This window comes from Pan paniscus, chromosome 8, assembly GCF_029289425.2.
Source record: "Pan paniscus chromosome 8, NHGRI_mPanPan1-v2.0_pri, whole genome shotgun sequence".
Lineage (NCBI taxonomy): Eukaryota > Metazoa > Chordata > Mammalia > Primates > Hominidae > Pan > Pan paniscus.
In genome coordinates, this window is record NC_073257.2 from 11310679 (window position 1) to 11382767 (window position 72089).

The following is a 72089-nucleotide window of genomic DNA, read 5'->3' on the forward strand; positions in this document are numbered from 1 at the left end:
AATCTATTAATTCTCTGGATTTAATTATTCCACAATGTATACATATATCATAACATCACATTATACCTCCGTAAATACATACAATTTTAATTTGTCAATTAACTTTTTTTTAAAAGAATAGTGTGGCCAGTTGGGGAGGTAGTTTTTTCTTTTTTCCTCTAGTCTCTACTCAGTCTCCAAGATCCCATTCCCCATAAAGTTCCTGTCACCCAGGTGGAGTGCAGTGGCACAATCATGGCTCACTGCACCCTCTCCCTCTTGGGCTCAAGCGATCCTCCCGCCTACAGGTACATGCCACCACGCCCAGCTAATTTTTGTAGTTTTTGTAGACATGGGGTTTCACCATGTTGCCTAGGCTGGTCTCGAACTCCTCAGCTCAATCAATCTGCCCACTTTAGCCTCCCACAGTGCTTGGATTACAGGTGGGAGCCACCAAGCCCAACCCATAAAGTTCCTAACTTTTTATCTCCCTGGGAGTGCACAGCCTACACACACCAGTTTCTCTTTAGAACATACTTAAGAGTCTTGGCTTAGCATCCAACACACAGAACTTTAACACTTCTACGGATCTGTGCACCTGTCTATGGTGTGGGGTTTTTAAGATCTCTTTCTAATGACACTTTATTTTGCAAAGCAGGACAGTTTCATTCCCAGAAGAGCAGGTATGGTAAATCCTTTGTTCCAGTAATGAAGACAATGATCCCAACCCTAAGCCTCAGAGAAGCCCAGAAACCCTCCAGGCCTCCATCTCTCTGCTCCTAGCACCTGCCTCTCTCTTGACATCAACATCATTCTCCCCTCTCACAGCCCAGCTCCTTCCACAGACCCAGGGATTAGGCACCAGCACCTCAGACTAGATTTTAGAGAATTACCATTCAAGAGGAAATCCTCTTCCCTTGGTTCCAATTTCAAGGTTCTCAAAGACTGGAACAGGGCTAGTTTGAGGCAATGTGCCCCATCGCATAGCCAGAAAGAACCTTACAGTGAAAAGGAGAACAATTCTTCCAAAGTAAGGGGGTGCTGATCCCCAGAGGGAGGACAGATGGGCAACCAAACAGTAACCGGGCCACCACATGCTTCACACTCACTGATCAAGGATTTCTAAAACCACTTTTCTTTTCTCTGAATTTACATAGGACTTTGTATCACTCATAAAGGAATGTCTTATAGGCTGATAACACCTTTCTATTCATGCTTATACTTAACATTTGGGCTAGGATAATTTCCTAACCTCAGTGTCCTCACTATAAGATGGGAATTATTATAATCCCTACCTCATAAATTGTTGGGAGGATTAAAATACTTAGTAAAGTGCCTGACTAATAGAAAGGCATTCAATAAATGTTAGCTATTCATGGTGTCATCATCATTATATTTACCATTATTACTAATCTCCTGTATTGCAAGAATTACAGTTTATATTTTTGTAGACCATCACTGTAGCTAAAGGGTCTTTGGGCCCTAGGTGATATTCCATAAAGGTTGGTTAAATTGATCTGTGGTTTTTGACTATGGAAACTCAGAACTCCCTCAAAATGTACAAAACAGATTTACCTGCTAAATAAATCTCTTCAAAGCTGACCCCAGGTTTAATTGAATTAATTCCAATGAATTTGTCACAATGATGGAGAAAGGAAACTTAGAGGGCCCCACAGTTGTTTGCTGGTAAAATGAGAAGTTTGGATTAGATCAATGTTTCCCAAAATATTTTCCTCAGAATGTTAGTGCCCCTCGAATCCTGCACAAAGCAAGAGGTTCATGACCAAGTAGCTTTTAAAACTCCTGTACACTCTACTCCCATTCTTCACAATGCACACTTTCATATTAAAAGTTCTGAGAGGTCCTCAACAGAAGACATCACTTAACTTTTTTTTTTTTTTTTTAAGACAGATTCTCACTCTGTCACCCAGGCTGGAGTACAGTGGCCACCACTCCTGGCCTAAAATTTTTTTAACCTGGTGCTTCCCAATCTAAACTCACAGGGGCCAGTTTTCTTAATGAAAGAGAATCAGACTAGCTTGTAACCATAGCTGGTGACACTCCCCTGCCCCATTCCTTGTATGTCCTCAGTGGACTAGGTCAGGAATAAATAAATTTTCCTGATTCTCAAGGGCTGGTCACTCCTTTGCACTGAGCTCAAAGCTTCTCTGTAGAATGGGTCACAATGAATGGTAGCCCTGATAGCCTAGAGTAGCCTTTCAGCCTTCTCTGAGCATCTAAAGACTGAGGATCCTTGGCATGAAATGGAGCAACTGATATACCCTTGCTTCCTCTGGGGACTCTCTTACTCTCAAAAAGGCATCAGCCATCATCTCCATCTAGAGAATATACTAGCTGACTCAGCTTGACCAGCCTGTCCCAAAATGAGAATCTGGGTAAAATAAGCATTGAAACACTTCATTCCTTGTAGATTCACAAAACATATTAGCATATTACAGACTATGAAGTTCTTCAGGAAAAAAGAAACCTATTTAACTTTAATCCAACATTGCCAAGTTTTATTTGACCATGGAAGATTTTTCCAAAACACTTACAAACAGATCAAGGACATTAATCTTTCATGAAACACTAGATCCCCAGGGTCCTCTCCAGCTACATCATTCTGTGATTTTCTTTTTTATTTATGATGCATTAAAAGATTAATCTCTATCAGACTTCCATTTAGAAATTCACCAGAATGTGCAAAGGCAGCAGGTAAAATTGCTGAAGGGTATTATAAAAATACCCTCCAGTGATTTTTGAAACTTAAACTGAAATATTTATATAACTATATATTTCAGTTTGTATATTATATATATATGTATATACACACATATATGTGTGTATATATATTGGTGTATGTATATCTATATCTATGTATATATGGCATTATATCCATTTTACAGATGCAGAAACTGAGCTTTAGAGGGGGTGAGCAATTGGTCCAAAGCCACACAGCACACAGGTAGTCATTGATAAAGGTAAAAACAAGAGTTGAAGCCTGAGGTGTAAGGACACAGAGACAAGTACACAAATGTTTACAAGTTACACATATGACACGTTCCTTTAACATGAATTTCTTGAACATTCATTTAGAGGCCTTACAATGAAGATATCAGAGTGGCAGCAAATTCTGTTGGAATCAGGGGAGCGTGTTCTTCTATAATCCCCTGGCTAACAGGAAAGCACACTGATTTGGCCCATGGTAGTTATACACTCCCATTGAGTCAGGGGCCACTTCTATGCACACAGGAGGTGCTAAAAATATGCTGTTGACTCATTGCCTCTAAGAGCAGAAGAAATGCCAAAAGTATAGGACAAGAGGCAGAAAAGCACATGGAAAAATGTCGTAGGGCAGTCCTCTAAGGAAGTGTTAGATCCCTTTGAAATCTGTCCAAACACTTTCTTGTGCTGGGGAAAGTCAATTACATATTTCAAGCAAGCCAACATGTCATACGAGTATCTTGTACGTGTTTGTGTACTCGTGTCTGTGAACTTACATCTCAGACTTCAACTTCTCGCTCCCCACCCTTATCAATGACTGCCTGCATGGCCTTGGGCAAGTTGCTTTCCCTCTTCAAAGCTCAGTTTCTGCATCTATAAAATGGACATAATGCTACATACCTCATGGGGTTAGTGATCACATTTAAGGAGCTAATATGTGCAAATTGATTACACAGTACCTATCACATAATAAGGGTTTAATAAGTGTTTGATGTAATTGTTTTGATTATTACTACTATTACTAAAATAATAATTACTACAATAATAATGATTCTTATTCTCTATATTAGTATTATCTTTGAAAATGGGCATGGATTACATCTATGTAACACTTTTGGCACAATATCTAGCATTATATCACACACAAATTAGAGAATTCATATTATTAATAATGAAAAAATATTTTTACTGACCCTTAAATTCTTCGTAAGTAACTGCAAAAGAAGCCATTATCCAAACACATGAAATAAAAAAAAAAAATTCAGTTCCTCTGGAGTTTGTTTTTGGAGGTAGCCACAGGATACCTAAATTTTTTTTCTTTTCAGAGAGACCGAGGGGCTCACTAGGTTGACCAGGCTGGGCTTGAACTCCTGGTTTCAAGCCATCCTCCCACCTCAGCCTCCCAAAGTGCTGGGATTACATGCATGAGCCACCACATCCAGCCTACCTAAAATACTGAATGCTGTTAATAAATCTCCTGAGGCCAGCATAAGAAGGTGGTGGGCAAAACTAATGCAGGTATGTTTTTCGGGCTTTTTCATGTATTGGGCCAAACTTTGAAAAGCACTTACTATTAATGGCTAACTTGCAAAATTTGTGATTTATTAAAAGCAGATTTTAATTGTTTTACCTAAAAATAATAGGCCTCTGATCTGCCAAAGATGAAGATTTAATTTCTAGGTGTTCCCCACAATACCTAGAAACATCAGTGGAATCGATTATTAAACACTTTAGAAATATTCTCTTCAAAGTTCTTTAATATATAATACAGCAAAAGAAAAGTTTCTTTTCTAAAGGCTTCTCTATACTTTTTTTAATAGTTGAATTTCATTTCTGAAGGCTCCTAAAAAGAATAGAATTTAGATCTTTATTAAAGAGGAAATATATTTTCCATGTTTAATTTAAATTACATTCCATCAGTCATTTGCAATCTTAGCCTACACGGAATTTTTTTTTTTGGTAGTTTTTATGTTTGGGCTTTAGGAGGGGATTCCCAATAACCTCTATATAAATATTTCTAATCTCTATAGAAATATTTTAACATTTCAATGTAAATTAGTTTTTTAAAGCTATTTTATCCATAAAAATAATGAATTTGCATGGCTGAGGGTGAAATAATGTGTTACCAGGACCCCTCAGTTTTGGGGGTTGTGAGTAGATCCCATCTTCATGTTCCTCCAGCCCAGCCCAAGCCTGGCTCAGGTCCTCCTCCCCCATTTGTCAGGAACCACCATCCCCAGGGATTCTATGTGCCCTGCCTGACCAGTGTTCTCCATCAGAGTTTACCAATCTTTTGTTCATTCCCTCAGAGCACAGCTAAGCAAGAGTACACTAATTTGAAAATTAACTCAAGCAAATAGAGGAACAATATCCCCAACACATTGCATTTTAACATAGGGTTTCCTGGACACACTGTTTCAACCCAAGAGTTGGGCTAATAGTAGGAGTTCCAACTGCTAAAATACGGCTGTCAGCTTCAGAGGGAAATTCATGAACGTCTTCATAGTTTGTTTTTACTTTTCACTTGGCACTGTTTCTAAAATTTCCTCTGAAGCCAAAAAATAAGTTATTTCCCAGCACACTGGGCACTTTTCATTTATCATTGGATTGATTTTTGTAACTTGCAGTAGGAGCTGAAATCGACCAGGGGGTTCTTATCCAACAGACAGCAGCAAAACTCTTTGTGTATCTGCGTTCCTTTCAACAAGCGTGACTTCCTCAATGGCATCATTCGTGAGCGTAACACAGAGCTCAGCAATAACGTTTCTTCACTAACCCTACCAGGTATCCATCATAGGATGTTACTTCCTTTCACTGTTTTCCGACTCCTGGCAGATATTAATCATTGGGATTTGGGAACAAGGAAATAGAATTTCTGAGAATGCTTGGGAATTCCCAAATTCATATGATTTTCATAACACTTCACTTACAAGTTTTTGAAAAATAATAAGTGACTATAATAACAAGCAAATAGTCGTTTTTTTCTGTAACAGGATTATATGAAAAGTTTTAGTAGTCTTCTGTTTTAAAGAGATATGATAACAAATGATGATTTATTATTATTATGAGCCAACATATTGTAACAAGATTATAAAATCCAATAGCATTAATAGAGAAAACATTAAAAAGAAATGAATATTATCACAAAATAAATGCTAAAGAAAAGTCCTTTAAAGATTGAAAGGTAACACCACAAATACATAATGCTTTAATCATTGTTTACATGACATTGTTAAACAAGGCATCAATCATCCCCTCCAATACCATTTAAATAACATAACATTCTGATCTCCTGGCAAGATGAATAGCACTAGAAAGAAGCAACTGTCAAAATTGCCGATTAAAGGGCATATTTTGTTTCTAAAACGTGGCATTTCTTAGAAAACCTCTCATAGGATTTGTAAAACATATACTATGCCTATGAACACATTAATATTTATTTGCAGAAATGGCTCACTGTTAGCAGTGGACAAGGCCATGAACACACACTTGTAACACAGCAACAGATACAAGAAAGTCTGACTGAGGCTCCTTTACTGCTCCTGTCCTATTCACCTTAACTTTCATCTCCACATGTCAGTGCTTCCTCATCTTGCTTGACTTGAAGTCAGTGCATTTCTTCAAGTCAGTAAGTTCTCTATACTGACTATTAAGCTGTAAATTTCACAGGAAAATTAGAATGTTCCTTCCCATTTTCCTAATTTCTCAACTGATTTTTCTCAGAATTCAGAATCCATAAATATTGAAATGCCAGGAGAGAATTTCCAAATGGAAATGCTGTTCCCTTCGTCCATTTTCAGAAGAAACCTTAGGATAGTGTTATCCTTCTCTTCTCCAATTTTTTTTTTCCTGCAAACTTATGGTTATCACCTCTTTAAGTGAGTAGCTCACAATTTTGCCTCCCCTGCAAATGGTCCCAAAACAGTGAAGTGGGTCCTCTTTAGCTGTGTCTTTAGTACATAATCCTGCATTTCTGACCATATGCAGGGAGTGTGACCCAGGGAAGGATCCCTGACTCAATGGGATTTCTCTTGCTGTCTCTAGAATTTGAACACCGGAACCCAGACGTACAGAGGCTGGGAGCCATCGTGGTGTGCTATATTGATGACGGCAGCAGTGGGTGGTGTGGGGGCAGTTAATTGACAGCTATCTGTTGCTGACATCCCAGGAACTGCCTGAACCTCCTCTTTCCCAGTCATAAGATATCTAAGAGTCTGCAGTATTCTTCATTAAATCCTAGCATGGTTTAAGCTAGCCAGAATTAGGTTATGTTGCTTTCAATCAACAGAACCTTATCTAATACATTGTTATTTCCTGGTCTTTGTTCCTTTAATTTTCCAGGAAAAGAAGGGAAAATGGCTTACTCGTTTCAAAAAGAGAAAAGGGACAACATACCATTTATGCAAAATTTAGAAGCACTCAAAGGAAACTCTGGAAAGTTCCTGAGACATATATAGGTAGGATCAGCATAAAACTTGAACAGTGTATGTAGATCATGGTTGCCATGGTTGCCTTGACACAATGAACATCTGTATCAAAATCATATTTTCTTGGTGGGACAGAGAGAAGCACAAGGCGGGACTCACATTTACAGTAATCCTTGTTTTCCAGGGACCCTACAACCCAGTTTGTCCAGAGCTGTTCATCTTAAGTTTGTTATCCCACCATAATTATAAATAGAACCTCCTTTTTCTCTCAAGAATATCCCACTTTGGATGATAATTTCTGTGACTACCCATTAAGAATATTTAATAACTATAGAAAACTGCTTCTCTATATTTTCTGTATGTTTGAAACATTTTATAACAAAAATATCTTTAAAGTTATCACTTACACAGAATATAGCTGCCAAATGCTCCTACTCTGCTATTCTAACCATGAATCCCTCTGGGGCCTCTTCCTCCTACGGCGCTTGTGAGGATGAAATGAAATAAGCTCTATGAAGTGCCCAACAGTGACCAACACTGAATAAAATACAGCCACCATAGGTGGCCTTCCCTTATGTTCACCAAACTCCTGATAAGTTATTCGGTGATGTTTTAATCTTAATATTTTATGTAGATTATACATTCATCTGATTCAAAATGCAAAAGGTACAAAAGCGTATACAGTTAAAAGTTTCCCAACCCACTACCATTTATCTCCCTGGAGGCAACTGTTTCCAGATTTTTGAATATCCTGAAAGAATATCATATGTATGGAAAAGAAAGATTATATATTTATATGCATCTGTGTATGCATTTTCTTTTAAGAGGCTCACAAAGTCTCCTTGAAGAGATATCATTATTACAAATACCCCTCAATTTACAATGGGGTTATATTCCAATAAACTTATGAAAATATTGTAAGCTGAAAATGCATTTAATACACTTAACCTACTAAACATCATAGCTTAGTTTGGCCTACCTTAAACACTCACATTAACCTACAGTTAGGCAAAATCATCTAACAGAAAGCCCATTTTATAATAAAGTGGGCTTTGAATATCTCATGTAATATAATGAATACTGTACTGAAAGTGGAAAACAGAATGGTTGTATGAGTACTCAAAGTACAGCTTCTGCTGAATGTGTATTGCTTTCAAACTATCTTAAAGTTGAAAAATCATAAGTCAAAATATTCTAAGTCAGGGATTGTTTGTATTTCTACTTTACATGATGAAATTGAGCCTTGAAAAGATTAAGTGACTCGCCCAAGGTCACACTGGCAGTTAAATAGTGAAACTTGGATCCAAATTGTTCAGTCACTACATGTATTGTCTTGAAATTTGAAAAAGAGGAAGAGGAATTAAACTACTAAATTGAAGGACTATTTTAGGCATAGAAGAAGCAGATGCCTTCATGTCCAAGTGATTGTGAAAAGCCCACTTGCCCCAAAATATGTCTCCTGGTCATATGAAATTCCACCATTTCAGATTTTTACCTGGGGATTTAGAGTAATCTGCTGTTTTCCTAGAGCTCCCCTAAAATAGAAATAGAAAATTTTGGAAGGCTAAATATATGCTAACATTGGAAAACTCATTTTCTCCCCTTCGTAAGGCAAGGTACTGAAGGAGGGGGCCCTACGGGCTGTGCAGGGACATCCTGGAGGCATGGGGAGAAGAAACTGAAAGGCAAGTTTGTATGGAACAAAGAATACCGATCTCAGGTTTCTCCCTTGAACCTGCCCTAATTTTGTTCAAATAGACTTAGCCACTGACCTGCTGTCAAAAGACCACAGCCAATCTGACTTGTTTTCAATATAATGATGAATATTGATTTGGTCCCTTCATCCAACATTCTCAGCTGGATCTTTTTTGACCAAGGATATACATTACTAGGTGAGTACAGGCAGTTAATTCTTCCACACGGGACTTCGGAGTTTCTGAGTTAACCAGAATCACCCACCTTAACATCTGCCAGTTTATACCCCGAGTCCTGACCAGTGCCCCCTACCTGCTATGCCTCATGTTTTCAATAGAGCATAAAATCAGAAATGAAAGATGAAACATCATAGCCAATATCACAGAAATACAAAGGATCCTAAGAAACTGCTAGGTATAATTACACACTAACTAATTGGATCATCTAGAAGAAATGGATAAATTCCCAGACACATAAAACCTACCAAGATTGACTCATGAAGAAATTTAAAAATCTGAACAGACTAATAGCAAGCAAGGAGGTTGAATCAGTAAGAAAATGTCTCCTATCAATGAAAAACCCAAAACCAGATGGCTTCCCAGATTAATTCTACCAAATATTTTAAGAAGAACTAATACCAGTCCTTCTCAAACTCTTCCAAAAAGCTGAAGTGGAGGGAATACTTCCAAACTCATCTTACAGGGCCAGCATTACCCTGATTCCAAAGCCAGACAAGAACACTACAAGAAAGGAAAATGACAGGCCAATATCCTTGATCTACATAGATGCAAAAATCCTCAACAAAATCCTAGCAAACCAAATTCAATAGCACATTGAAAGAATCATTCACCATGATCATGTCATGGTTCAACATAAGCAAATCAATACATATAATATACCATATTAGAAAAATAAAGGATAGAAACTATATGGCCATCACAATAGATATAGAAAAAGCTTTTGATAAAATTCGAAACCCTTTCATGGTGAAAAAAAAACACCCAACAGATCACGTATTGAGGGACTGTATCCCAACAAAATAAAGGCCATATATGACAAACTCATAGCTAACACCATAATCAATGGTTAAAAGTTGAAACTTTTCCTCTACCATCAGGAACAAGACAAGGATGCCCACAGACACCACTTCTCAGGGTAATTAGGCAAAAGAAAGAAATAAAAGGCATCCTAATAGGAAAGGAAGAAGTGAAACTGTCCCTACTGACGGCATGATATTGTTATATATAGAAAACCCTACAAACTTCACTAAAAAAAGGTTAGAACTCAACACAAAGAAGGGAACAATAGACACTGGGGGACTCCAAAGGTGGGAGGGAAGGATGGTGGGAGCAAGGGTTGAAAAACTACCTATCCATTACTATGCTCACTGCTTGGGTGGTGGGATCATTAGAAGCCCAAACCTCAGCACCATGCAATATGCCTGTTTAAGAAACCTGTACATCTACCCTCCTGACTCTAAAATGAAACATACAATATTTAAAAAACAAAAACAAATAAATAAAATTTGAAAACTGTTAGAACTGAACTGATAGGTGAAATCAGTAAAGTTGTAGGATACAAAATCAACATAGAGAGCCTTGAACACAGCAACATCCAGCTGTCTGACACGAAAGTCTCAGGGGCAAGAAAACCTCTATATGAACTCAGAAACAATGAGCTAAGTTGTGTTTATGTCTGAAAGGATGTTAAGAACTTCATTCATGTTACATCAGAGCCAACAGAAAGAACCAACAGGAAACCTGTACCCAACAAACAGAAATGACAAGATGAAGGGAAAGCAGAGGTAAGGGATTACCTTAGAAAGGGCAAGTGATTAGCTCAATATGCAATACAATGTTTGCTCCTGAGCCAAAAATTTGTACAATAATTTGGATATTACTTGCACAACCAGAAAAATCAGCCACTCATTAGGAAAATGTGTTTCTGTATAAGTCTTAGGACTCAGCTATCTATAATAAAATGAAAAGGCAATAATTTCATCCAAAATGAGTATTTTTGTTTGTCTTGGCTTGTTATTCTAACGTCAACAGCCTCTAAATAAACTGTTGAAGTACATGATATAACCACCTCTTTCTCCATCTTTCCTATTGCTCCCATAGGGTTTCAGTTGTGCAATTTCACCATTAGCAAAGCTTTTTGCTGAAATCTGGCTTTTCAAAGGGAGAGTATCCAGAAACAGAAGATGCTGATCTGGGAGGCTCTTCCTAATAGAACTGCTGCTTCAGTTTAACTTGAAAAAGCCCACACCCAGTTCCTAATGACAAACATCTGAACACCGGGTCTCCCCATGAGCAAGATCATGCTATGCCTCCTGCTCGCTCTGTTCTATAAGCAACCCACAGATTGCTCCCAGTGAAGAGGAGCCTGCCAGGGGAGCAGCATTCCACCAGACCCTGATTTAGCAAGATATTTCCGTATCATTCCCCCAACCAGCTGGAAGTCCTCCACTGCTCTTGTGTAAAAATCTAACTCATCTTGCTGAATTTCCTGATTAAAAAGTCTAATGCATTTCACCAAAAGTGTGACAGAAGGAAACCAAGTACACCATCTCTCTCTTACCAAACCAAAGCTATTGCATGTGCATTCTGGGGGAAAAACATCGTCCAAATATGTTATGGAGGGGGTGCCAGCCCAGTGTCATCCTCTTACTATTGCCATAGGATCTTGGCTGATGGCATCAGAGGAAAAACAAGTTTATCGATTACTTTCAAACATTAAGCTCACTCCTCCACGAAAAATAAGTCACAAGTCCAATGTCTCTTATTAAAATAAGCACTGCAAAATATAAAGGAGTCACAGTTTTAAAATGGGACACACATTCTGTAAGCGGTGAACCACGTTAGAGGTGCACTGTTTACATTGTATAAAGTCCCCTGGAGCCAGGGTTAGGAAGCGCATCTGTTCTTTGGTGTTCTGGGATGAAGGAGAAAGGAAAATGTGCTGCCAGAAGTGAGTGGGAAGGAGCCCATGAGATAAAGGAAGTAAATCCATTTGCTGATTGCAATAATAATGGTAATACACGAAGCTATACATACATACTACAAACATACATACATACATACATGCAAACTTTCACATTTTTTTAAAAAAAAGAACTTAAGTCTTCCACTCATGTAATCAGCCCTTATGAACTCTCCTGATTAGCTGCAAGGAAAATCTTCCTTTCTCCTCTTTCTTGCACCATCCTGGGCTCCCTTTTGACTTTTCTTTTTTTAACTTATAAACGATCAGCTCATATTCTGAAATTTGTAGTCCCCTCTCGCCCCCTCTCTCTCTATACGGCTCATTTACATTCACAGCTGTCGTGCTGCTGGGCATCCTCAAACCCACAAGTTTCCCTTTAATGTTTGAGCAGACAAACATGATCATGCACTAGGCATCACTGTGCCACTCAAAATGCTTTTTTGTTTTTTTATTGCATCTGAGAGAAATCTCAAGGTTGCAAACCTGGAGTCAGAATTGTCTCCATGTGTCTCAGTGGGAAGAGTATCGTGTGAAGAAACAAGTTGATTCTACTAATCAAAAGGAATTTTTTTTGATATCAGGTCATCCTCCGAATGAATTTATATTACCGAGAGGAGAGTCACATGAAGAAAATGGTCAAACACCACCACCTAGAGCAAGAGCTGAGAAGTGCAGCGGAGCCGGGCTGTGTCAGGAAAGAAAAGCAAGCTGGGGCCTGGCTCAGCGCTCTCCCCTCTGCTCCTGTCTGCACGGAAAGATTAGGATGACAGTGGCAGGAAGCCTGTGCACCTAGTATGCATCACTTGAAGGGAACACACAGATTCCAGTAAACAGTTGGAAGGAAATGTTAATACCAGGCTCTGCTAAACAATATGAAATGACTCCTAGATGAGACAAGCGACTTTCATCAAAGTTTCCTGATACCTGAAAAGACAGCCCAGGGGATCCTGCACTACATGTGGTGTATGTAAATTAAGCGGCTTTTTTTCCCCTTTGTAATCAAGGCTCATACACAAACAAAATCACACTTTAGAAACGGCCTATTTCAACTTGTAACTAGCTTGCTTTCAGGGGCTCCAGGTCAAAAAGAAATAGAGCACAAAGACGCTTTCTCCTTAGGGATCATACACAAATTCACTCTGTCCGTTTCTTTCCCAAATGGAGCTACAAAGCCGTCAGACCTCTCCGTCCACCCATCGGGTCCTTCCTGATTAAAGTGAGATAAATCACAGCCCTCTCTCTCCAGATGGCAGGTGACAAGAGGGGGATGCTTGCCTCAAGAAGTCCTCCCCATCCCTCTGCATTCATGCAAGCCCGAGCGGAGAGATGCAAGAAATTACGGATGCATTTTAATTCCCCAGACCCTGCAATTAAAAATGGAAAATTTTTAGCCATGCGTGTTGGCTCACGCCTGTAATCCCAGCACTTTCAGAGGCCGACGTCGGCGAATCACATGGGGTCAGGAGTTCGAGACCAGCCTGGCCAACATGGTGAAAACCTGTCTCTACTAAAAATACAAAAATTAGCTAGGAATGGTGGTGGGCGCCTGTAGTCCCAGCTACTCGGGAGGATGAGGCAGGAGAATCACTTGAGCCCGGGAGGCAAAGTTTGCAGTGAGCCAAGATCGCACCACTGCACTCCACTCTGGGTGACAAAGGAAGACTTCATCTCAAAAAATGTTTTTAAAAAATGGAAGTGTTGTTCTTTCATTTGTAAATGTGTTTTGGTAAAAGAGGGGCAGTTTAAGCAACCCTTTCTATTGTCTACATTGTTAAAATTCATCCGACATGGACTCTTGACTCCGTTTTGCCTGGGCAGACCCAATTCAAGCATTTACAACAGCTATAACCTCCTCAAATCAAAAAGAGGAATCAGCATTATTGCTAAGTTCAAATGAGGTCTTGTTTTATTTCATTTTTATTTTTGAATGCAGCCATTCCTCCAGGTGCTGTCATCAGGTAAGATTGTCAGTCCTGATTAAGTAAAGGTATTATTACAAAATGCAATTCTTAAACATTCAGTGTCTAACTACACTTTTAATAAGCCTTTCCCCCTCCCCTATGTATTCTCCCTTAGACAACCCTTCTCAAATTTAAAATCACAGAAACTAAAATATGATGCCTAAAGAGAGCCTAGCGACTGCCCAGTCCTCTAATTTGATGAGTGGGAGTACTGAAGCCCAGAGGAGGTCAAGTAATTTCTTCCCAATATCTTAGATAAGAAGAAAATGACCAGCTGGGAAATCCCACTCATGTCAAGGCAGAGGCACAGGGCCACAGACTGTGGTTGAATTGTGCCACACTCCTACATCCTTCTTTAGCAATCACAGAACATTCCTGTGTTGAGTCGGAGTCACTGACTTCCTTTTCAGGCTGATTGAGTTCTGTCCTTACGGGCTGCGACAAGAAGTTTTGGTATTATGCTACACCAAGACCATTTATCTAGTTCAAGAAATGAGCACAGTCCTTAGAGCCCAGCAACTTTTCCCATGTCCAGTAAATGTAGCTTCTCCATTAGAAGTTGTCAGAATGGAGCCTTCTGGCTCATCTTGATTTTGATTTGTGCAAGAATGAATGGTTTTGCTAAGACAGCTTTCCTAGCTGATAGAGAGCGAAACTTTTTTCTCATAATCTATAAAAAAATTAAATTAGAACTTTTTTCTCATAATCTGTGAAAAAATATTAAATTAAATCTGGCTCGTCTTGATTTTGATTTGTGCAAGAATGAATGGTTGTGCTAAGACAGCTTTCCTAGCTGATAGTGAGCAAAACTTTTTTCTCATAATCTATAAAAAAATATTAAATTAGAAGCATAGAGTTTATTTCATGACTTTTATCTTCCTGCAATTTTCTTGTGGGCATAAATGATTTGTTTTTATCCTGCCTGCCCCCCAATCCCTTTTCCAAGAGACTAAAAATGTATCTAGTGCAAAGTAGAGACTCAAATATTTTTTAATAAACAGTGATTCCAGCCACCTAGTGCATGTTGCCAAATGCCAACCCCGTAAATGATCAAACACATCATCTCATTCAGCCAATCAAAATCAAGTGCTACCTATTTTTTTAAGTTTTCATAGCCCTTGGGCATCTGCTTTCTCAGCATTTCCCAAACTTGAGTCATTCTCATCCTGCCTTCCTAATTTTGCTCTGTCAATTACCTCTACTATTATTTATTTCATATATTTTTAGATAGCCCCACTTTTGAAACTTAAATACATGCCTTTTAAAAGGAAGCTTTCTTACTACTATACATCAAAAGCCATCATTACTTGTTCTAAGTACTCATAACAACATGGTCACAATTATTAAAATTTACTAATGTGCATCCACATACTCTCTAAATTCATGGAGCATCTGCACACACTTTAAGAAACAATTCTGCATTACTCACTCAATTTTCTTGACATCCTTCTGAGGCAGGACAAACCTTGGGCCCAGAGAATTGAGGTAGGAGTCCAAGCAAGTTGCCAGCCACATAAAGGCAAACCTTGGCTCGGAAGTCAGGACTACCAGCCCCTAGGTTATGGTTCATGCTCTTTCCTCTGCTCTCCAGAACCTCCTATCTCCAAGTGTAGTTAGCAGCCCAGATGCAGCAGCATCCTCTAGAGACTTGTAAAAAATGCAGAAGCTCAGGCTCCACCCCAGGCCTATGCAGACTGAAACTGCATTTTAACAAGGTCCAGGTAATTCACGAGCACATTAAGTTTGAAAAGGCCTGGTCTAGATCAGCGGTTCTCTAACTTAGCAGCACATTAGAACCATATGTAGAGACTTTAAAAATACCAGTGCCTGGGCTTCACCTCCCAGAGAATCTGACTTAAGTGTCTGGGGTTTGCCCTGAGTCTAGGTATTTTTAAAAACTCCTCAGCTTATACAAAGCTGGCAGGGCCGGGCACAGTGGCTCATGCCTATAATCCCAGCACTTCGTGAGGCCAAAGTGAGCAGATTGCTTGAGTCCAGGAGATTGAGATTAGACTGGGCTAAATCCCCATCCCTACAAAAAAAAATACAAAAAGTAGTTGGGCATGGTGGAGGCACATACCTGTAGTCCCAGCTACTCAGGAGGCTGAGTCCTCGCTTGAACCCAGGAGGTCACGGTCTGGTCAACAGAGCAAGACCCTGTATCAAAACAAACAAACAAACAAACAAAATATGCTAGCAGCTTACCAGCTAGGGAGGCCTGTAGAGCCAAGTTTTGCAAATGGGGCTACATTAGTTGCTCCAGAACTTTAGCTGCATCAAAACCACCTGGATGGCTTGTTCAGCTACAGAGGGTCTGGCCATGCTCCTAGAGTTTCCAGCTGAGGGTCTGGAATGAGGCCCAATGATTTGCATTTCTAACAATCTCCAGGTGATGCTGATGCTGTGGGTCCAGGGACCACATTTTGAGAATCTATGCTAAATGAATCGGAGAAGACCAAAGCTCAAACTTATTCCAAGACCTTTTCAAGGCCCACCTGCAAGTTGTAGCGGAAGTAAGCATCTAAGGGTGCAAAAAAGTTTCACTGTAGACTAAGGCCTTTTACCTGAGCTCTCAAATGTTCCCATTTCTCTTATCAACCTAAATAACAAACAGAGAGAGGCTCTCCACAAGAAAAAGGTATTCGTTTGGAAACAGCCTTGCAATAGAAATAGGCAAGCCAGAGTAAACTATATGCATATTCACGGAGGTAAAGGAAGACAAAAGAAGAAATGAGGAAGATTATATGATAATTTGGAAATGATTATCCTTGGCTACAAAGATCAATAACAAAGGTGATGCCAGGCCCAGGTTGGACAGGCAGTTGTTGGGCAAATATCCTTCAGAAGCATTGTTGTGTGCAAAGTTGCAATGGGCTTTGTGCAAGATTGTGTTTTTTGCAGTCTTCTGTGATAAGTTTTTGTTATCAGGCATACAAGCCCAAGAATCCTTGTTTGCATGGCCTTCCCTGGCTCTATTTGTCAGGGTTTTGGTTAGGGGAGGGGTATTTTTAACACTCTCAATGTAAAAAATGCCATAAGGTAGGTACCCCAATTGCTTGTTTCATCTTCATAAAATAACTTTTCCACCCGAACAAAGTCTACACATAAATTGTAAAAATACCCTGGCATGCAGTCCCTGGAAAAGTCTAGAGTCATTCTCGGGGTTCCCAGCAGGTGGGCAAGCGTAGCCACCACAGATAAACACAAAGTAGGGGTGCCCGCTGGGGTTTAGCGGCAGGCAGTGGCCCTGGTTCTGATATTTGGCTGAAAACACAGCTCCTCTTTGTCACCCTCAGGACATTTCAGCTATTTCCTAGATAATAATGTCACTTCACCCTGCACAAAACAGGCACATGATCATGTCACTCTGACCTGGTTTGAGTCCAAGGAGACTTTTGTTTTTAAAATAATTTAGGATAGTATTTAAAATATGAATTTTGGGCCAGGAGTGGTGGCTCATGCCTATAATCCCAGCAGTTCGTGAGGACAAAGTGGGCAGATTGCTTGAGTCAAGGAGTTTGAGAATAGCCTGGGCTAAAACCCCATCCCTACAAAAAAAAATACAAAAAGTAGTTGGGCATGGTGGTGGCACATACCTGTAGTCCCGGCTACTCAGGAGGCTGAGTCCTCGCTTGAACCCAGGAGGTCACGGTCTGGTCAACAGAGGAAGACCCTGTATCAAAACAAACAAACAAACAAACAAAAAATGCTAGAAGCTTACCAGCTAGGGAGGCCTGTAGAGCCAAGTTTTGCAAATGGGGTTACATTAGTTGCTCCAGAACTTTAGCTGCATCAAAACCACCTGGATGGCTTGTTCAGCTACAGAGGGTCTGGCCATGCCCCTAGAGTTTCCAGCTGAGGTTCTGGAATGAGGCCCGATGATTTGCATTTCTAACAATCTCCAGGTGATGCTGATGCTGTGGGTCCACAGACCACATTTTGAGAATCTATGCTAAATGAATCGGAGAAGACCAAAGCTCAAACTTATTCCAAGACCTTTTCAAGGCCCACCTGCAAGTTGTAGCGGAAGTAAGCATCTAAGGGTGCAAAAAAGTTTCACTGTACACTAAGGCCTTTTATCTGAGCTCTCAAATGTTCACAATTCTCTTATCAACCTAAATAACAAACAGAGAGAGGCTCTCCACAAGAAAAAGATATTCGTTTGGAAACAAAGCCTTGCAATAGAAACAGGCAATCCAGAGTAAACTATATGCATATTCACAGAGGTAAAGGAAGACAAAAGAAAAAATGAGGAAGATTATATGATCATTTGGAAATGATTATCCTTGGCTACAAAGATCAATAACAAAGGTGATGCCAGGCCCAGGTTGGACAGGCAGTTGTCGGGCAAATATCCTTCAGAAGCATTGTTGTGTGCAAAGTTGCAATGGGCTTTGTGCAAGATTGTGTTTTTTGCAGTCTTCTGTGAGAAGTTTTTGTTATCAGGCATACAAGCCCATGAATCCTTTTTTGCGTGCCTTTCCCTGGCTCTATTTGTCAGGGTTTAGGTTAGGAGAGGGGTATTTTAAACAATCTCAATGTAAAAAATACCATAAGGTAGGTAGCCCAATTACTTGTTTCATCTTCATAAAATAAATTTTCATAAAATCTCTCTAAACGTGGAAATATCTAAACCGTTTTCTGTATAAACGTGGAAATATCTACACAGCTATCTCTGTAAACGTGCAAACATTTACAACGCTATCTGTATAAACATGGAACTATTTAAACCGCCGTCTCTATAAACATGGAAATATCTACACCGCTATCTCTATAAACATGGAAATATTTCCACCGTTATCTGTAAAAACTTAGAAATATGTAAACAGCTATCACTATAAACATGGAAATATCTACACCGCTATCTCTATAAATATGGAAATATCTACACCGCTATCTGTATAAACATGGAAATATCTACACCGCTGTCTGTATAAGCAAGAAATATCAACATAGCTATCTGTATAAATATGGAAATATCTATACTGCTGTCTCTATAAACTTGGAAATATCTAAACCTCTATCTGTATAAACATGGAAATATCTACACCACTGTCTCTATAAACATGCAAATATATACAACGCTATCTCTATAAACATCCAAATATCTACTTCACTGTCTCTATAAACATGGAAATATCTACACAGCCATCTCTATAAACGTGGAAATATCTACAACGCTGTCTCTAGAAACATGGAAATATCTACAGCGCTATCACTATAAACGTGGAAATATCTACACCGCTATCTCTATAAACATGGAAATATCTACACCGCTATCTCTATAAACGTGGGAACATCTACACCGCTATCTCTATAAACCTGGAAATATCTACACCGCTAAAAGTATAAATGTGGAAATATCTACACCGCTGTATGTATAAACATGGAAATATCTACACCGCTATCTCTATAAACGTGGAAATATATACAGCACAACCTGTATAAACGTAGAAATATCTATACCGCTATCTAAACTTGGAAATATCTACACCACTATCTGTATAAACGTGTAAATATCTACACCGCTATCTTTGCAAATGTGCAAATAGCTTTGCCGCTATCACTATAAACATGGAAATATCTACACCGCCGTCTCTATAAACATGGAAATATCTACACCGCTATCTCTATAAAGATGGAAATATCTAAACTGCAATCTCTATAAACATGGAAATATCTAGACCGCTGTCTCTATAAACATGGAAATACCTACACAGTCATCTGTATAAACATGGAAATATCTACAGCAATATCGTTATAAACATGGAAATATCTACACAGCCATCTCTATAAACAGGGTAATATATACACCACTATCTCTATAAACATGGAAATAGCCACACCGCTATCTGTATAAACATGGAAATATCTACACCGCCATCTATAAAAACATGGAATTATCTACACAGTCATCTGTATAAACATGGAAATCACTACACCTCCATCTGTATAAACATGGAAATATTTACACTGCGATCTGTATACTCATGGAAATTTCTACACAGCCATCTGTATAAATATGGAAATGTCTACACCGCTATCTCCATAAACATGGAAATACCTACACCCCTATCTGTATAAACATGGAAATATCTACACTGCTATCTGTATAAACATGGAAATATCTACACCGCTATCTGTATAAATATGGAAATATCTGCACCGCTCTCTGTATATACATGGAAATATCTACACCGCTATCTGTATAAACACGGAAATATCTACACCGCTATCAGTACATCCATGGCCATATATACATCGCTATCTGTATAAACATGCAAGTATCTCCATCGCTATCTCTATAAACATGGAAATATCTACACCGCTATCTTTATAAACATGGAAATATCTACACCGTTCTCTGTATAAACATGGAAATATATACAACACTATCTGTGTAAACATGGAAATATCGACACAGCTATCTGTGTAAACATGGAAATATGTACACCGCTATCTGTATAAACTTGGAAATGTCTACACCACTGTCTGTATAAACATCGAAATATCTCCACTGCTGTCTACATAAACATGGAAATAACTACACTGCTATCTGTATATACATGTAAATATCTACACCGCTATCTGTATAAACATGGAAATACCTACACAGTCATCTGTATAAACATGGAAATATCTACACCACCATCTGTAAAAACATGGAAATATATACACCGCCATCTATATAAACTTGGAAATATCTACATAGCCATCTGTATATACATGGAAATATCTACACCGCTATCTGTATAAACATGGAAATAACTACAAAGCTATCTGTATAAACATGGAAATATCTACACAGCTATCCCTAAAAACATGGAAATATCAATACCAATATGTGTATAAACATGGACAAACCTACACTGCTATCTGTATAAACATGGAAATAACTACACCGCTATCACTATAAAGATGGAAATACCTACAGCGCTATATCTATAAACATGGAAATATCTACACCGCTATCTCTAAAAACATGGAAATATCTACACCGCCATCTGCATAAACATGGAAATATCTACACCGCCTTCTGCATAAAGATGTAAATATCTACACCGCGAGCTGTATAAACATGGAAATATCTACAACATCATCTGTATAAGAATGGAAATAACAACAACGCTATCTCTATAAACATGGAAATAACTACAACGCTAACTGTATAAACATGGAAATATTTACACCGCTATCTCTATAAACATGGAAATATATACACCACAATACCTATAAACATGGAAATATCTACACCGCCATCTACATAAACAAGGATATCTCTACACCGCCATCTGTATAAACATGGAAATATCAACACCGCCATCTGTAGAAAGACGGAAATGTCTACACCACGATCTGTATAAACATGGAAATACTACAACGCTATCTGTATTAACATGGAATTATCTACAATGGTATCTGTATAAACATGGAAATAACTACACCATGATCTGTATAAACACGGAAATAACTTCACCGCTATGTTAACAAACATGCAAATATCTACACCACCATCTCTACAAACATGGAAATATCTACAAGGCCATACGTAAACATGGAAATATCTACACCGCCATCTGTATAAACATGGAAATATCTACACTCACATCTGTATAAACATGGAAATATCAACACCGCCATCTATATAAACGTGGAAATATCTATACCACAATCTGTAAAAACATGGAAATGCCAACACCGCTATCTGTATAAACATGGAAATATCTGCACCACTGTCTGTATAAACATGGAAATATCTACACCGCTATCTCTATAAACATGGAAATATTTAAACCGCTATCTGTGTAAACATGGAAATATCTACACCGCTATCTCTATAAACACGAAAATATATACACCGCCATCTCTATAAACATGGAAATATCTACACCGCCTTCTACATGAACAAGGAAATATCTACACTGCCATCTATATAAACGTGGAAATTTCCAAACCGTCATGTATATAAACATGGAAATATCTACATTGCTATCTGTAGAAAGATGGAAATAACTACACCGCGATCTGTATAAACATGGAAATATCTACAAAATGATCTGTATAAACATGGAAATATCTACACCGCTATCTGTATAAACATGGAAATATCTACACCACCATCTGTATAAACATAGAAATACCTACACAGTCATCTGTGTAAACATGGAAATATCTACACCACCGCCTGTATAAACATGGAAATAACTATACCGCAATTTGTATAAACATGGAAATATCTACAAAGCCATCTGTATATACATGGAAATATCTACAACGCTATCTGTATAAACATGGAAATAATTACACTGCTATCTGTATAAACATGTAAATATCTGCACCGCTATCCCTAAAAACATGGAAATATCAACACCGCTATGTGTATAAACATGGAAATAACTACACCACTATCTGTATAAACATGGAAATATCTACACCGCAATCACTATAAACATGGAAATACCTACAGCGCTATCTCTATAAACTTGGAAATATCTACAACTCTATCTCTAAAAACATGGAAATATCTACACCGCCATCACCATAAACATGGAAATATCTACACCACCAGCTGCATAAACATGCAAATATCTACACCACCATCTGTATAAACATGGAAATATCTGCACCGCCATCCGTATAAACATGGAAATATCTACACCGCCATCTCTATAAACACGGAAATGTCTACACCGCCATCTGTATAAAGATGCAAATATCTACACCGCGAGCTGTATAACCAAGGAAATATCTACACCACGATCTGTATAAACATGAAATATCTACACCGCTATCTGTATAAACATGGAAATATCTACACCGCTATGTCTAAAAACTTGGAAATATCTACACCACCATCTTTATAAACATGGATATATCTACACTGCCATCTACATAAAAAAGGAAATATCTACAACGCCATATATATAAACATGGAAATAACTACACCGTTATCTGTATAAACATGGAAATGTCTACACTGCCATCTGTACCAAGATGGAAATATCTACACCACGATCTGTATAAACATGGAAATATCAACAACGCTCTCTGTATTAACATGGAATTATCTACAACGCTATCTGTATAAACATGGTAATATCTACACCGCTATCTGTATAAACATGGAAATATGTACACAGCTATCTCCATAAACATGGAAATACCGACACCGCTATCTGTATAAATATGGAAATATCTACAATGCTATGTCGATAAACGTGGAAATATATACACCGCCATCTCTATAAACATGGAAATATCTACACCGCCATCTACATAAACAAGGAAATATCTACACCGCCATCTATATAAACATGGAAATATCCACACCGCCATCTGTATAAACATGGAAAAATCTACACTGCCATCTGTAGAGGGATGGAAATATCTACACCGCGATCTGTATAAACATGGAAATATCTGCACAATGATCAGTATAAACATGGAAATATCTACACCGCTATCTGTATAAACTTGGAAATATCTACACCGCCATCCGTATAAACATGGAAATACCTACACAGTCATCTGCATAAACATGGAAATATCTACACTGCTATCTCTATAAACATGGAAATAACTAAACCGCTATCTCTATAAACATGAAAATATCTACACCGCCATCTCTAAAAAAATGAAAATATCTACACTTCCATCTCCATAAACATGGAACTATCTACATCGCCATCTGTGTAAACATGGAAATATCTCCACCACTATCTCTATAAACATGGAAATGTCTACACCCCTATCTGTGTAAACATGGAAATATCTTCATGGCTGTCTCTATAAACATGGAAATATCTACACAGACATCTGTATAAACATGGAAATATCTACACAGTCATCTGTATAAACATGGAAATATCTACACAGTCATCTGTATAAACATGGAAATATCTACACAGCCATCTCTATAAACATGGAAATAGCTACACTGCTATCTGTATAAACATGGAAATAGCCACACCACTGTCTGTGTAAACATGGAAATACCTTCACCGTTATCTGTATAAACAAGGAAATATCTACAGAACTATCTGTATAAACAATGAAATATCGCCAACGATATCTGTATAAACGTGGAAATATCTACAACGATATCGGTTTAAACATGGAAATATCTACACCGCTATCTACATGAACATGGAAATATCTACACTGCTTTCTGTATAAACATGGAAATATCCCCACCGCTATCTCTATAAACATGGAAATATCTACACCGCTATCTGTATAAACATGGAAATATTTACACCACTATCTGTATAAACATGGAAATATTTACACCGCTATCTGTATAAACGTGGATATATCTACACCGCTATCTCTATAAACATGGAAAATCTACACCACTGTCTGTATAAACCTGAAAGTATCTACACCGCTATCTCTATAAACATAGAAATATCTACACCGCTGTCTGTATAAACATGGAAATATCTACAGCAATATCTGTATAAACATGCAAATATCTACACCGCTGTCTCTATAAACATGGAAATATCTACACCGCTATCTCTATAAACATGGAAATATCTACACCGCTGTCTGTAAAAACATGGAAATATCTACACCGCTATAAGTATAAACTTGGAAATATCTACACCGCTATCTCTATAAACATGGGAATATCTACACCGCTATCTGTATAAACGTGGAAATATCTACACTGCTATCTCTGTAAACGTGGAAATATCTACTCCAATTTCTGTATAAACATGGAAATATCTACACCGCTATCTCTGTAAATGTGTAAACATTTAAAGCGTTATCTGTGTAAACATGGAAATATTTACACTGCTATCTCTATGAACATGGAAATATTTACAACGCTATCTGTATAAACATGGAAGTATCTCCACTGCTATCGGTATAAACATTGAAATATCTACACCGCTATCTGTATAAACATGGAAATACCAACACCGCTATCTGTATAAACATGGAAGTATCTCCACTGCTATCTGTATAAACATGGAAATAGCTACACCGCTATCTGTATAAACATGGAAATATCTACACCGCTATCTGTATAAACATAGAAATATCTCCACCGCTATCTCTATAAACATGGAAATATCTACACCGGTATCTTTATAAACATGGAAATATCTACATCGGTATCTTTATAAACATGGGAATATCTACCCCTCTATCTGTATAAACATGGAATTATCTACAACACTATCTGTGTAAACATGGAAATATCTACACAGCTATCTGTGTAAACACGGAAATCTGTACACCACCATCCGTGTAAAGATGGAAATATCTGCACCGCAATCTGTGCAATTATGGAAATATCTACACCGCTATCTGTAAAAACATGGAAATATCTACACTGCTATCTGTATAAACATGGAAATATCTACAGCGCTATCTGCATAAATATGGAAATATCTACACCGCTAACTCTATAAACTTGGAAATGTCTACACCGTTATCTGCATAATCTTGGAAATATCTACTTGGCTATCACTATAAACATGGAATTATCTACACCGCCATCTGTATAAACACGGAAATACCTTCACAGTCATCTGTATAAACACGGAAATATCTACACCGCTATCTGTATAAACATGGAAATATCTACACCGCTATCTGTATAAACTTGGAAATATCTACAGCGCTATCTGCATAAATATGGAAATATCTACACCGCTATCTCTATAAACTTGGAAATGTCTACACCGTTATCTGCATAATCTTGGAAATATCTACTTGGCTATCACTATAAACATGGAATTATCTACACCGCCATCTGTATAAACACGGAAATACCTTCACAGTCATCTGTATAAACACGGAAATATCTACACCACTATCGGTATAAACATGGAAATATCTACATTGCCATCAGGATAATCATGGAAATATCTACACAGCCGTCTCTATAAACATGGAAATATCTACACCTCCATCTGTATAAAAATGGAATTATCTACACCGCTATCTGTGAAAAGATGGAAATAACTCCACCGCAATCTGTGCAAAGATGGAAATATCTACACGACTATCTGTGTAAACCTGGAAATATCTTCACTGCAATCTGTGCAAAGATGGAAATAGCTTCAACGCTCTCTGTGTAAACACGGATATATCTACACCGCTATCTGTATAAACATGGAAATATCTACACCGCTATCTGTATAAACATGGAAATATCTACGCCGCCATCTGTATAAACAGGGAAATATCTACACCTACATCTGAATAAACATGGAAATATCTACACCGCTATCTGTATAAATATGGAAATATCTTCACCGCCATCTGCATGTCCATGGAAATATATACGCCGCCATCTGTATAAACATGGAAATATTTACACCACTATCTGTATATACATGGAAATATTTACACCGCTATCTGTATAAACGTGGATATATCTACACCGCTATCTCTATAAACATGGAAATATCTACACCACTGTCTGTATAAACCTGAAAATATCTACACCGCTATCTCTATAAAAATAGAAATATCTACACCGCTGTCTGTATAAACATGGAAATATCTACAGCAATATCTGTATAAACATGCAAATATGTACACCGCTGTCTCTAAAAACATGGAAATATCTACACTGCCATGTGTATAAACATGCAAATATCTACACCGCTGTCACTAAAAACATGGAAATATCTACACCGCTGTATCTATAAACATGCAAATATCTACACCGTTGTCTACATAAACTTGGAAATCTCTACACGGCTATCTCTATAAATGTGGAAATATCTACACCGCTGTCTCTATAAACATGGAAATATCTACACCGCTATCTGTATAAACATGGAAATATCTACATCACTATCTGTATAAACCTGGAAATATCTCCACCGCTATCTCTATAAACATGGAAATATCTACACTGCTATCTTTATAAACATGGGAATATCTACACCTCTATCTGTATAAACATGGAATTATCTACAACACTATCTGTGTAAACATGGAAATATCTACACAGCTATCTGTGTAAACATGGAAATCTGTACACCACCATCCGTGTAAAGATGGAAATATCTACACTGCAATCTGTGCAATTATGGAAATATCTACACCGCTATCTGTAAAAACATGGAAATATCTACACCGCTATCTGTATAAACATGGAAATATCTACAGCGCTATCTGCATAAATATGGAAATATCTACACCACTATCTCTATAAACTTGGAAATGTCTTCACCGTTATCTGCATAAACTTGGAAATATCTACTTGGCTATCTCTATAAACATGGAATTATCTACACCGCCATCTGTATAAACACGGAAATACCTTCACAGTCATCTGTATAAACACGGAAATATCTACACCACTATCTGTATAAACATGGAAATATCTACACTGCCATCAGGATAATCATGGAAATATCTACACAGCCGTCTCTATAAACATGGAAATATCTACGCCTCCATCTGTATAAACATGGAAATATCTACACCGCTATTTGTGAAAAGATGGAAATATCTACACTGCAATCTGTGCAAAGATGGAAATATCTACACGACTATCTGTGTAAACCTGGAAATATCTACACCACAATCTGTGCAAAGATGGAAATAGCTACACGGCTCTCTGTGTAAACATGGAAATATCTACACAGCTATCTGTATAAACATGGAAATATGTACACAGCTATCTGTATAAACATGGAAATATCTACGCCGCCATCTGTATAAACAGGGAAATATCTACAGCTACATCTGAATAAACATGGAAATATCTACACCGCTATCTGTATAAATATGGAAATATCTACACCGCTATCTGTATGAACATGGAAATAGCCACACTGCTATCTGTATAAAAATGGAAATATCTGTACCGCTATCTGTAAAACATGGAAATATATACACCGCAGTCTGTATAAACATGGATATATCTACACCGCTATCTGTATAAACATGGAAATATCTCCACCACTATCTCTATAAACACGGAAATGTCTACACCCTTATCTGTGTAAACATGGAAATATCTTCATGGCTATCTCTATAAACATGGAAATATCTACACAGTCATCTGTATAAACATGGAAATATCTACACAGACATCTGTATAAACATGGAAATTTCTACACAGCCATCTCTATAAACATGGAAATATCTACACTGCTATCTGTATAAACATGGAAATAGCCACACCACTGTCTGTGTAAACATGGAAATACCTTCACCGTTATCTGTATAAACAAGGAAATATCTACAGAGCTATCTGTATAAACATTGAAATATCTCCAACGATATCTGTATAAACATGGAAATATCTACACCGATATCTGTTTAAACATGGAAATATCTACACCTCTATCTACATGAACATGGAAATATCTACACCACTTTCTGTATAAACATGGAAATATCCCCACCGCTATCTCTATAAATATGGAAATATCTACACCGCTATCTGTATAAACATGGAAATATTTACACCACTATCTGTATAAACATGGAAATATTTACACCGCTATCTGTATAAACGTCGATATATCTACACCGCTATCTCTATAAACATGGAAATATCTACACCACTGTCTGTATAAACTTGAAAATATCTACACCGCTATCTCTATAAACATAGAAATATCTACACCGCTGTCTGTATAAACATGGAAATATCTACGGCAATATCTGTATAAACATGCAAATATCTACACCGCTGTCTCTATAAACATGGAAATATCTACACTGCTGTGTGTATAAAGATGCAAATATCTACACCGCTGTCGCTAAAAACATGGAAATATCTACACCGCTGTATCTATAAACATGCAAATATCTACACCGTTGTCTACATAAACTTGGAAATCTCTACACGGCTATCTCTATAAATGTGGAAATATCTACACCGCTGTCACTATAAACATGGAAATATCTACACCACTATCTCTATGAACGTGGAAATATCTACACCGGTGTCTCTGTAAACATGGAAATATGTACACCGCTATATGTATGAACTTGGAAATATCTACACCGCTATCTCTATAAACGTGGGAATATCTACACCGCTATCTGTATAAACGTGGAAATATCTACACTGCTATCTCTGTAAACGTGGAAATAACTACTCCAATTTCTGTATAAACATGGAAATATCTACACCGCTATCTCTGTAAATGTGTAAACATTTAAACCGTTATCTGTGTAAACATGGAAATATTTACACTGCTATCTCTATGAACATGGAAATATTTACAGCGCTATCTGTATAAACATGGAAGTATCTCCACTGCTATCTGTGTAAACATGGAAATATCTACACCGCTATCTGTATAAACATGGAAATACCAACACCGCTATCTGTATAAACATGGAAGTATCTCCACTGCTATCTGTATAAACATGGAAATAGCTACACCGCTATCTGTATAAACATGGAAATATCTACACCACTATCTGTATAAACATGGAAATATCTACATCGCTATCTGTATAAACCTGGAAATATCTCCACTCCTATCTCTATCAACATGGAAATATCTACACTGCTATCTCTATGAACATGGAAATGTCTACACCTCTATCTGTATAAACATGGAATTATCTACAACACTATCTGTGTAAACATGGAAATATCTACACAGCTATCCGTGAACATGGAAATATGTACAACGCTATCTGTTTAAAGATGGAAATATCTACACCGCTATCTGTATAAACATGGAAATATCTACACTGCTATCACTATAAACATGGAAATGTCTACAACGCTATCTGTACAAACATGAACATAGCTACATGGCTATGTCTATAAACATGGAAATATCTACACCGCCATCAGTATAAACATGGAAATACTGACACAGTCATCTGTATAAACATGGAAATATTTACACCACTATCTGCATAAACATGGAAATATCTACACGGCCATCTGTATAAACATGGAAATATCTACACAGCCATCTGTATAAACATGGAAATATCTACAAAGCCGTCTCTATATCAGGCAAATATCTACACCGCTATCTGTATAAACATGGAAATATCTCCACTGCTATCTGTACAAGCATGGAAACATCTCCACTGATATCTGTATAAACATGGAAATAGGTACACCGCTATATGTATAAATATGGAAATAACTACAACGCTATCTCTGTAAACATGGAAATACATACACAGCTATCTGTGTAAAAAAGGAAATATCTACACCACGGTCTGTATAACTATGGAAATATCTACAGTGCTATCACTATAAACATGGAAATGACTACACCGCTATCTGTATAAACATGGAAATAGCTACATGGCTCTATCTATAAACATGGAAATATCTACACCGCCATCTGTATAAACATGGAAATACCTACACAGTCATCTGTATAAACATGGAAATATCTACACCGCTATCTGTATAAACATGGAAATATCTACACCGCTATCTGTATAAACATGGAAATATCTACACAGCTATCTCTGTAAACATGGAAATAATTACACCGACATCTGTAAAAATATGGAAATATCTACACAGTCATCTGTATAAACATGAAAATATCTACACCACCATCTCTATAAACATGGAAATATCTACAGTGCCATCTGCATACACATGTAAATATTTACACAGACATCTGTATTAACATGGAAATATCTACACCGCTATCTCTAGAAACATGGAAATACCTACACCACTATCCCTATAAACATGGAAATATCTACACCGCTATCTCTATAAACATGGAAATATCTACACCGCCATCTCTATAAAAATGAAAATATCTACACTGCCATCTCCATAAACATGGAACTATCTACACCGACATCTGTATACAAATGGAAGTATCTACACCGCCATCTAGTTATACATGGAAATATCTACACCGCCATCTGTATAACCATGGAAATACCTACACCGCGAGCTCTATAAACATAGAAATATCTACACCGCTATCAGTATAAACCTGGAAATACCAACACCGCTATCTGTACAAACAAGGAAATATCTACACCGCTATCTGTATAAACATGGAAATATCTACACCGCTATCTGTACAAACAAGGAAATATCTACACCGCTATCTGTATAAACATGGAAATATCTACACCACGATCAGTATAAACATGGAAATATCTACACCGCAATCTGTATAAACATGTAAATATCTACACCACTATCTGTATAAACATGGAATTATCTACACCGATATCTTATAAATATGGAAATATCTACAACGCTATCTCTATAAACATGGAAATATCTACACCGATATCTGTATAACCTCGGAAATATCTACACCGCTATCTCTATAAACATGGAAATAACTACACCGCCATCTGTAAAAACATGGAAATATCTACACAGTCATCTCTATAAACATGGAAAAAACTACACTGCAATCTGTTTACACACGGAAATATCTACACAGCCATCTGTATAAACATGAAAGTATCTACACTGCTATCTGTATAAACATGGAAATATATACTCTTCCATTTATATACACATGGAAATATCTACACAGCCATCCCTATAAACATGGAAATATATACACCGTTATCTCTATAAACAAGGAAATACCTACACCTTTATCTATATAAACATGGAAATATCTATACCGCTATCTCTATAAACATGGAAATATCTACACCGTTCTCTCTATAAACATGAAAATATCTACACTGCCATTTCCATAAACATGGTAATATCCACACCACCATCTGTATAAACATGGAAATATCCACACTACCGTCTGTAGAAAAGTGGAAATGATTACACCGCGATATGCATAAACATGGTAATATCCACACCGCTATCTCTATAAACATGGAAATATCTACACCGCTGTCTCTATAAACAGGGAAATATATACACCGCCATCTCTATAAACCTGGAAATATCTACACCGCCATCTACATAAACAAGTAAATATCTACACCGCCACATATATGAACATGGAGATATCTAAAACGCCATCTGTATAAACATGGAAATATCTACACTGCCATCAGTAGAAAGATGGAAATATCTACACCGCTATCTGTATAAACATGAAAATATCTACACCACTAAATGTATCAACATGGAATTATCTACAACGCTATCAGTATGAACATGGAAATGTCTACACCATGATTTGTATAAACATGGAAATATCTACACAGCTATCTCTATAAACATGGAAATATCTACACCACCATCTCTATAAACATGGAAATATCTACAAAGCCATCGGCATAAACATAGAAATATCCACAACGCCATCTATATAAACATGGAAGTATCTACACTGCTATCTGTATAAACCTGGAAATATCTACACTTCAATCTTTGTAAACATGGAAATATCTACACTGCTATCAGTATAAACGTGGAAATATCTACACCGCTATCTCTATAAACATGGAAATATCTACAGTGCCATCTGTAGAAAGATGGAAATATCTACACCGCGATCTGTATAAACATGGAAATATCTACACCGCTACCTGTATAAACATGGAAATATCTCAACCGCTATCTCTATAAACATAGAAACACCTACACCGCTATCTGTATAAACATGGAAATATCTGCACCGCTATCTCTATAAACATGGGAATATATACACCGCAATCTCTATACACATGGAAATATCTACACCGCCATCTTCATAAACAAGGAAATATCAACACCGCCATCTATATAAACGTGGAAATATCTACACCGCCATCTGTATAAACATGGAAATATCTACAATGCCATCTGTAGAAAGATGGATATATCTAAACTGCAATCTGTATAAACATGGAAATATCTACACAATGATCTGTATAAACACAGAAATATCTACATCGCGATCTGTATAAAAATGGAAATATCTACACCGCTATCTGTGGAAACAAGGAGATATCTTCACCGCTATCTGTATAAATATGGAAATATCCACACAGTCATCGGTATAAACATGGAAATATCTACACTGCCATCTGTATAAACATGGAAAGATCTACACAGACATCTGTATAAACATGGAAAAAACTACACAGGCATCTGAATAAACATGGAAATATCTACAACGCTATCTCTATAAACATGGAAATATCTACACCGCTATCTCTGTAAACATGGAAATAATTACACCGCCATCTGTAAAAAGATGGAAATATCTACACAGTCATCTGTATAAACATGGAAATATCTACACCACCATCTGTATAAACATGGAAATATCTACACCGCTATCTGTGTAAATATGGAAATATCTACACCGCTATCTCTGTAAACATGGAAATATCTACACCGCCATCCCTATAAAAATGAAAATAACAACACTGCCATCTCCATAAACATGGAACTATCTACACCGCCATCTGTAGAATCATGGAATTATCTACACCGCCATCTGGATAAACATGGAAATATCTACACCGCCATCTGTATAATCATGGAAATATCTACACCGTGAGCTCTATAAACATGGAAATATCTACACCGCTATCAGTATAAACCTGGAAATACCAACACCGCTCTCTGTACAAACAAGGAAATATCTACACCGCTATCTGTATAAACATGGAAATATCTACAACACGATCTGTATAAACATGGAAATATATACACCGCTATCTGTATAAACATGGAAATACCTACACCATTATCTCTATAAACATGAAAATATCTGCACCGCTGTATCTATAAACATGGAAACATCTACAATGCTCTCTGTATAAACATGGAATTAACCACACCTCTCTCTCTATAACATTGAAATATATACACCGTCATCTTTATAAACATGGAAATATCTACATCACTCTCTGTATAAACATGGAAATAGCCACACCGCTATCTGTATAAACATGGAAATTCCTACACCGCTATCTGTATAAACATGGAAATATCTAAACAGCCATCTCTATAAACATGGAAATATCTACATTGCTATCAGTATAAACATGGAAATAGCCAAACAGCTATCTGTATAAACTTAGAAATACCTACACCAGTATCTGTAGAAACATAGAAATATCTACACCACTATGTGTATAAACATGGAAATACCTACACCGCTATCTGTATAAAGTTGGAAATATCTACACCGCCATCTGTATAAACATGGAAATATCTACATCATTATCTGTATAAACATAGAAATATCTACATCGCTATCTCTATCAACATGGAAATATCTCCAGCGATATCTCTATAAACTTGGAAATATCTACACCGCTATCTTTATAAACATGGAAATAACTTCACCGCTAACTGTATATACATGGAAATATCTACAGCGCTATCTGTATAAATATGGAATTATCTACATCACTATCTGTATAAACATGGAAATATCTACACAGCTATCTCTGTAAACATGGAAGTATGTACACCGCTAACTGTATAAACATGGAAATATCTACACCGCTATCTGTATAAACATGGAAATATCTACACCACGATCTGCATAAACATTTAAATATCTACACCGCTATCAGTATAAACATGGAAATATCTACACCGCTATCTGAATATACATGTAAATATCTACAACGCTATCAGTATAAATATGGATATGTCGACACTGTTATCACTATAAACATGGAAATGTCTACAACGCTATCTGTATAAACATGAAAATAGCTACATGGCTATCTCTATCAACATCGAAATATCTACACCGCCATCAGTGTAAACATGGAAATACCGACATAGTCATCTGTATAAACATGGAAATATTTACACCACTATCTGAATAAACATGCAAATATCTACACGGCCATCTGTATAAACATGGAAATATTTCACAGCCATCTCTGTAAACATGGAAATATCAACACCGCTATCTGTTTAAACATGGATATATCTCCACTGCTGTCTGTATAAGCATGGAAACATCTACTCCGATATCTGTATAAACATGGAAATATTTACACCGCTATCTGTATAAACATGGATATAACTACAACGCTATCTGTGTAAACATGGAAATATCTACACAGCTATCAGTGTGAACATGGAAATATCTACACCGCTATCTCTATAAACATGGAAATACCTACACAGCAATCTGTAAACATGGAAATAACTAATCCGCAATCCCTATATACATGGAATTATCTACACCGCAATCTCTATAAACATGGAAATATCTACACCGCCATCTCTATAAACATGAAAATATCTACACCGCCGTCTCCATAAACATGGAAATATCTACACCGCCATCTGTGTAAACATGGAAATATCTACTCTGCAATCAGAGCAAATATGGAAATATCTCTACCGCTATCCCTGTAAACATGGAAATATCTAAACTTCCATCTGTAGAAAGATGGAAATATCTACACCACCCTCCGTATAAGCATGGAAATATCTACACCACCATCTGAACAAACATGGAAATTTCTACACAGTCATCTGTATAAACATGGAAATATCTACACCGCCATCTGTATAAACGTGGAAATAACTACACAGTCATCTGTATAAACATGGAAATATCTACACCGCTATCTGTATAAACATAGGAATAGCCACACCGCTATCTGTATAAACATGGAAATACCTGCACTGACATCTCCATAAGCATGGAACTAGGTAAACCGCCATCTGGATAAACATGGAAATATATACACCGCCATCTGTATAAACGTGGAAATAACTACACAATCATCTGTATAAACATGGAAATATCTACACCGCTCTCTCTATAAACCCCAAAATATCTACACTGCCTTCTCTATATACATGAAAATACCTGAACTGACATCTCCATAAACATGGGACTATCTACACCGCCATCTGTATAAACGTGGAAATATCTGCACTGCCATCTGCATAAAGATGTAAGCATCTACGCCGCGAGCTGTATAAACATGGAAATATCTACACCGCCATCTGTATAAACATGGAAATATCCACATCTCAATCTGTATGAACATGGAAATGTCTACACCACCATCTGTAGAAAGATGGAAATATCTACACCGCGATCTGTATAAACATGGAAATATCTACACAATGATCTGTATAAACATGGAAATATCTGCTCCGCTAACTGTATAAACATGGAAATATCTACACTACAATCTGTATAAATATGGAAATATTTACACCGCTATCCCTATAAACATGAAAATATCTAAAAAGCTATCTGTACAAACATGGAAATATATACACTGCCTTCAGCATAAAGATGTAAGTATCTAAGCCGCGAGCTGTATAAACATGGAAATATCCGCATGCCATCTGTATAAACATGGAAATATGTACACTGCCATCTACATAAACAAGGAAATATCTACACCGCCATCTATATAAATATGGAAATATCTACACCGCCATCTATATAAATATGGAAATATCTACACTGCCATCTGTATAAACATGGAAATATCTACACCGCCATCTGTATAAACATGGAAATATCTACACAGCCATCTGTAGAAAGATGGAAATATCTACATCACGATCTGTATTAACATGGAAATATCTACACTGCTACCCTGTATAAACATGGAAATACCTAAACAGTCATCTGTATAAACATGGAAATACCTTCACCGCCATCTGTATAAACATGGAAATATCTACACCACCATCTCTATAAACATGGAAATGTCTAAACCGCTATCTGTATAAAAATGGAAATATTTACACCGCTATCTCTATAAAATGGAAATATCTTCACCGCCATCTGAGAAAACATGGAAACATCTACACCGCCATCTGTATAAACATGGAAATATCTACTCCGCCATCTGAATAAACATGGAAATTTCTACACAGTCATCAGTATAAACATGGAAATATCTACACCGCCATGTGTATAAACATGGAAATATCTACACCGCCATCTGTATAAACATTGAAATATCTACACTGCCTTCTGTATAAACATGGAAATATCTACACAGCCATCTGAATAAACATGGAAATATCTACACCACTATCTCTATAAACATGGAAGTATCAACACCGCTATCTGTATAAACATGGAAATATCTACACCTCTATCTGTATAAACATGGAAATATCTACACCGTGATCTATATAAACATGGAAATATCTACACCGCGATCTGTATAAACATGCAAATATCTACACCGCTATCTGTATAAACATGGAAATATCTACACTGCTATCTGTATAAATATGGAAATATGTACACCGCTATCTCCATATACATGGGAATATCTACACCGCTCTCTGTATAGCCATGGAAATATCTACACCGCTATCTCTATAAACATGGAAATATCTACACTGCCATCTGTAGAAACATGGAAATATCTACACAGTCATCTGTATAAACATGGAAATATCTACACTGCCATCTGTATACACATGGAAATATCTACCCAATGATCTGTATAAACATGGAAATATCTACACTGCTGTCTGCTTAAACATGAAAATATCTACACCGCAATCTGAATAAACATGTAAATATGTACACCACTATCTGTATAAACATTGAAATATCTACACCGCTATCTGTACAAATATGGAAATATCTCCACCACTATCTCTATAAACATGGAAATGTCTACATCGCAATCCCTATAAACATGGAAATATGTACAATGCCATCTCTATAAACATGAAAATATCTACACTGGCATCTCAATAAACATGGAACTGTCTACACCGCAATCTGTATAAACATGGAAATATCCACACTGACATCTGTATAAAGATGTAATTATCCACACTGCGAGCTGTATAAACATGGAAATAACAACACCGCTATCTGTATAAACTTGGAAATATGTACACTGCTATCTGTATAAACATGGAAATATCTACACCGCTATCTGTATAAACATGGAAATATCTACACCACTATCTGTATAAATATGGAAATATTTACACCGCTATCTCTATAAACATGGACATAACTGCACCGCTATCTGTATGAACATGGAAATATCTACACTGCCATCTGCATAAAGATGTAAGTATCTCCACCGCGAGCTGCATAAACATGGAAATATCTGCACCGCCTTCTGTATAAACATGGAAATATCTACACCGCTTTCTTTATAAACATGGAAATATCTACACCGCTATCCCTATAAACATGGAAAAACCTTCACAGCTAGCTCAATAAACGTGGAAATATCTACACTGCAATCCCTATAAACATGGAAATGTCTACACCGCCATTTCTATCAACTTGGAAATATCTACACCGCCATCTGCATAAACTTAGAAATATCTACACCGCCTTTTGCATAAACATGGAAATACCTACACCGCCATCTGTATAAACATGGAAATATCTACACCGCCATCAGTATAAACATGTAAATATCTACACCGCCATCTGTTTAAACATGGAAATATCTAAATGGCCATCTGTATAAAGATGGAAATATCAACACCGCGAGCTGTATGAACCTGGAAATATCTACAGAATGCTCTGTATAAACATGGAAATATCAACCCCGCTGTCTGTATAAACTTGGAAATATCTACACCGCCATCTATATAAACATGGAAACACATACCCCGCCATCTGTGTAAACATGGAAATATATACATAGTCATCTATATAAACATGGAAATATCTACACTGCCATCTGTATAAACATGGAAATATCTACACAGCCATCTGTATAAACATGGAAATATATACACAGCCATCAGAGTAAACATGGAAATATCTACACCGCTATCTCTGTAAACATGGAAATATCTACACTGCCATCTGTAAACACATGGAAATATCTACACATCCATCTGTATAAACATGGAAATATCTACACCACAATCTCTATAAACATGGAAATATCTACACCGCCCTCTCTGTAAACATGAAAATATCTACACTGCCATCTCCATAAACATGGAAATATCTACACCGCCATCTCTTTGAACATGGAAATACCTACACCGCCCTCTCTGTAAAAATGAAAATATCTACATTGCAATCTCCATAAACATGGAACTATCTACACGCCATCTCTGTAAACATGGAAATGTATACACTGCCATGTGTAAAAAGATGGTAATATCTACACCGTGGTCTGTATAAACATAAAATATCTACACCGCTATCTGCATAAACATGGAAATATCTACACCACAATCTGTATAAACATGTAAATTTCTAAACCGCTAACTGTATAATCATGGAAATATCTTCACCGCTATCTGTATAAGTATGGAAATCTCTACACCGCTATCTGTATAAAGATGGAAATATCTACACCGCTATCTCTATAAGCATGGAAATACCTACACGACTATCTCTATAAACATGGAAATATCTACACTGCTATCCCTATAAGCATGGAAATATCTACACCACTATGTCTATAAACATGGAAGTATCCACACCGCCATCTCTATAAACATGAATATATCTACACTGGCATCTCTTTAAACATGGAACGATCTACACCGCCATCTGTATAAACATGGAAATATCTACACTGACATCTGTATAAACATGTAAATATCTACAATGCGAGCTGTATAAACATGGAAACACCAACACCGCTATCTGTATAAACATGGAAATATCTACATCGCTATCTGTATAAACATGGAAATATCTACACCGCTATCTGTATAAACCTGGAAGTATCTCCAACGCTATCTCTATAAACATGGAAATACCTACACCATGATTTGTATAAACATGGAAATATCTACACCGCAATCCCTATAAACATGGAAATGTCTATGCCACCATCTCTATAAACTTGGAAATATCTACACCGCCATCTGCATAAACTTGGAAATATCTACACAGCCATTTGCATAAACATGGAAATATCTACACCGCCATGTGCATAAACATGTAAATATCTACACTGCCATCTGTAAAAACATGGAAATATCCAGACTGCCCGCTCTATAAAGATGGAAATATTTACACCGCGAGCTGTATCATCATGGAAATATCTACAAAATGATCTGTATAAACATGGAAATATCTACACCGCTTTGCGTGTAAACATGGAAATATCTTCACCGCCATCTGTATAAACATGGAAATATTTACCTCGCCATCTGTATAAACATGGAAATATCAAAACAGTCATCTCTATAAACACGGAAATATCTGCACTGCCATCTGTGTAAACATGGAAATATCTACTGCACGATCTGTATAAACATGGAAACATCTCCTCCGCTATCTGTATATACACGGAAATATCTACACAGCTATCTGTATAAACATGGAAATATCTACACCACTATCTCTATAAACATGGAAATGTCTACATCGGTATCTGTATAAGCATGGAAATATCTACACCGTTATCTGTATAAACATGGAAATATCTACACCGCTATATCTATAAACAAGGAAATATCTACACTGCCATCTCTATAAACTTTTAAATATCTACACCGCCATCTACATAAACATGGAAATATCTACACCGCCATCTGTATAAACACGGAAATACCTACACTGCCATCTGTATACACATGGAGATATCTACAGAGTCATCTGTATAAACATGGAAATATCTACACCGCCATCTATAAAAACATTGAAATATCTACAAAGTCATGTGTATAAACACGGAAATATGTACACTGCCATCTCTATGCACATGGAAATACCTACACAGCCATCAGTATAAACATGGAAATATCTACACAACTATCTTTATGAACATCGAAATACCTACACCGATATCTCTATTAACATGGAAATATCTACACCGCTATCTCTATAAACATGGATATATCTACAACGCCATCTGTATAAACATGAAAATAACTTCAGCGCCATCTCCATAAACATGGAAATATCTAAATCGCCATCTGTGTAGACATGAAAATATCTACACCGCTATCTGTATAAACATGGAAATATCTACACCGATATCCCTATAAACATGGAAATAGCTACACTGCTATCCCTATAATCATGGAAATATCAACACCGCTATCTGTATAAACATGGAAATATCTACACCACCAACTATGTAAACATGAAAATTTCTACACCGCCATCTTCATAAACATGGAAATGCCTACACCGCCATCTGTATACACTTGGAAGTATCTACACAGCCGTCTGTATAAACATGAAAATATCTACACCGCCATCTGTAAAAACATGGAAATATCTACAAAGTCATCAGTATCAATATGGAAATATCTACACAGGGGTCTCTATACACATGGAAATACCTACACAGCCATCTGTATATACATGGAAATATCTACACCACGAGCTGTATAAACATGGAAATACATACACCGCTATCTGTATAAACATGGAAATACCAACACCGCTATCTGTATAAACATGGAAGTATCTACACCGCTATCTGTATAAACATGGAAATATCTAAACTGCTATCTCTATAAACTTGGAAATATATACACCGCCATCTCTATAAACATGGAAATAACTACACCGCCGTCTACTTAAAGAAGGAAGTATCTACACCGCCATCTATATAAACATGGAAATATCTTCACCGCCATCTGTATAAACATGTAAATATCTACACTGCCATCTGTAGAAAGATGGAAATATCTACAGCACGATCTGTATAAACATGAAAATATCTACACCACTATCTGTATAAACATAGAAATATCTACAACATGATCTGTATAAACATGGTAATATTTTCAATGCCTTCTGTACAAACTTGGAAATAACTACACAGCCATCTCTGTAAACATGGAAATCTCTACATAGCTATATGCATAATCTTGGAAATAGCCACACCGCTATCTGTATAAACATGGAAATTTCTAAACCGCCATCTGTAAAAACATGGAAATATCCACACAGTCATCTGTATAAACATGGAAATATCTACACCTCCATCTGCATAAACATGGAAATATCTACACTGCCATCTGTATACACATGGAAATATTTACACAGCCATCTGTGTAAACATGGAAATATCTACACGGCTAACTCTATAAACATGGAAATCCCTACACCACTATCTGTATAAACATGGAAATATCTTCACTGCTATCTGTATAAACATGGAAATATCTACACCGCTATCTGTATAAACTTGGAAATATTTACACCGCTATCTGAATCACCTTGCAAATAATTACACCGCTATCTGTATAAATATGGATATATCTACAATGCTATCTCTATAAACAAGGAAATGTCTACAACGCTATCTGTATAAATATGGAAATATCTACATGAATATCTCTATAAACATGCAAATATCTACACCACCATGTTTATAAACATGGAAATATCTACACTGCTATCTGTATAAACATGGAAATAGCCACTTCGCTTTCGGTATAACCATGGAAATACCCACACCGCTATCTGTATAAACATGGAAATATTTAAACCGCAATCTGAAAAAACATCCAAATATCTACATGGCTATCTATATGAATATGGAAATATCTACAATGCTATCTCTATAAACATAGAAATACCTACACAGCTATCTGTATAAACATGGAAATATCTACACTGCCATCTGTATAAACATGGAAATACCTACACAGTCATCTGTATAAACATGGAAATATCTACAGAGCCATCTCTATAAACATGGAAATATCTACATCGCTATCTGTATAAACATGGAAATAGCCACACCGCTATCTGTATAAACATGGAAATGTATACACCGCCATCTGTAAAAACATGGAAATATCTACACATTCATCTATATAAACATGGAAATATCTACACCTGCATCTCTATACACATGGAAATATCTACAACGCTATCTGTATAAACTGGGAAATATCTACACCGCTATCTGCATAAATATGGATATATCTACACCGCTATCCCTATAAACATGGAAATACCTACACCACTATCTGTATAAACATGGAAATATCTACACCGCTCTCTGTATAAACATGGAAATATCTACACCGCTATTTGTATAAACTTGTTAATATCTACAAGGCTATCTGTTTAAATATGGATATATATTCACCGCTATCTCTATAAACTTGGAAATGTCTACACCGCTATCTATATAAACATGGAAATATCTACATGGATATCTGTATAAACATGGAAATATCTACACCGCCATCTCTATAAACATGGAAATAACTACACAGTCATCTATATAAACATGGAAATATCTACATCACTATCTGTATAAACATGGAAATATCTTCACTGCTATCTGTATAAACATGTAAATATCTACACCGCTATCTGTATAAACTTGGAAATATTTACACCGCTATCTGAATAACCTTGGAAATATCTACACCGCTATCTGTATAAATATGGATATATCTACAGTGCTATCTCTATAAACTAGGAAATGTCTACAACGCTATCTGTATAAACATGGAAATATCTACATGGATATCTCTATGAACATGGAAATATCTACAGCGCCATGTGTATAAACATGGAAATATCTACACTGCTATCTGCATAAACATGGAAATAGCCACATCGCTATCGGTATAAACATGGAAATAGCCACACCGCTATCTGTATAAACATGGAAATATTTAAACCGCCATCTGAAAAAACATGTAAATATCCACACGGCTATCTATATGAATATGGAAATATCTATATGGCTATCCCTATAAACATGGAAATATCTACACCGCCATCTGTATAAACATGGAAATACCTACACAGTCATCTGTATATACATGGAAATATCTACACAGCCATATCTATAAACATGGAAATATCTACATTGATATATGTATAAACATGGAAATAGCCAAACCGCTACCTGTATAAACATGGAAATATTTACACGGCCATCTGTAAAAACATGGAACTATCTACACATTCATCTATATAAACATCAAAATATCTACACCTCCATCTGTAAAAACATGGAAATATCTAAACTGCTATCCGTATATACATGGAAATAGCCACATCGCTATCGGTATAAACATGGAAATAGCCACACCGCTATCTGTATAAACATGGAAATATTTAAACTGCCATCTGAAAAGACATGTAAATATCTACACGGCTATCTGTATGAAGATGGAAATATCTACAATGCTATCTCTATAAACATGGAAATATCTACACAGCTATCTGTATAAACATGGAAATATCTACACCGCCATCTGTATAAACATGGAAATACCTACACAGTCATCTGAATAAACATGGAAATATCTACACAGCCATCTCTATAAACATGGCAATATCTACATCGTTATCTGTATAAACATGGAAATAGCCACACCGCTATCTGTATAAACATGGAAATATCTACACCGCCATCTGTAAAAACATGGAAATATCTACACATTCATCTATATAAACATGGAAATATCTACACCTCCATGTGTATAAAAATGGAAATATCTACACTGACACCTGTATTCACATGGAAATATATACAACGCTATCTGTATAAACTAGGAAATATCTTCACCGCTATCTGTATAAATATGGATATATCTACACCGCTATCCCTATAAACATGGAAATACCTACACCACTATCTGTATAAACATGGAAATATCTGCACCGCTATCTGTATAAACATGGAAACATCTACACCGCTATTTGTATATACTCGGAAATATCTACAAGGCTATCTGTATAAATATGGATATATCTACACTGCTATCTCTATAAACTTGGAAATGTCTACACCGCTATCTGTATAAACTTGGAAATATCTACATGGCTATCTCTATAAACATGGAAATACCTACACCGCCATCTCTATAAACATGGAAATACCTACAAAGTCATCTGTATAAACATGGAAATATCTTCATCACTATCTGTATAAACATAGAAATATCTACACCACTATCTGTATAAACATGGAAATATCTACATTGCCATCTGTATAAACGTGGAAATATCTACACAGCCATCTCTATAAACATGGAAATATCTACATTGCTATCTGTATAAAAATGGAAATACTCCCACCGCTATCTGTATAAACACGGAAATATCTACCTTGTCATGTGTAAAAACATGGAAATATCTACAGTCATCTGTATAAACATGGAAATATCTACACCTCCATCTGTATAAACATGGAAATATCTACACTGTCATCAGTATACACATGGAAATATCTACACCTCCATCTGTATAAACATGGAAATATCTACACTGTCATCTGTATACAAATGGAAATACCTACAAAGCCATCTGTACAAACATGGCAATATCGGCACAGCTATCTCTATAAACATGGAAATACCTACAGCGCTATCTGTATAAACATGGAAATATCTACACCGCCATCTATATAAACTTGGAAATATCTACATTGCCATCTGTATAAACATTGAAATATCTCCACTGCTATCTGTATAAACAAGGAAATATCTCCAACAGTATCTGTATAAACATGGAAATATGTACACCGCTATCTGTATAAAGATGGAAATATGTAAATCGCTATCTGTAGAAGCATGGAAATATCTACATTGCTGTCTGTATAAACATGGAAATAGCCACACCGCTATCTGTATAAACATGGAAATATCTACACCGCCATCTGAATATAAATGGAAATATCTACAAGGCTATCTGTATAAATATGGAAATATCTACACCGCTATCACTATTAAAATGGAAATATCTACACAGCTATATGAATAAACATGGAAATATCTACGCCGCTATCTCTATAAACATGGAAATACCTACACCGCCGTCTGTATAAACTTGGAAATATATACACAGTCATCTGTATAAACATGGAAACATGTACACCGCTATCTGTATAAAAATGGAAATATCTCCACCGCTATCTCTATAAACATGGAAATACCTACACCTCTATCTGAATAAACATGGAAATATCTACAACGCTATCTGTTTAAACATGGACATATCTACATCGCTATCTGTATAAACTTGGAAATATCTGCACCGCCATCTATATAAACATGGAAATATCTCCAGCGCTTTCTGTATAGACATGGAAATATCTCCACCGCTCTCTGTGTAAACATGGAAATATCTACACCGCTATCTCTATAAACATGGAAATACCTACACCGCTATCTGAATAAACATGGAAATGTCTACAACGCTATCTGTTTATACATGGAAATATCTACACCGCTATCTGTATAAACTTGGAAATATCTACACCGCCATCTCTATAACCATGGAAACATCTGCAGCGCTTTCTGTATAAACATGGAAATATCTCCACTGCTCACTGTGTAAACATGGAAATATCTACACCGCTATCTGTTTAAATATGGAAATATCTACACCGCTATTTCTATAAACATGGAAATGTCTGCACCCTTTCTGTATAAACCTGGAAATATCTACATGGCTATCTCTATAAACATGGAAATATCTACACCGCCATTCGTATAAACATGGAAATACCTACACAGTCATCTGTATAAACATGGAAATATCTACTCCACTATCTGTATAAACATGGTAATATTTTCAATGCCTTCTGTACAAACTTGGAAATACCTACACAGCCATCTCTATAAACATGGAAATCTCTACATAGCTATATGTATAATCTTGGAAATAGCCACACCGCTATCTGTATAAACATGGAAATTTCTAAACCGCCATCTGTAAAAACATGGAAATATCCACACAGTCATCTGTATAAACATGGAAATATCTACACCTCCATCTGCATAAACATGGAAATATCTACACTGCCATCTGTATACACATGGAAATATTTACACAGCTATCTGTGTAAACATGGATATATCTACACCGCTATCCCTATAAACATGGAAATACCTACACCACTATCTGTATAAACATGGAAATATCTACACCGCTATCTGTATAAACATGGAAACATCTACACCGCTATTTGTATAAACACGGAAATATCTACAAGGCTATCTGTATAAATATGTATATATCTACACTGCTATCTCTATAAACTTGGAAATGTCTACACCGCTATCTGTATAAACATGGAAATATCTACATGGCTATCTCTATAAACATGGAAATAACTACACCGCCATCTCTATAAACATGGAAATACCTACACAGTCATCTGTATAAACATGGAAATATCTACACCACTATCTGTATAAACATGGAAATATCTACACTGCCATCTGTATAAACGTGGAAATATCTACACAGCCATCTCTATAAACATGGAAATATCTACGTTGCTATCTGTATAAAAATGGAAATAGTCCCACCGCTATCTGTATAAACACGGAAATATCTACACTGTCATGTGTAAAAACATGGAAATATCTACACAGTCATCTGTATAAACATGGAAATATCTACACCTCCATCTGTATAAACATGGAAATATCTACACTGTCATCAGTATACACATGGAAATATCTACACCTCCATCTGTATAAACATGGAAATATCTACACTGTCATCTGTATACAAATGGAAATACCTACAAAGCCATCTGTATAAACATGGCAATATCGGCACCGCTATCTCTATAAACATGGAAATACCTACACCGCTATCTGTATAAACATGGAAATATCTACACCGCCATCTGTATAAACTTGGAAATATCTACATTGCCATCTGTATAAACATGGAAATATCTCCACTGCTATTTGTATAAACAAGGAAATATCTCCAACAGTATCTGTATAAACATGGAAATAGGTACACCGCTATCTGTATAAAGATGGAAATATGTACATCGCTATCTTTAGAAGCATGGAAATATCTACATTGCCGTCTGTATAAACATGGAAATAGCCACACCGCTATCTGTATAAACATGGAAATATTTACACAGCCATCTGAATATAAATGGAAATATCTACAAGGCTATCTGTATAAATATGGAAATATCTACAACGCTATCACTATTAAAATGGAAATATCTACACAGCTATACGTATAAACATGGAAATATCTACGCCGCTATCTCTATAAACATGGAAATACCTACACCGCCGTCTGTATAAACTTGGAAACATCTACACAGTCATCTGTAAACATGGAAATATCTACACCGCTATCTGTATAAAAATGGAAATATCTCCACCGCTATCTCTATAAACATGGAAATACCTACACCGCTATCTGAATAAACATGGAAATATCTACAACGCTATCTGTATAAACATGGACATATCTACATCGCTATCTGTATAAACTTGGAAATATCTGCAACGCCATCTCTATAAACATGGAAATATCTCCAGCGCTTTCTCTATAGACATGGAAATATCTCCACCGCTCTCTGTGTAAACATGGAAATATCTACACAGCTACATCTATAAACATGGAAATAACTACACCGCTATCTGTATATACATGGAAATATCTACAACGCTATCTGTTTAAACATGGAATTATCTACACCGCTATCTGTATAAACTTGGAAATATCTACACCGCCATCTCTATAAACATGGAAACATCTCCAGCGCTTTCTGTATAAACATGGAAATATCTACACCACTATCTGTTTAAATTTGGAAATATCTACAAGGCTATCTGTATAAATATGGAAATATCTACACCGCTATCACTATTAAAATGGAAATATCTACACAGCTATATGTATAAACATGGAAATATCTACGCCGCTATCTCTATAAACATGGAAATATCTACACCGCCGTCTGTATAAACATGGAAATATATACACAGTCATCTGTATAAACATGGAAATATCTTCACTTCTATCTGTATAAACATGGAAACATCTACACCGCTATCGGTATAAACATGGAAATACCTCCACCGCTATCTGTATAAACATGGAAATATCTACACCTCCGTCTGTATAAACATGGAAATATCTACGCTGCCATCTGTATACACATGGAAATATCTACACAGCCATCTGTGTAAACATGGAAATATCTACACGGCTATCTCTATAAACATGGAAATCCCTACTCCACTATCTGTATAAACATGGAAATATCTTCACCGCTATCTGAATAAACATGGAAATATCTACACCGCTATCTGTATAAACAAGGAAATATCTCCAACGGTATCTGTATAAACCTGGAAATATGTACACCGCTATCTGTATAAACATGGAAATACGTACATCGCTATCTGTATAAGCATGGAAATATCTACATTGCTGTCTCAATAAACATGGAAATAACCACACCGCTGTCTGTATAAACATGGAAATATATACACAGCCATCTGAATATAAATGGAAATATCTACAAGGCTATCTGTATAAATATGGAAATATCTACACCGCTATCACTATAAAAATGGAAATATCTACACAGATATATGTATAAACATGGAAATATCTATGCCGCTATCTCTATAAACATGGAAATATCTACACCGCCTTCTGTATAAACATGGAAATATATACACAGTCATCTGTATAAACATGGAAATATCTACACTTCTATCTGTATAAACATGGAAACATCTACACCGCTATCGGTATAAACATGGAAATATCCCCACCGCTATCTGTATAAACATGGAAATATCTACACCTCTATCTGTATAAACATGGAAATATCTACGCTGCCATCTGTATACACATGGAAATATCTACACAGCCATCTGTGTAAACATGGAAATATCTACACGGCTATCTCTATAAACATGGAAATCCCTACACCACTATCTGTATAAACATGGAAATACCTTCACTGCTATCTGTATAAACATGGAAATATCTACACCACTATCTGTATAAACTTGGAAATATTTACACCGCTATCTGAATAACCTTGGAAATATCTACACCGCTATCTGTATAAATATGGATATATCTACAATGCTATCTCTATAAACTAGGTAATGTCTACAACGCTATCTGTATAAACATGGAAATATCTACATGGCTATCTTTATAAACATGGAAATATCTACACCGCCATCTGTATAAACATGGAAATACCTACACAGTCTTCTGTATAAACATGGAAATATCTACACCACTATCTTTATAAACTTGGAAATATATTCACTGCCATCTGTATAAACATAGAATTATCTACACAGCCATCTCTATAAACATGGAAATGTCTACATCGCAATCTGTATAAAAATGGAAAAAGCCACACTGCTATCTATATCAACATGGTTATATCTGCACCGCCATCTGTAAAAACATGGAAATATCTACACAGTCATCTCTATAAACAGGGAAATATCTACACCTCCATCTGTATAAACATGGAAATATGTACACTGCCATCTGTATATACATGGAAATATCTTCACAGCCATCTGAATAAACATGGAAATATCTACACTGCTATCTCTATAAACATGGAAATACCTACACCGCCATCTGTACAAACATGGAAATATCTACACTGCTATCTGTATAAAAATGGAAATATCTACACCGCTATCAATATAAACATGGAAATATCTACATCGCTATCGGTATAAACATGGAAATATCTACATTGCCATCTGTATAAACATGGAAGTAGCAACACCGGTCTCTGTATAAACATGGAAATAGCCACACCGCTATCAGTATAAACATGGAAATAGCCACACCGCTATCTGTATAAAGATGGAAATATTTAAACTGCCATCAGAAAAGACATGCAAATATCTACACGGCTATTTGTATGAATATGGAAATATTTACAATGCTATCTCTATAAACATGGAAATATCTACACAGCTATCTGTATAAACATGGAAATATCTACACCGCCATCTGTATAAACATGGAAATATCTACACCGCCATCTGTATAAACATGGAAATACCTACACAGACATCTGTATAAACATGGAAACATCTACACAGCCATCTCTATAAATGTGGAAATATCCACATCGCTATCTGTATAAACATGGAAATAGCCACACCGCTATCGGTATAAACATGGAAACAGCCACACCGCTATCTGTATAAACATGGAAATATTTAAACCGCCATCTGAAAAAACATGCAAATATCTACACGGCTATCTGTATGAATATGGAAATATCTACAATGCAATCTCTATAAACATCGAAATATCTACACAGCTATCTGTATAAACATGGAAATATCTACACCGCCATCTGTATAAACATGGAAATACCTGCAAAGTCATCTGTATAAACATGGTAATATCTACACAGCCATCTCTATAAACATGGAAATATCCACATTGCTATCTGTATAAACATGGAAATGGCCACACTGCGATCTGTACAAACATGGAAATATCTACACCGCCATCTGTAGAAACATGGAATTATCTACACATTCGTCTATATAAACATGAAAATATCTTCACCTCCATCTGTATAAACATGGAAATATCTACACTGACATCTGTATTCACATGGAAATATCTACAACGCTATCTGTATAAACTGGGAAATATCTTCACCGCTATCTGTATAAATATGGATATATCTACACCGCTATCCCTATAAACATGGAAATACCTACACCACTATCTGTATAAACATGGAAATATCTACTCCGCTATCTGTATAAATTTGGAAATATCTACAAGGCTATCTGTATAAATATGGAAATATCTACAATGCTATCACTATTAAAATGGAAATATCTACACAGCTATATGTATAAACATGGAAATATCTACGCCGCTATCTCTATAAACATGGAAATATCTACACCGCCGTCTGTATAAACATGGAAATATATACACAATCATCTGAATAAACATGGAAATATCTACACTTCTATCTGTATAAACATGGAAACATCTACACCGCTATCGGTGTAAACATGGAAATATCTCCACCGCTATCTGTATAAACATGGAAATATCTACACCTCCATCTGTATAAACATGGAAATATCTACGCTGCCATCTGTATACACTAGGAAATATCTGCACAGCCATCTGTGTAAACATGGAAATATCTACACGGCTATCTGTATAAACATGGAAATCCCTACACCACTATCTGTATAAACGTGGAAATATCTTCACCGCTATCTGTATAAACATGGAAATATCTACACCGCTATCTGTATAAACAAGGAAATATCTCCAACGGTATCTGTATAAACCTGGAAATATGTACACCGCTATCTGTATAAACATGGAAATATGTACATCGCTATCTGTATAAGCATGGAAATATCTATATTGCTGTCTCAATAAACATGGAAATAGCCGCACCGCTGTCTGTATAAACATGGAAATATCTACACAGCCATCTGAATATAAATGGAAATATCTACAAGGCTATCTGTATAAATATGGAAATATCTACACCGCTATCACTATTAAAATGGAAATATCTACACAGTTATATGTATAAACATGGAAATATCTACGCTGCCATCTGTATACACATGGAAATATCTACACAGCCATCTGTGTAAACATGGAAATATGTACACGGCTATCTCTATAAACATGGATATCCCTACACCACTATCTGTATAAACATGGAAATATCTTCCCCGCTATCTGTATAAACATGGAAATATCTACACCGCTATCTGTATAAACTTGGAAATATTTACACCGCTATCTGAGTAACCTTGGAAATATCTACACCGCTATCTGTATAAATATGGATATATCTACAATGCTATCTCTATAAACTACGAAATGTCTACAACGCTATCTGTATCAACATGGAAATATCTACATGGCTATCTTTATAAACTTGGAAATATCTACACCGCCATCTGTATAAACATGGAAATACCTACACAGTCATCTGTATAAACATGGAAATATCTCCACCGCTATCTGTATAAACATGGAAATAACTACACCTCCATCTGTATAAACATGGAAATATCTACACTGCCATCTGTATACACATGGAAATATCTACACAGCCATCTGTGTAAACATGGAAATATCTACACGGCTATCTCTATAAACATGGAAATACATACACCACTATCTGTATAAACATGGAAATATCTTCACCGCTATCTGTATAAACATGGAAATATCTACACCGCTATCTGTATAAACAAGGAAATATCTCCAACGATATCTGTATAAACCTGGAAATATGTACACCGCTATCTGTATAAACATGGAAAGATGTACATCGCTATCTGTATAAGCATGGAAATATCTACATTGCTGTCTCAATAAACATGGAAATAGCCACACCGCTGTCTGTATAAACATGGAAATATCTACACAGCCATCTGAATATAAATGGAAATATCTACAAGGCTACCTGTATAAATATGGAAATATCTACACCGCAATCACTATTAAAATGGAAATGTCTACACAGCTATATGTATAAACATGGAAATATCTACGCCGCTATCTCTATAACCATGGAAATATCTACACCGCCGTCTGTATAAACATGGAAATATATACACAGTCATCTGTATAAACATGGAAATACCTACAGTTCAATCTGTATAAAAATGGAAACACCTACACCGCTATCGGTATAATAATGGAAATATCTCCACCGCTATCTGTATAAACATGGAAATATCTACACCTCCATCTGTATAAACATGGAAATATCAACGCTGCCATCTGCATACACATGGAAATATCTACACAGCCATCTGTGTAAACATGGAAATATGTACACGGCTATCTCTATAAACATGGATATCCCTACACCACTATCTGTATAAACATGGAAATATCTTCACCGCTATCTGTATAAACTTGGAAATATTTACACCGCTATCTGAATAACCTTGGAAATATCTACACCGCTATCTGTATAAATATGGATATATCTACAATGCTATCTCTATAAACTAGGAAATGTCTACAACGCTATCTGTATAAACATGGAAATATCTACATGACTATCTTTATAAACATGGAAATATCTACACCGCCATCTGTATAAACATGGAAATACCTACACAGTCATCTGTATAAACATGGAAATATCTCCACCGCTATCTGTATAAACAAGGAAATATCTACACCTCCATCTGTATAAACATGGAAATATCTACGCTGCCATCTGTATACACATGGAAATATCTGCACAGCCATCTGTGTAAACATGGAAATATCTACACGGCTATCTCTATAAACATGGAAATCCCTACACCACTATCTGTATAAACATGGAAATATCTTCACCGCTATCTGTATAAACATGGAAATATCTACACCGCTATCTGTATAAACAAGGAAATATCTCCAACGGTATCTGTATAAACCTGGAAATATGTACACCGCTATCTGTATAAACATGGAAATATGTACATCGCTATCTGTATAAGCATGGAAATATCTACATTGCTGTCTCAATAAACCTGGAAATAGACACAGCGCTGTATGTATAAACATGGAAATATCTACACAGCCATCTGAATATAAATGGAGATATCTACAAGGCTATCTGTATAAATATGGAAATATCTACACCGATATCACTATTAAAATGGAAATATCTACACAGCTATATGTATAAACATGGAAATATCTACGCCGCTATCTCTATAAACATGGAAATATCTACACCGCCTTCTGTATAAACATGGAAATATATACACAGTCATCTGTATAAACATGGAAATATCTACACTTCTATCTGTATAAATATGGAAAATCTACACCGCTATCGGTATAAACATGGAAATATCTCCACCGCTATCTGTATAAACATGGAAATATCTAAACCTCCATCTGTATAAACATGGAAATATCTACGCTGCCGTCTGTATACACATGGAAATATCTACACAGCCATCTGTGTAAACATGGAAATATCTACACGGCTATCTCTATAAACATGGAAATCCCTACACCACTATGTGTATAAACATGGAAATACCTTCACTGCTATCTGTATAAACATGGAAATATCTACACCACTATCTGTATAAACTTGGAAATATTTACACCGCTATCTGAATAACCTTGGAAATATCTACACCGCTATCTGTATAAATATGGATATATCTACAATGCTATCTCTATAAACTAGGAAATGTCTACAACGCTATCTGTATAAACATGGAAATATCTACATGGCTATCTTTATAAACATGGAAATATCTACACCGCCATCTGTATAAACATGGAAATACCTACACAGTCATCTGTATAAACGTGGAAATATCTACACCACTATATGTATAAACATGGAAATATCCACACTGCCATCTGTATAAACATGGAGTTATCTACACAGCCATCTCTATAAACATGGAAATGTCTACATCGCAATCTGTATAAACATGGAAAAAGCCACACTGCTATCTTTATCAACATGGTTATATCTACACCGCCATCTGTAAAAACATGGAAATATCTACACAGTCATCTGTATAAACAGGGAAATATCTACACCTCCATCTGTACAAACATGGAAATATCTACACTGCCATCTGTGTATTCATGGAAATAACTTCACAGCCATCTGAATAAACATGGAAATATCTACACTGCTATCTCTATAAACATGGAAATACCTACACCGCCATCTGTATAAACATGGAAATATCTACACTGCAATCTGTATTAAAATGGAAATATCTACACCGCTATCTCTATAAACATGGAAATATCTACATCGCTATCGGCATAAACATGGAAATATCTACATTGCCATCTGTATAAACATGGAAGTAGCAACACCGGTCTCTGTATAAACATGGAAATAGCCACACCGCTATCAGTATAAACATGGAAATAGCCACACCGCTATCTGTATAAACATGGAAATATTTAAACCGCCATCTGAAAAAACATGCAAATATCTACACGGCTATCTGTATGAATATGGAAATACTTACAATGCTATCTCTATAAACATTGAAATATCTACACAGCTATCTGTATAAACATGGAAATATCTACACCGCCATCTGTATAAACATGGAAATATCTACACCTCCATCTGTATAAACATGGAAATATCTACACCGCTATCTGTATAAACAAGGAAATATCTCCAACGGTATCTGTATAAACCTGGAAATATGTACACCGCTATCTGTATAAAGATGGAAATATGTACATCGCTATCTTTAGAAGCATGGAAATATCTACATTGCCGTCTGTATAAACATGGAAATAGCCACACCGCTATCTGTATAAACATGGAAATATTTACACAGCCATCTGAAAATAAATGGAAATATCTACAAGGCTATCTGTATAAATATGGAAATATCTACAACGCTATCACTATTAAAATGGAAATATCTACACAGCTATACGTATAAACATGGAAATATCTACGCCGCTATCTCTATAAACATGGAAATACCTACACCGCCGTCTGTATAAACTTGGAAATATCTACACAGTCATCTGTAAACATGGAAATATCTACACCGCTATCTGTATAAAAATGGAAATATCTCCACCGCTATCTCTATAAACATGGAAATACCTACACCGCTATCTGAATAAACATGGAAATATCTACAACGCTATCTGTATAAACATGGACATATCTACATCGCTATCTGTATAAACTTGGAAATATCTGCACCGCCATCTCTATAAACATGGAAATATCTCCAGCGCTTTCTCTATAGACATGGAAATATCTCCACCGCTCTCTGTGTAAACATGGAAATATCTACACAGCTACATCTATAAACATGGAAATAACTACACCGCTATCTGTATATACATGGAAATATCTACAACGCTATCTGTTTAAACATGGAATTATCTACACCGCTATCTGTATAAACTTGGAAATATCTACACCGCCATCTCTATAAACATGGAAACATCTCCAGCGCTTTCTGTATAAACATGGAAATATCTACACCACTATCTGTTTAAATTTGGAAATATCTACAAGGCTATCTGTATAAATATGGAAATATCTACACCGCTATCACTATTAAAATGGAAATATCTACACAGCTATATGTATAAACATGGAAATATCTACGCCGCTATCTCTATAAACATGGAAATATCTACACCGCCGTCTGTATAAACATGGAAATATATACACAGTCATCTGTATAAACATGGAAATATCTTCACTTCTATCTGTATAAACATGGAAACATCTACACCGCTATCGGTATAAACATGGAAATACCTCCACCGCTATCTGTATAAACATGGAAATATCTACACCTCCGTCTGTATAAACATGGAAATATCTACGCTGCCATCTGTATACACATGGAAATATCTACACAGCCATCTGTGTAAACATGGAAATATCTACACGGCTATCTCTATAAACATGGAAATCCCTACTCCACTATCTGTATAAACATGGAAATATCTTCACCGCTATCTGAATAAACATGGAAATATCTACACCGCTATCTGTATAAACAAGGAAATATCTCCAACGGTATCTGTATAAACCTGGAAATATGTACACCGCTATCTGTATAAACATGGAAATACGTACATCGCTATCTGTATAAGCATGGAAATATCTACATTGCTGTCTCAATAAACATGGAAATAACCACACCGCTGTCTGTATAAACATGGAAATATATACACAGCCATCTGAATATAAATGGAAATATCTACAAGGCTATCTGTATAAATATGGAAATATCTACACCGCTATCACTATAAAAATGGAAATATCTACACAGATATATGTATAAACATGGAAATATCTATGCCGCTATCTCTATAAACATGGAAATATCTACACCGCCTTCTGTATAAACATGGAAATATATACACAGTCATCTGTATAAACATGGAAATATCTACACTTCTATCTGTATAAACATGGAAACATCTACACCGCTATCGGTATAAACATGGAAATATCCCCACCGCTATCTGTATAAACATGGAAATATCTACACCTCTATCTGTATAAACATGGAAATATCTACGCTGCCATCTGTATACACATGGAAATATCTACACAGCCATCTGTGTAAACATGGAAATATCTACACGGCTATCTCTATAAACATGGAAATCCCTACACCACTATCTGTATAAACATGGAAATACCTTCACTGCTATCTGTATAAACATGGAAATATCTACACCACTATCTGTATAAACTTGGAAATATTTACACCGCTATCTGAATAACCTTGGAAATATCTACACCGCTATCTGTATAAATATGGATATATCTACAATGCTATCTCTATAAACTAGGTAATGTCTACAACGCTATCTGTATAAACATGGAAATATCTACATGGCTATCTTTATAAACATGGAAATATCTACACCGCCATCTGTATAAACATGGAAATACCTACACAGTCTTCTGTATAAACATGGAAATATCTACACCACTATCTTTATAAACTTGGAAATATATACACTGCCATCTGTATAAACATAGAATTATCTACACAGCCATCTCTATAAACATGGAAATGTCTACATCGCAATCTGTATAAAAATGGAAAAAGCCACACTGCTATCTATATCAACATGGTTATATCTGCACCGCCATCTGTAAAAACATGGAAATATCTACACAGTCATCTCTATAAACAGGGAAATATCTACACCTCCATCTGTATAAACATGGAAATATGTACACTGCCATCTGTATATACATGGAAATATCTTCACAGCCATCTGAATAAACATGGAAATATCTACACTGCTATCTCTATAAACATGGAAATACCTACACCGCCATCTGTACAAACATGGAAATATCTACACTGCTATCTGTATAAAAATGGAAATATCTACACCGCTATCAATATAAACATGGAAATATCTACATCGCTATCGGTATAAACATGGAAATATCTACATTGCCATCTGTATAAACATGGAAGTAGCAACACCGGTCTCTGTATAAACATGGAAATAGCCACACCGCTATCAGTATAAACATGGAAATAGCCACACCGCTATCTGTATAAAGATGGAAATATTTAAACTGCCATCAGAAAAGACATGCAAATATCTACACGGCTATTTGTATGAATATGGAAATATTTACAATGCTATCTCTATAAACATGGAAATATCTACACAGCTATCTGTATAAACATGGAAATATCTACACCGCCATCTGTATAAACATGGAAATATCTACACCGCCATCTGTATAAACATGGAAATACCTACACAGACATCTGTATAAACATGGAAACATCTACACAGCCATCTCTATAAATGTGGAAATATCCACATCGCTATCTGTATAAACATGGAAATAGCCACACCGCTATCGGTATAAACATGGAAACAGCCACACCGCTATCTGTATAAACATGGAAATATTTAAACCGCCATCTGAAAAAACATGCAAATATCTACACGGCTATCTGTATGAATATGGAAATATCTACAATGCAATCTCTATAAACATCGAAATATCTACACAGCTATCTGTATAAACATGGAAATATCTACACCGCCATCTGTATAAACATGGAAATACCTGCAAAGTCATCTGTATAAACATGGTAATATCTACACAGCCATCTCTATAAACATGGAAATATCCACATTGCTATCTGTATAAACATGGAAATGGCCACACTGCGATCTGTACAAACATGGAAATATCTACACCGCCATCTGTAGAAACATGGAATTATCTACACATTCGTCTATATAAACATGAAAATATCTTCACCTCCATCTGTATAAACATGGAAATATCTACACTGACATCTGTATTCACATGGAAATATCTACAACGCTATCTGTATAAACTGGGAAATATCTTCACCGCTATCTGTATAAATATGGATATATCTACACCGCTATCCCTATAAACATGGAAATACCTACACCACTATCTGTATAAACATGGAAATATCTACTCCGCTATCTGTATAAATTTGGAAATATCTACAAGGCTATCTGTATAAATATGGAAATATCTACAATGCTATCACTATTAAAATGGAAATATCTACACAGCTATATGTATAAACATGGAAATATCTACGCCGCTATCTCTATAAACATGGAAATATCTACACCGCCGTCTGTATAAACATGGAAATATATACACAATCATCTGAATAAACATGGAAATATCTACACTTCTATCTGTATAAACATGGAAACATCTACACCGCTATCGGTGTAAACATGGAAATATCTCCACCGCTATCTGTATAAACATGGAAATATCTACACCTCCATCTGTATAAACATGGAAATATCTACGCTGCCATCTGTATACACTAGGAAATATCTGCACAGCCATCTGTGTAAACATGGAAATATCTACACGGCTATCTGTATAAACATGGAAATCCCTACACCACTATCTGTATAAACGTGGAAATATCTTCACCGCTATCTGTATAAACATGGAAATATCTACACCGCTATCTGTATAAACAAGGAAATATCTCCAACGGTATCTGTATAAACCTGGAAATATGTACACCGCTATCTGTATAAACATGGAAATATGTACATCGCTATCTGTATAAGCATGGAAATATCTATATTGCTGTCTCAATAAACATGGAAATAGCCGCACCGCTGTCTGTATAAACATGGAAATATCTACACAGCCATCTGAATATAAATGGAAATATCTACAAGGCTATCTGTATAAATATGGAAATATCTACACCGCTATCACTATTAAAATGGAAATATCTACACAGTTATATGTATAAACATGGAAATATCTACGCTGCCATCTGTATACACATGGAAATATCTACACAGCCATCTGTGTAAACATGGAAATATGTACACGGCTATCTCTATAAACATGGATATCCCTACACCACTATCTGTATAAACATGGAAATATCTTCCCCGCTATCTGTATAAACATGGAAATATCTACACCGCTATCTGTATAAACTTGGAAATATTTACACCGCTATCTGAGTAACCTTGGAAATATCTACACCGCTATCTGTATAAATATGGATATATCTACAATGCTATCTCTATAAACTACGAAATGTCTACAACGCTATCTGTATCAACATGGAAATATCTACATGGCTATCTTTATAAACTTGGAAATATCTACACCGCCATCTGTATAAACATGGAAATACCTACACAGTCATCTGTATAAACATGGAAATATCTCCACCGCTATCTGTATAAACATGGAAATAACTACACCTCCATCTGTATAAACATGGAAATATCTACACTGCCATCTGTATACACATGGAAATATCTACACAGCCATCTGTGTAAACATGGAAATATCTACACGGCTATCTCTATAAACATGGAAATACATACACCACTATCTGTATAAACATGGAAATATCTTCACCGCTATCTGTATAAACATGGAAATATCTACACCGCTATCTGTATAAACAAGGAAATATCTCCAACGATATCTGTATAAACCTGGAAATATGTACACCGCTATCTGTATAAACATGGAAAGATGTACATCGCTATCTGTATAAGCATGGAAATATCTACATTGCTGTCTCAATAAACATGGAAATAGCCACACCGCTGTCTGTATAAACATGGAAATATCTACACAGCCATCTGAATATAAATGGAAATATCTACAAGGCTACCTGTATAAATATGGAAATATCTACACCGCAATCACTATTAAAATGGAAATGTCTACACAGCTATATGTATAAACATGGAAATATCTACGCCGCTATCTCTATAACCATGGAAATATCTACACCGCCGTCTGTATAAACATGGAAATATATACACAGTCATCTGTATAAACATGGAAATACCTACAGTTCAATCTGTATAAAAATGGAAACACCTACACCGCTATCGGTATAATAATGGAAATATCTCCACCGCTATCTGTATAAACATGGAAATATCTACACCTCCATCTGTATAAACATGGAAATATCAACGCTGCCATCTGCATACACATGGAAATATCTACACAGCCATCTGTGTAAACATGGAAATATGTACACGGCTATCTCTATAAACATGGATATCCCTACACCACTATCTGTATAAACATGGAAATATCTTCACCGCTATCTGTATAAACTTGGAAATATTTACACCGCTATCTGAATAACCTTGGAAATATCTACACCGCTATCTGTATAAATATGGATATATCTACAATGCTATCTCTATAAACTAGGAAATGTCTACAACGCTATCTGTATAAACATGGAAATATCTACATGACTATCTTTATAAACATGGAAATATCTACACCGCCATCTGTATAAACATGGAAATACCTACACAGTCATCTGTATAAACATGGAAATATCTCCACCGCTATCTGTATAAACAAGGAAATATCTACACCTCCATCTGTATAAACATGGAAATATCTACGCTGCCATCTGTATACACATGGAAATATCTGCACAGCCATCTGTGTAAACATGGAAATATCTACACGGCTATCTCTATAAACATGGAAATCCCTACACCACTATCTGTATAAACATGGAAATATCTTCACCGCTATCTGTATAAACATGGAAATATCTACACCGCTATCTGTATAAACAAGGAAATATCTCCAACGGTATCTGTATAAACCTGGAAATATGTACACCGCTATCTGTATAAACATGGAAATATGTACATCGCTATCTGTATAAGCATGGAAATATCTACATTGCTGTCTCAATAAACATGGAAATAGACACAGCGCTGTATGTATAAACATGGAAATATCTACACAGCCATCTGAATATAAATGGAGATATCTACAAGGCTATCTGTATAAATATGGAAATATCTACACCGATATCACTATTAAAATGGAAATATCTACACAGCTATATGTATAAACATGGAAATATCTACGCCGCTATCTCTATAAACATGGAAATATCTACACCGCCTTCTGTATAAACATGGAAATATATACACAGTCATCTGTATAAACATGGAAATATCTACACTTCTATCTGAGTAAATATGGAAAATCTACACCGCTATCGGTATAAACATGGAAATATCTCCACCGCTATCTGTATAAACATGGAAATATCTAAACCTCCATCTGTATAAACATGGAAATATCTACGCTGCCGTCTGTATACACATGGAAATATCTACACAGCCATCTGTGTAAACATGGAAATATCTACACGGCTATCTCTATAAACATGGAAATCCCTACACCACTATGTGTATAAACATGGAAATACCTTCACTGCTATCTGTATAAACATGGAAATATCTACACCACTATCTGTATAAACTTGGAAATATTTACACCGCTATCTGAATAACCTTGGAAATATCTACACCGCTATCTGTATAAATATGGATATATCTACAATGCTATCTCTATAAACTAGGAAATGTCTACAACGCTATCTGTATAAACATGGAAATATCTACATGGCTATCTTTATAAACATGGAAATATCTACACCGCCATCTGTATAAACATGGAAATACCTACACAGTCATCTGTATAAACGTGGAAATATCTACACCACTATATGTATAAACATGGAAATATCCACACTGCCATCTGTATAAACATGGAGTTATCTACACAGCCATCTCTATAAACATGGAAATGTCTACATCGCAATCTGTATAAACATGGAAAAAGCCACACTGCTATCTTTATCAACATGGTTATATCTACACCGCCATCTGTAAAAACATGGAAATATCTACACAGTCATCTGTATAAACAGGGAAATATCTACACCTCCATCTGTACAAACATGGAAATATCTACACTGCCATCTGTGTATTCATGGAAATAACTTCACAGCCATCTGAATAAACATGGAAATATCTACACTGCTATCTCTATAAACATGGAAATACCTACACCGCCATCTGTATAAACATGGAAATATCTACACTGCAATCTGTATTAAAATGGAAATATCTACACCGCTATCTCTATAAACATGGAAATATCTACATCGCTATCGGCATAAACATGGAAATATCTACATTGCCATCTGTATAAACATGGAAGTAGCAACACCGGTCTCTGTATAAACATGGAAATAGCCACACCGCTATCAGTATAAACATGGAAATAGCCACACCGCTATCTGTATAAACATGGAAATATTTAAACCGCCATCTGAAAAAACATGCAAATATCTACACGGCTATCTGTATGAATATGGAAATACTTACAATGCTATCTCTATAAACATTGAAATATCTACACAGCTATCTGTATAAACATGGAAATATCTACACCGCCATCTGTATAAACATGGAAATATCTACACCTCCATCTGTATAAACATGGAAATATCTACACCGCTATCTGTATAAACAAGGAAATATCTCCAACGGTATCTGTATAAACCTGGAAATATGTACACCGCTATCTGTATAAACATGGAAATATGTACATCGCTATCTGTTTAAGCATGGAAATATCTACATTGCTGTCTCAATAAACATGGAAATAGCCACACCGCTTTCTGTATAAACATGGAAATATCTACACAGCCATCTGAATATAAATGGAAATATCTACAAGGCTATCTGTATAAATATGGAAAATCTTCACCGCTATCACTATTAAAATGGAAATATCTACACAGCTATATGTATAAACATGGAAATATCTACGCCGCTATCTCTATAAACATGGAAATATCTACACCGCCTTCTGTATAAACATGGAAATATATACACAGTCATCTGTATAAACATGGAAATAACTTCACTTCTATCTGTATAAACATGGAAACATCTACACCGCTATCGGTATAAACATGGAAATATCTCCACCGCTATTTGTATAAACATGGAAATATCTACACCTCCATCTGTATAAACATGGAAATATCTACGCTGCCATCTGTATACACATGGAAATATCTACACAGCCATCTGTGTAAACATGGAAATATCTACACGGGTATCTCTATAAACATGGAAATCCCTACACCACTATCTGTAGAAACATGGAAATATCTTCACCGCTATCTGTATAAACATGGAAATATCTACACCGCTATCTGTATAAACTTGGAAATATTTACACCGCTATCTGAATAACCTTGGAAATATCTACACCGCTATCTGTATAAATATGGATATATCTACAATGCTATCTCTATAAACTAGGAAATGTCTACAATGCTATCTGTATAAACATGGAAATATCTACATGGCTATCTTTATAAACATGGAAATATCTACACCGCCATCTGTATAAACATGGAAATACCTACACAGTCATCTGTATAAACATGGAAATATCTACACCAGTATCTGTATAAACATGGAAATATCTACACGGCCATCTGTATAAACATGGAAATATCTACACAGCCATCTCTATAAACATTGAAATGTCTACATCGCAATCTGTATAAACATGGAAAAAGCCACACTGCTATCAGTATCAACATGTTTATATCTACACCGCCATCTGTAAAAACATGGAAATATCTACACTGTCATCTGTATAAACAGGGAAATATCTACACCTCCATCTGTATAAACATGGAAATATCTACACTGCCATCTGTGTATACATGGAAATAACTTCACAGCCATCTGAATAAACAAGGAAATATCTACACTGCTATCTCTATAAACATGGAAATTCCTACACCGCCATCTGTATAAACATGGAAATATCTACACTGCTATCTGTATAAAAATGGAAATATCTACACCGCTATCTCTATAAACATGGAAATATCTACATCGCTATCGGTATAAACATGGAAATATCTACATTGCCATCTGTATAAACATGGAAGTAGCAACACCGGTCTCTGTATAAACATGGAAATAGCCACACCACTATCAGTATAAACATGGAAATAGCCACACCGCTATCTGTATAAACATGGAAATATTTAAACCGCCATCTGAAAAAACATGCAAATATCTACACGGCTATCTGTATGAATATGGAAATATTTACAATGCTATCTCTATAAACATGGAAATACCTACACAGCTATCTGTATAAACATGGAAATATCTACACCGCCATCTGTATAAACATGGAAATATCTACACCGCCATCTGTATAAACATGGAAATACCTACACAGTCATCTGTATAAACATGGAAATATCTACACAGCCATCTCTATAAACGTGGAAATATCCACATCGCTATCTGTATAAACATGGAAATAGCCACACCGCTATCGGTATAATCATGGAAATAGCCACACCGCTATCTGTATAAACATGGAAATATTTAAACCGCCATCTGAAAAAACATGCAAATATCTACACGGCTATCTGTATGAATATGGAAATATCTACAATGCTATCCCTATAAACATCGAAATATCTACACAGCTATCTGTATAAACATGGAAATATCTACACCGCCATCTGTATAAACATGGAAATACCTGCACAGTCATCTGTATAAACATGGAAATATCTACACAGCCATCTCTATAAACATGGAAATATCCACATTGCTATCTGTATAAACATGGAAATAGCCACACTGCGATCTGTACAAACATGGAAATATCTACACCGCCATCTGTAAAAACATGGAATTATCTACACATTCATCTATATAAACATGGAAATATCTTCACCTCCATCTGTATAAACATGGAAATATCTACACTGACATCTGTATTCACATGGAAGTATCTACAACGCTATCTGTATAAACTGGGAAATATCTTCACCGCTATCTGTATAAATATGGATATATCTACACCGCTATCCCTATAAACATGGAAATACCTACACCACTATCTGTATAAACATGGAAATATCTACACCGCTATCTGTATAAATTTGGTAATATCTACAAGGCTATCTGTATAAATATGAAATATCTACAACGCTGTCACTATTAAAATGGAAATACCTACACAGCTATATGTATAAACATGGAAATATCTCCACCGCTATCTGTATAAACATGGAAATATCTACACCTCCATCTGTATAAACATGGAAATATCTACACTGCCATCTGTATACACATGGAAATATCTACACAGCCATCTGTGTAAACATGGAAATATGTACACGGCTATCTCTATAAACATGGATATCCCTACACCACTATCTGTATAAACATGGAAATATCTTCACCGCTATCTGTATAAACATGGAAATATCTACACCGCTATCTCTATAAACTTGGAAATATTTACACCGCTATCTGAATTACCTTGGAAATATCTACACCGCTATCTGTATAAATATGGATATATCTACAATGCTATCTCTATAAACTAGGAAATGTCTACAACGCTATCTGTATAAACATGGAAATATCTACATGGCTATCTTTATAAACATGGAAATATCTACACCGCCATCTGTATAAACATGGAAATACATACACAGTCATATGTATAAACATGGAAATATCTACACCACTATCTGTATAAACATGGAAATATCTACACTGCCATCTGTACAAACATGGAAATATCTACACAGCCATCTCTATAAACATTGAAATGTCTACATCGCAATCTGTATAAACATGGAAAAAGCCACACCGATATCTGTATCAACATGGTTATAACTACACCGCCATCTGTAAAAACATGGAAATATCTACACAATCATCTGTATAAACAGGGATATACCTACACCACCATCTGTATAAACATGGAAATATCTACACTGCCATCTGTATATACATGGAAATAACTTCACAGCCATCTGAATAAACATGGAAATATCTACACTGCTATCTCTATAAACATGGAAATTCCTACACCGCCATCTGTATAAACATGGAAATATCTACACTGCTTTCTGTATAAAAATGGAAATATCTACACCGCTATCTCTATAAACATGGAAATATCTACATCTCTATCGGTATAAACATGGAAATATCTACATTGCCATCTGTATAAACATGGAAGTAGCAACACCGGTCTCTGTATAAACATGGAAATAGCCACACCGCTATCAGTATAAACATGGAAATAGCCACACCGCTATCTTTATAAACATGGAAATATTTAAACCGCCATCTGAAAAAACATGCAAATATCTACACGGCTATCTGTATGAATATGGAAATATCTACAATGCTATCTCTATAAACATGGGAATATCTACACAGCTATCTGTATAAACATGGAAATATCTACACCGCCATCTGTATAAACATGGAAATATATACACCGCCATCTGTATAAACATGGAAATAACTACACAGTCATCTGTATAAACATGGAAATATCTACACAGCCATCTCTATAAACGTGCAAATATCCACATCGCTATCTGTATAAACATGGAAATAGCCACACCGCTATCGGTATAAACATGGAAATAGCCACACCGCTATCTGTATAATCATGGAAATATTTAAACCGCCATCTGAAAAAACATGCAAATACCTACACGGCTATCTGTATGAATATGGAAATATCTACAATGCTATCTCTATAAACATGGAAATATCTACACAGCTATCTCTATGAACATGGAAATATCTACACCGCCATCTGTATAAACATGGAAATACCGGCAGAGTCATCTGTATAAACATGGAAATATCTACACAGCCATCTCTATAAACATGGAAATATCCACATTGCTATCTGTATAAAAATGGAAATAGCCACACCGCTATCTGTACAAACATGGAAATATCTTCACCGCCATCTGTAAAAACATGGAAATATCTACACATTCATCTATATAAACATGGAAATATCTTCACCTCCATCTGTATAAACATGGAAATATCTACACTGACATCTGTATTCACATGGAAATATCTACAACGCTATATGTATAAACTGGGAAATATCTCCACCGCTATCTGTATAAATATGGATATATCTACACCGCTATCCCTATAAACATGGAAATACCTACACCACTATCTGTATAAACATGGAAATATCTACACCGCTATCCGTATAAATTTGGAAATATCTACAAGGCTATCTGTATAAATGTGGATATATCTACACTGCTATCTCTATAAACTTGGAAATGTCTACACCGCTATCTGTATAAACATGGAAATATCTACATGGCTATCTCTACAAACATGGAAATATCTACACCACCATCTCTATAAACATGGAAATAACTACACAGTCATCTGTATAAACATGGAAATATCTACATCACTATCTGTATAAACATGGAAATATCTACACCCCTATCTGTATAAACATGGAAATATCTACACTGCCATCTGTATAATCATGGAAATAGCTACACAGCCATCTCTATAAACATGGAAATATCTACATTGTTATCTGTATGAAAAAGGAAATAGTCCCACCGCTATCTGTATAAACACGGAAATATCTACACTGCCATGTGTAAAAACATGGAAATATCTACACAGTCATCTGTATAAACATGGAAACATGTACACCTCCATCTGTATAAACATGGAAATATCTACAATGTCATCTGTATACACATGGAAATACCTACAAAGCCATCTGTATAAACATGGAAATATCTGCACCGCTATCTCTATAAACATGGAAATACCTACACCGCTATCTGTATAAACATGGAAATATCTACACCGACATCTGTATAATCTTGGAAATATCTACATTGCCATCTGTATAAACATGGAAATATCTCCACTGCTATCTGTATAAACAAGGAAATATCTCCAACGGTATCTGTATAAACATGGAAATATGTACACCGCTATCTGTATAAACATGGAAATATTTAAACCGGAATCTGAATAAACATGGAAATATTTACACCGCTATCTATATAAATATGGAAATATTTACAATGCAATCTCCATAAACATGGAAATATCTACACAGCTATCTGTATAAACATGGAAATATCTATATGGCTATCTCTATAAACATGGAAATATCTACACAGCCATACCTATAAACATGGAAATATCTACATTGCTATCTGTATAAACATGGAAATAGCCACATCGCTACCTGTATAAACATGGAAATATTTACACCGCCATCTGTAAAAACATGGAAATATCTACACATTCATCTGTATAAACATGGAAATCTCTACACCTTCATCTGTATAAACATGGAAATATCTACACTGCTATCTGTATAAACATGGAAATAGCCACATCGCTATCAGTATAAACATGCAAATAGCCACACCGCTATCTGTATAAACATGGAAATATTTAAAACGCCATCTGAAAAAACATGCAAATATCTACATGGCTATCTGTATGAATATGGAAATATGTACAATGCTATCTCTATAAAAATGGAAATATCTACACAGCTATCTGTATAAACATGGAAATATCTACACCGCCATCTGTATAAACATGGAAATACCTACACAGTCATCTGTATAAACATGGAAATATCTACACAGACATCTCTATAAACATGGAAATATCCACATCGCTATCTGTATAAACATGGAAATAGCCACACCGCTATCTGTATAATCATGGAAATAACTATACCACCATCTGTAAAAACATGGAAATATCTACACATGCATCTATATAAACATGGAAATATCTACACCGCTATCTGTATAAACATGGAAATAACTACACTGCCATCTGTATTCACGTGGAAATATCTACAACGCTCTCTGTATAAACTGGGAAATATCTTCACCGCTATCTGTATAAATGTGGATATATCTACACCGCTATCCCCATAAACATGGAAATACCTACACCACTATCTGTACAAACATGGAAATATCTACACCGCTGTCTGTATAAACTTGGAAATATCTACAAGGCTATCTGTATAAATATGGATATTTCTACACTGCTATCTCTATAAACTTGGAAATGTCTACACCGCTATCTGTATAAACATGGAAATATCTACATGGCTATCTCTATAAACATGGAAATATCTACACCACCATCTCTATAAACATTGAAATATCTACATGGCTATCTCTATAAACATGGAAATATGAACAATGCCATCTGTATAAACATGGAAATATCTACACTGTCATCTGTATAAACATGGAAATATCTAAACCACCATCTCTAAAAACATGGAAATATCTACACTGCCAACTGTATAGACATGGAAATATCTACACACCCATCTGCATTAACATGGAAATAACTACACCGCTATCTCTATAAACATGGAAATACGTACACCGCTATCTCTATAAACATGGAAATATCTACACCGCAATTTCTATAAACATGGAAATATCTACACCGCCATCTGTATAAACATGGAAATATCTACACAGCTATCTGTATAAATATGGAAATATCTACACTGCCATCTGTATAAAGATGGAAATATCTACAACGCTATCTGTATAAACATGGAAATATCGACACTGCCATCTGTATAAACATGGAAATACCTACGCAGTCATTTCTATAAACATGGAAATATCTACACCACTATCTGAATAAACATGGAATTATGCACACCGCTATCTGAATAAACATGGAAATATCTACACTGCCATCTGTAAAAACATGGAAATTTCTACACAGTCATCTGTATAAATATGGAAATATCTACAACTCCATCTGTGTAAACATGGAAATATCTACACTGCCATCTGTGGAAAGATGGAATTATCTACACCGCGATGTCTATAAACATGAAAATATCTGCACCGCTATCTGTATAAACATGGAAATACCTACAACGCTGTCTGTGTAAACTTGGAAATATCTACACAGCTATTTGTGTAAACTTGGAAATATGTACACAGCTATCTGTGTAAAGATAGAAATATCTACACCACAATCAGTGCAAAGATGTAAATATCTACACCACTATCTCTGTAAATATGGAAATCTGTACAACGCTACCTGTATAAACATGGAAATATCTACACCACCATCCCTATAAACATGGAAATATCTACACCGCCATCTGTAAAAACATGGAAATATCTACACCGCTATCTGTATAAATATGGAAATATCTACACCATTATCTCTATGAACATGGAAATATCTACATCGCTATCTGTATAAAAATAATAATATCTACACTTCTATCTCTATATACATGGAAATATCTACATCGCCATGTGTATAAACATGCAAATATCTACACGGTCATCTGTATAAACATGGAAATATATACACCACCATCTCTATAATCCTGCAAATATCTACACTCCGGTCTGTATACACATGGAAGTACCTACACAGCCATCTGTATATACATGGAAATATCTTCACCGATATCTCTATAAACATGGAAATAACTACACCGCTATCTGTATAAACATGGAAATATCTACACCCCCATCTGTATAAACATGGAAATATCTACACCACTATCTCTATAAACATGTAAGTACCTACACCGCCATATCTATAAACATGGAAATATCTACACAGCTATCTGTATAAACTTGGAACTATCTACACCGCCATCTCTATAAAAATGGAAATATCTACATCGCCATCTGCATAAACCTGGAAATAACAACACCGCCATTTGTATAAACATGGAAATATCTACACTGACATCTGTATAAGCATGGAAATATCTACACTGCCATCTGCAGAAAGATGGAAATATCTACACCGCGATCTGTATAAACATGGAAATTTCTACACCGCTAACTGTATAAACATGCACATATCTACACTGCTATCTGTATAAACATGGAAATATATACACCATGATGTGTATAAACATGGAAATAGCTACATCTCTATCTTTATAAACATGGAAATATCTACAACGCTATCTGTATTAATACGGAAATATCTATACCGCGATCTCTATAAACATGGAAATGCCTGCACCGCTGTCTATATTAACATGG